Source organism: Lactuca sativa, chromosome 1 (genome assembly GCF_002870075.4).
Source record: "Lactuca sativa cultivar Salinas chromosome 1, Lsat_Salinas_v11, whole genome shotgun sequence".
Lineage (NCBI taxonomy): Eukaryota > Viridiplantae > Streptophyta > Magnoliopsida > Asterales > Asteraceae > Lactuca > Lactuca sativa.
In genome coordinates, this window is record NC_056623.2 from 149,956,812 (window position 1) to 150,028,900 (window position 72,089).

Sequence of the window (72,089 nt, forward strand, 5' to 3'; positions counted from 1 at the left end):
GTTTGGGCTTTGTTATTCGACACTCCATCACCCATGTTGACATTTGTGTCGATATTAGATATGTTCACAGGGATGCCTGAAGTTCGAACCTACTCATAAACTTATATGGTATGCGAAACTTTGGGTAGTATGACTACAATCTGCTCAGGAGTGGATACCTTCGGAGGATCACCTAGATTAGTGGTTATGTCTACATTAGATGTTTTAACAGAGCCACCAGAATTTACAATAAGCTCGAAATTCGACTTGATTAGAGAATTCCTCTTTGGTGATGGAACACCCATATCTGTATCTTGAATTGGCGATTTTGGAACAACATCTTCCGACGAATCTTCAACCACCTTCCTTTTCCTATTCTTGGAAATTTTCTTTGCCAAATCCTTCACAATTCTCTTTTTCGAAGCAAGAGACACATGAATTTGTACATCACGAATAACAACTCCTTGTCAAAGGATCTGATGTTTGCTAGTGAACTTTGGCGAAAAACTACTAGACCTTTCTGGTGAATGAGGCGGTCTATGAGCCATTTTCTTCGGTCTTTTCAAAATCCCAGATTTCGAAGGTAATACTTCTATTTCAGGTTGAGAAGATTCTTCATGAACTGGCTTAGGAACAACCTTCGGAGGTGAAACCTTTATTAGGTATATTTTTTGATGTATTATTAGGTTTGAGACTATTGTTGAGCTTCATACAAATCCAACCCATTGTTCGTAGAGTTTTACTTTCACGTGGCCTAACATAAGCTTTGCTGCAGGTTTGAGAAAAAATCTACCATTAGAAGGTTTCGCAAAGCTGAAGACCATCATATGGTCCCAATTCATTTAAACCGATCTAAAAGGTAAACAAAACAACTACCTTCGTTTCATTTAGATGTGGTTGTATATGATAGTGTATTTTTACAAATTTTTTCATATACCCTAGCTAAAAATTAAGAATACATGAATGTTTGTTTCTAAATTCGTTTTTCTTTCTCAAAGACAAAGGAGAGTGCGGGGAACCAATAACTACTCAAAGCTAAAGAGGTAAAGGAGTGTCTGAAACCCATGAAAAGCAAAAAGGATTTCAACGAAAAACGGCCTCTATAGCCTAGGTGCTGAAAGATTTGACCATTGACATAATTCTTTGTTGTTGTGATCGGAAACAAGAAATATGTTTAATGAGGTTGTAGATATGTTGTGATAAATTGGTTAGATGATCAGATCTTCAAATATTATACTGATCATGGTAGGCAAGATATGCTTGGTAAGGTTATTTCTCCTACCAATTCATGTTGATGGCCCCTTCGGTTCTTCTTTAAGCTAGATTGGTTTGCTTATTTGTTTTTTGGTTGTATGAGTATTCATTTTCTTTATCTCGACTAATACCGGCATCGTGTCTGTGTTTATGTATGCTCCTTTTGTATCAATCACATGAGATAAAATCTATCAAAGTTGTTTGGAGGAAAATGATGATACGATAACTGAGATGGTATTTCGTGTGCATTCCGGACCATTCCAAAAACAAAAAAGGCTTTTTTTTTTCTTTTGGATATGGGCTTTTTAAGTTAAATTAGAGGTTTTTATGCTAAATATGATAAGAGATTTTGAAAATATATTATTTCTTTATGGGATTGTTAATATGTTTTCCTTAATTTTGTTATTTGTTACCGTTATTTTATTACTATCCAATATATAGAATATATAACTGTTAATATACTTTTCTATGTTATTATTATTATTATTATTATTATTATTATTATTATTATAATCGGTATTGATTTATATACATATGAAACAAATATCATAGGTAATGAGAATAGGTAATGAAACAAATATCATAGGTAATGAGAATAGGTAATGAGAGTCGTATTATTTTATTGATTGTTATTATTTAACAAATATATTATAAGTTAACTAAATGTTGTTAGCATGTTTTTTAAGGGGAAATAACTAATCTAACCAAATTCATTAATGACTTATATTTTTTAGCAAAAAATTAGGACTTATTACAAAATAGCTATCGAAACCGTAGGTGGTTAAAATGGCATACTGTTTCGTTCATTTACCTACTGTTTTGATTTTAGTATATAATTTTTTTTTTCATTTTTCATTACGAAACATGGTCTACTATTTTCTCTAAGAAGTCTACTGTTTCCCAAAAAGTATATTAAAAATGATCTACTGTCTCGTCTAAAAACCTACGGTTTTGGTTTTTTTTTGGGTATTTTTACTACTAATTAAGGTATTTTGACTACTATATCGTACCTAGTATATATTAAAAGAAAAATCTCTTTTAGAGTAAAAGTTAGTGTTTTTTTTTCATCAAAAAAAAAAAAAAAAAAAAAAAAAAACAAAACAGTAGACCATTTTTAATTTACTATTTGGGAAACAGTAGACCATTTTTCGTCTACGGTTTCCTAATGTAAAATGAAAAAAAAAATCATTATATACTAAAATCAAAACAGTAGGTAAATGGGCGAAACAGTAGGCCATTTTAACTACATACGATTTTGATGGCTATTTTGTAATAAGGCCTAAATTTTGACTAAAAGGTGATAAGTCAATGAATTTAATTTTTATTTTTATTTATTATTATTTTTTTTTGGAACGACAAATACCAAGCGGAAGCCCTTCCGCCTTTTACAGCGGAAGCCCGGGTTCAAGCTCCTTTACAGGGCAAACCCTCACCATTTTTTAATGGGATTCCAAAAGAAAATTCCCCATGAGTGGCCACCAATGAGAGTCGAACTCCCCACCTTGCCTCTCAATGGTTATAAAGCCAACACCTCTTTCCCAGCTGGGCTGGGCTTCATTGGTATTAATGAATTTAGTTAGAGTAGTAATTTCCCTTTTTTTAATATGGATAAAATTTGACGTATTAATGTTTTTTGAACGAAATTGTAACAACCCGAAATTTTGTTCATCGCCAAACCCGTTCTACCCGGAAAGTCGCCGTTATCGGATTCGTTCCGATTTCTCGTTGAAATTTATTTGTTTAAATTATAGGTTTATTTTATCCTAATGAGTGTCTAAAGCACTCAGGAACTTATGTTATTCGCCCAACATGATTATTTCACGAGTTTTTAAAATGTTCCCGTCGGGTGACGGAAACTCAATCGGGTAGAATTCCACCGCGTGTAAATTTTGGGAACTATATAAACGTGTTTCAACTTTCATTTGAAGCTTTTTCCCTCTCTCACTACTCTCTCTCTAACCTCTCTCCAAAATCCAAAGATTTAGTGTCCAAAACTCAAATTTAAGGCTTCAAATCCTTAAGGTACCTCCCTAGCCTTAATCTAAAGCACGTTTAGCCTTCAAATTCGGGATTTAAACAAGAAATTGGACCATGTAAGTGAGTTTACGGCCTAAGAAGGTGCTTAGGCCGTAAACACCAAAAAGAGTGGGTTTTGAGCCTTTAAACCCTTCCTTGACTAGTTTGGACCTTAGATATGGCTATGAGACTTTAGAATACATAATCTAAACATGTAAAACTTGCATTTGGTGATGATTAGAGGAGTTTACGGCCAAGGAATACTCTTGGGCCGTAAACTCATCAAATGAGGGTTTTCAAGCCCTTAAACCCTTCCAAATCACCCCTACAGCTTGGATATGAATTATGGGACTTTGATTCTTGCATTTGGACACTTGAAACATGATCTTTGGAGGACTTAGATGAGTTTACGGCCAAGGAGAGTTCTTGGGCCGTAAACTCCCCAAAACCTTGCATAAATCTCATTCTAAGGTGTTTGAAAGCCATCCAACACCACCAAAAGCCTTGGAATAAATCAAGGGACCAACCAAAAATACTTTGAAGGCCAAAAACACAACTTTTATGGGGTTTCTAAGGGTTTACGGCCAAGACATGTTCTTGGGCCGTAAACTCCAAAATATTTTGTGTTAGAATGCAAACTATACACCCCTAAGGCCCTTAGATGAATTTTAGAAGTCCATTCATGCATGTTCTAGGCCTTGAAACACCTTGTAGCACCATGTATTAGAGTTTACGGCCATGGAGCTTGCTTGGCCGTAAACTCCCATCAAAGAGGGTCAAATTGATGTGTTGAACCATTCCAAGTCCTTGAACCAAGCCTAGAAATCATTCCCTAAGTGTTGGAAGTCCAAAAGACACCATAGAACACCCATCATGAGTTTACGGCCGTAAACTCATGGGGAAGGGTGTTTAGGCCGTAAACTCCCTTAATGGGAGTATTCCTTTGATGTCCCAACTCATTTCCCAAGTCCCTTGTGCCATTCATGTCCCTAAACGCCACCCGGGTCCCTCCAAACACTTGTATCGGAGTGTTATCGCGACCTGAAGCAATTGTCCCTATCCGACAATCAATCTATGTCCTAATTAGATACAAATGTGTATCTTTACTTCATAATTAGGAACCTCGTGCGTTTACAAGTCCCGGCTCAACTCTTAGCATCCAAACCGTCTCGTATCTCGTTCGGTGAGTTCATACCCCTACGGCTTTTTCACTGTTTTCAATGTTTTCAGGGGGGGGGGGGGGGGGGAATACAAGCAAACTATAACTGTTTTCCAATCATAACATTAATGTGTTTCAAACAGTCTTTGATAAACCTATAAACTCTTTTACTCCTTATGTATTATGCTGAGCATAAGGAATGACTACTCGATTTCAACTAAATGGATTTTAGTTAAGAAACAATCAAACTAATCAAATTATTATGGGAATAATTTGGGGATCTTTACTGTGCTTTCTATCGTATACTGATATCTATACTAAATTACAAGATAAACTATGTCTGTTCAGTTTATCTCCGTATCATTTGAATGTATTATCCGATGATTTCATGTATGTATCTATACTTTACTATACTATGTTTCACAACTTTCTGTATATCAATATCTTATACGATCCCTGTGAATAGTTTAGTACTAGCTTGTGAGATAGTCACTACCCTTTATGGATGATCAGTAAATCCTCTCCGGAAGTGTAACCAGAGTCTCCTGGAGGGAGAGCGCGGAATTTGTGAATAGATCTATTCGGGACTGACAATCCCACACCTTAACTGCTAGCTACAGTTAGGCGGGCACGCCTAGGGTGACAAATTTCTAGAAATCGTTCAACGTCTGACAAACGTCAAGGAGGTCGCGTTGTCGTATCAGTATGGTTACCCGACTCACAATATGTATTAATATCAGCTTATTCACAGTTTGGGTTCAGGATCTTTATTTCGTTCGGGATAGTGATCCCATGGTCTTGTATCTATATTCTACGTCTCTTTCGGGATTGTGATCCCATGGTATTGTTTCTATGTCTCTTTCGGGATAGTGATCCCATGGTATTATCAAACTATTCTATATCTATGTTCTATACGGGATAATGATCCCATTGTTTATTTTTATATCTCTTTCGGGATAGTGATCCCATGGTATTAACTAAACTATTTGGTACCTAGTTCGGGATAGTGATCCCATGGTTTTATGTCTACTATCTGTACGGGATGTCTTTCCCCATGATCTTTAACTATATCTTATACGGGATAGTGATCCCAAGGTTTCATATCGATATCTTATACGGGATAGTGATCCCATGGTTTCTAAATCTGTAATCTATTCGGGATAGTGATCCCAAGATTTCCTAAATCTATATCTATTCGGGATAGTGATCCCAAGATTTCCTAAATCTATATCTTATACGGGATAGTGATCCCATGGTTTCTAAAACTTGTATCTTATTCGGGATAGTGATCCCATGGTTTCAAATCTATATTTACATGCATACATTAACTTATCTCGTGTTAGTTCGGGATGATAATCCCATGATCTTGAACCGTACTTTCGAATATCTCAAACTAACTTGTATATCTTTCGGGATAGTGATCCCAAGAATTTCATTATATAGTTTTTGTGTGTTAAACTATACTTGTGTTATACTATTGATCTTACAATTAGGAAAATATGGGATTTTCCTGGGGTAAATACAATACGTAACCGAATTGGTAACAAACGATAACTTAACCAACTTCACATAAGAAAATATGGGATTTTCTTGGATAACAAATCTTTTCAGAAACTAAAGGAAACCGATACATTTTCACAAAACAAAACCGCTTATGAACTCACCAGCTTTATGCTGATTTTCAAACCGCTTGTATTCTCAGGTCCAAGTTAGACAGGTACCCGACGATCTCTTTTGACGAAGACGGAGTGCGTAGAAGACTCGTCTCAACTTTTGTTAATATGATGCATATGTATATTTGTATAACTTTACTTTTGAAACACATGTAAACTTTCATATATATGTAATGTAATGTTTGTTTACTGTGAATACTATGTACATTGGATTTGATACACAACGTGGTAGTCAACCCCGGAGACGTTTCCGCCTTTGGTTTTCGGGGTGTGACAGAAATATAAATTAAACCTTATATTTTAAAAGTAAGTTTATTAAAAGATAAAATGTATTCCATTAAATTCTACTTTATCTCATTCATAAATTTTACTCATTAATATATATATATATATATATATATATATATATATATATATATATATATATATATATATATATATATATATATATATATATATAAATAAAAGTTGTGATAGATTTCAACAGTAAACTGTTGAAATTCTATCCAACTATGGTCCCTCTAATTTTGTTACCAATTTTCTCTCTGTTTTAATTTAATTAGAGGGGGGGTTTTTGTAAAAATTTTCAACCCCTTTCAACGTGTCCAACGCTTGATCCTTTATTCATATACTCGGATCTACGTGTCAATTAATGGATATTTCTTTTTCTTTCCTTAACTTCTTTCTCTTCCATATCTCCTTCTTTCTTCTTTCTGCTCCCTGCTTTCTTTCATCCACATCCGTCTTTCTCTCTGTAAGGTAAATTTTCACATACGTTCATCTTATTTTTTCTTGTTTTCTGGTATAATTGGTTTATAACTTCGGTCGTCTCACCCCTGCTACTCCAAACCACCATTGATTTATCCTCTTTACTTCAACAGGGAAACAACAACGTGGTCGGATCCTTGGTGGTATATCTACTTATCGACTTAGTTTAATCCCTCCGCTCCTTCTCGATGTTTCCTCCACCGCATCTCCCTATTTGCTCTACCTTCCACTGATTGTCGTCACGGGAGTAACTTCAGATGGTAGTGTTTTGTTTATTTCAATCGCGCTTCCTTCTACGTATTCACTATGTTTTCTGCAGATAATTTGGGGTTTTTTTCTGGCAGCAAGGGAATTTGCTTGATGGTTGTAAGAGGATTAATCTATTGCAGAGTACAAACACGCACGTCGACTTCCACGTTCTGCAACCACCGCAATTTCTCACCCTCCCTTTATATAGTCGATCTAACCCACATACCTTATTTGATTTGAATCCATCAGGTATAAATTTATAATTTGATTTGATTTTTGGTTCCAGGTTTTATAGAGACTTCATGTAGCAATTCAGGTACTGCACAATTTGATGAAGATCAAGAAGTTGAAATCTTGGGATAAAGTACGAGCTGCACCCAATCGGTCCGTGGTCTGGGACAAGCTGAGATCAAGCTCATTTGAGTAAGCAATTCAAGTTTTATTTTTCAACTAATTAAAAAAAAACATTAGATTGTTACTTCTATCATAATTAATCAAATTCCATCAATGGAATTGGGAATTGAAGGATTTGGAACCTAAATGAATTAAATTATGTCATGCATTTGGTTGGGGGAAATGGAATGGAATTCATGTGTCTGTTTGTGTTTTTTTTTCTTAGGTTTGATAGGTCATTTAGGTATTTTTATTAAGGAAGAAATACTAAGATCTAAGTGCGATAGGTTTTACGATGGAATTTTGAAACCCATTGGCCATGGAATTTTGTGAATTCCTATGGAATTTAATTTTGTACCTGATCACAACCAAACACAGGATTGGAATGGAATTGAACTTCAATTCAACTGTAACTTTGCTTTGCTATCTCTTCTAGGGATCTTAGTTTCACAATACAAGTTTAAAAGATGCAAAGTTCTTAAAAAGATGTCCTTTTGTTTATTATGACAACACAAGTAATTATCTTTTCATCTTTCTCTTTTTCTATGTAACAGATATACAGCTTCAACAAATTTAGACAAGTGTCACTGCTGGGAGGTTAGATATGTCAAATGACACAATAAGGCATACAGTTTATCCATCTATTAGATCAATTGAGCCTGAAAATAATGTTAAGTCATTTTCTCAAAAAACACATGCTCAACCTTACAGTAACAAGTTTTAATTTTTACCACTTGCTTCTTTCCTAAATATCAAAAATCCATTTTTAAGTCTTTTTTAGTTCCATGATGTTAATTTGGCATATAATGATATTAGATTTGTTAAGCTGTATATTTTATACATTTAAATAATAACTAAATTATTTATGGGAACATTCACAACTCAAAGGCTTCATAGTGAATTTCCGGTTTCCATTTGTGAGGACTTTGAAGCCTTCAATTGATTGTGAAATAATTTAAAATTTTTGGTTTCTTCTTCCAGGTTTCTCATTTCATGGAATTCAACAGAAGGGGAAAATAATACGATTTCTTTGTTTTCTCTTTCCTTCCTTTCCAATTTCTGATGGTATGGTTTTTTCTACTTTTCTTATACTTATTTTTTATTTGTATTTGATTTCTTCCTACCATCGCCTCCAAATGTTTTCACTCTTTTTCAGATGGTGTTTGTTGAAGCTGATCTGTTTGGGTTGGCGTATCGGGAATGTTTACCAACTGAAGTGGGGAGGAGGATTGGAAATTTAATAAATTGATTGTTTGGAGTTGTTTACCTGTGTCTAAATTTAACTTTGGTGATATTTTGGATATATTTTATAAGGTATGCTATTTTTTTCAGATTCCAAAGGAAACCGGGTAATAGATTAACATGTTGTATGTGTTCTTCTTTTTCTGTGATCAATTTCCTTTCCTGCTCATAATCACTATCATAAATGTTGATTATGTTGATGGTGTGTTCATACAGGTTGTTACTGCGTATGATTGGAAAATATGATGTGCACAATTAAATATATATATATAGATTACAATGATTTTCAGATGGTGTTTGTTGAAGCCGATCTGTTTCGGCTGGCGTATCGGGGATTTTTACTCATTCAATCTTAATAGAGAAGGAATTTATAACCTGCTATTTGTAATTTGTTGTTGTTTTGAAGTTTTTGGAATTTCTTTTACATTATTAATGGAATATATTTCCTCTTTAGAGACGCACATCAAGTGCTCGACAAAATGTCTGATACAAACACCACTGCAAAATATGTGACTCCAAATAGGGGTTCGTTGTTGGAGCAATCATCTTATGTACAACCAAGTGGAAACCCTCGCGTCTGTTGTGAAGAAGTACTATTTATTTACTTACTTCCACCTATAATCTTCGATGTTGTATACAAGTGTTGGAGAGAGATTGAGATTGATGGCCCTCTTCCGGGCTTCAATTTTATTCCTAGCAAGCAACTTCACGACCTTCTTTCTTTTTGATAATTTTCGTTTCTCTTTGATGGTGTTGGATTTGATCTCAATTTTTCATCTTATTATTATGATTTCCTTTTGGATCATCTTGAAATTGATACTTGAAAGATGACAACCCACGTGGGTCTGCTGGTTGACTATACAATTCCAGAGATCTCATCACAAAAGTAACAAGAAAAAACTATTTTTTTCAAACTCCTATAGTCCTATTGAATGCTAAGGTTTTTTATAACAATTGCACATGTTCTTGCTAAATTGTGATGTTTCCTGCACTTTCCCATTATCCGAGATGTTTGGTATGACTTCTTTTTTTATACATTACATAAATTTATATAAAATTCATTCAGGTTAATAGGAAACTTAAATGTTTAAATAACTCACTCTAACATACACTACATATTTTTTTATAAAGGCTCATAAAAATATGGTTGGATGGGAACAATCCTTGTAATTAAGGTTTCCCCTGTATCAGCAGAACAATTGGAGAGTTGTTCCATTACACAGATAAACCTGAAACTTTTTATGTGCTTAACCAAAGTCAACAACTTGACATGTTAAATAGAATAATTAGTTTTTACTGTTTTGGTCTAATAATTAGTGACCGAATAAATTGTGGTGTTTATGTATTTACACCCGAAATCTTTACTGCAATTCAACGTGTTTTTGCACAACGAAAAGACAAAGATTAGTTAAAACTTATAAAAAACTACAATATAAATTATTATTATTTTTTTTACATGAATTCTGTTTTATTATTGCCTTGCAGCTAATCTGAGACGTCAATCCAGCTTTGACGCCATACAGTCAACAACAAGGTACTTCTTTTTTAAATTTTTTAATTTTTTAATATTTTTTTATTGTTTTTCATTTTATTTAATTAATGACACAATTAAGTAATTTTATAGAGGAGAAGTTTGGTTTCAAACCCCAGTTCAAACAGGAGTATATTATGCTATAGCATGACCAACTTTAGCTTCATAATAAACCAACCGAATTGATATTTCTCTTTTGTTTGGAACCCACATCCTGTTCGTACAAATCCATTGAACCAATGTTCGAATTTGAACAAATAAAAAGTCTCATGTGGATTAGGGTTGATTGAAAGGTTAGGAGGGTTTCAACCTTTTGATTTATTTATTTTTTTAAACAGGGGAACATCGGATCCATTGAAGAAACAGGTATATGATGCACTGTTTCTTCATTGTTTTCTTCAACTGAAATACTGTTTTTTTTTTACATTTGTATTATTTTATAGTAAATTTTCCAGATTACTTCTCAAAAGTGTTGGTATAGCTCAAAGGGTTCTTATAAATCCTAGGCAAAGTACCGAAACGATATATTGGAGATGGGTATCATCATCCAAAACTATATAAACACATTACAGATTAATATTTATAATTGTATCTTTTTACATCAGATGTGTTCTCTAATATATTTTACTTTTGTTAATTTATATTTGTTACTACTAGATGTTGCTCTCCAAATTACGAAATTACCCTTGCTTGGTTAAGCTCGCATGTTACGAAATGAGATGATGATTGGTCATGGTTATTGGTAAATGGAATAATAATAGATTGTTTCTCTTTACTGGCTTTCATTGTTTTTTTAAAATGGATTACTTTGCTTTCATTGTTTTGTACCCTCATGTTAGTACGGAGGGCCATATTGTTTAAATGAGTGTCCATAATACATTTTCTCTTCAATTCTTAAACTACCCACTGGAATTTGGATTGTAGATTGCATTCTACTTTCATTTAAAACTACCTGGATATAAGATTGTATTTTCATTGTTTTTGAAAATCTATTCAAATATAGCATTGTACTTCTTTTGGTAGCATGATCTATCATTACATTTCCATTCACCCGATTGATGGAAAATTACACAGAATAGCAACATCCTTAATTTGGATACCAATTTATGCAATGTACCTCATTATTTGTCTCACAAAACGAACACATTCCGCCCCGCGCAACGCACGGGTAACCCCTCTAGTTATAAGTAAAGTTTCTTAAAATTATACTTGTTTTGTGCAAACAAATGGAGCCTTATGCACCAGAAAGGAAAACATATTTTTATTTTTGGCTTTAATCAGTCAATATTCTCCCCTTTTTGAGGATAATATAGATGCCTTGTCCTAACTTTCCTTCGGGGGCCTTCTAAATGGATTATAGATCTGATAATAATATTAGCAATTTTTTAATCTACCCTAATAAATAAGAATAATTTTGCCACATGTCATTCTCTTATTCAATTGGCCACATGTCATTTTTTTATAATTTTGAGATATATTTATTTTCCACTTGTTATTTATTTTATTTTTCATTTTAGTATTTAGTATATCATTAATTTAATTTCCATAAATTAAACCTACCATAATGACTATTAACTTCAAATTTGAAATTTGAAATTTTAATTTCAATTTCAATTTCAAATATGATTACAGTTTAAACATTTATTTTGACATATTGTTACAATTAACACGTTTAGTATACAAGTATGACAACTAAACACATAATTTTAATTTATTAGTTTTTCACGTTGTCACAACTGTAAATTTTGAGCCATGTAATCTATACATTCAAGTTAATGTGAATCCAAAAACTTCAATCAAATACAACATGCTAGAACTACAAATAGTCATCAAACAATTGGAGACCCTAGAAGTTCTTATTAAGTCTAATTTAGGCTAGAACTTCCTTATTGGATCCAAATGGGCCAATAAGCTTCCAATTAGACTATCATGGGCTTAGAACCCTAATTGGACTCTAATTGGACCCACACTTATTTATTTTAACATTTTAGGTCATGTTGGGCCTAGAATGAAATGGATTAAGAGCTTTGATACATGAGAAACCTAAAACTAGTTCAAGAAAAACATAAAAATCCTACTACATTCTCTTAAGCTTAAAACACACCCTAATTAACACTAATATTGGGCTTAGGAGCAAAAAGCCCAAAAATCTTTTTTTTTCCTTCCCATTCTCGGCCCAAGGCCCAAACCCAAGAAGGAGTTGACTTTCAAGTGACACCTCATCTTTACCCATAGGATATCCATGCATTATTCTCATTTCTCCATGCATTTCACTTCAAAGATCACTTCCATTCTTCCCTCTCCCTCCCCATTCTTGTTTTGGCCGAGAGCATCACCACACACACACAAAACACTCACAAACTCTCTCTAAAATTCACTCAAGACTTCTTCCTCTTCCCTCTCCAAAATCTCGAGTTCTAGGAAGCTTTCAAGAGGAAATCTCTACAATATTCTTCATCTAAGGTAAGATTATGCATAGATCTATGGTTTAAATTCTTTTGTTATCAAAATCCTTCCCTAATCTATACAAAAATCGTGATCTTACACCCTAGAATCATCTCAAAACTCAAGATCTTCATCAAAGGGAGCCAAGGCCAAAAACACTTCATTTTTCTTCCATCTTTTCTTCCAAAAACCGAGTCAACACCCCAAGGTGAGCTTCATACCCCCTATTTTCTGTTTTTATGAGTTTTGTGGGGGGGGGGGAGGGAATACAAGTGAAAGTGTAGATCTATATGTGTTTGTATGCCTTGTATGATTTCCATGCTTATATGTATGCTTTTATGTGTTTTTATGTTGGATCTAGCCTTAAAACCCAACAAAACCGAGATATATCTTGTGTTAAATGATTTTAGCTTCAAATATATTTCTAAACACAAAGTGCTTCAAGAAAAATGGCTAAGTGGTTTAGTAACAATTTTCTTTGGGTTAAAAACACAAATTTTGGGCCTAAAATGTGAAAAATGCAAAAATAAGGGCCCAAATTGACATTTCACAGATTCTGATGGATCAAATGTGCCAAAACAGTTTCCATAAAACTATTTCTGGAATTATATTCAATTAGAGGATTAAAAACATAAATTTCAAGCTTATTGGGCTAAAAATGAAAATTTCGGCCCAAGGAGGCCCATTATGCGAATTTTTCTGTTTTGGAGGGCCAAAACTGTGAATTTCTGTAAAACAGTGGACTATAAGTGTCCCAAATCCTTTTCAAAGGTTTAAAATGCTTTTTAAATTTAAAAAGGACCAAAGTTGCAAAAAATTTCCAATTTGGGCCAAAATTGTCAAAATTGCGAAAAGAAGGGCTAAAACCGAGAAAAACTGCATTTTCAGGGACTTAAACTGTTTTCTATGAAAAATATGCTGGAAAATATTAATTTCAATACTTTTTGGTGTTAAAATGTCAAGAAAAATAGTTTAAGGACCAAACCGGGAAATATTACATAAAAAGGGTTGAAAATGTAAATTTTACAAATAATGAGGGGCTGAAAACAGAAATATTTCAAGGCTGATTCATTATGTACAATTTGATTAAATAATGACACCGCGACTATCGACGAAATACAACTCATTACAATACCAAAAGTCGTTGCTAAACGAATTGGCTCGGTCTCGAGCCAATGGAAACCTACAACTACTAACTCTTCGATACTACGATCATACAAATAACGTTTGGTAATACATATACATACGAGTGTGCACAGACGTCTACGCACCATCTTCGGGCCCCAAAAGTGTAAAATCTTGCTTGTTGGGCCTAGCTAGCCCAATGACCTGATCTTAAGGCCCGAAGACACATATTTTCTACGGAGTGTTGAGTTTTACCGACTCGGCACAACGTAGAGTGACTTTCAATGGCTTGTACCACTGGTCCCCAAGGGTCCATGGTATTGCTAGAAGAGTCTGCATATTTTACGAGGCGGGTCGGGGACCCCTCGCACGCATATTTTCCCCAACCGGTTAATGGAGTCACCGGGGTCTTCGTGACCTCTTTCTCTTCGGATGTGGGACTACACCTTGTCCGGGCGATTGGATAACGCGATTAGTACTGACGATGCCTTCGGGTTCGTTAGTATATCTATAAACTGGGCGTTTGTGTAACGCGGGTTTGTAGTAAATAATCCTGCTCGAGAACCTTCCAACGTCGCCTGGGACTGACACTGCTATTTTCGTAATGGTTTCAACGCAACTTAATGGATGCCAAAGGAACTAGGGGAACATCGGGTTTCCCTAGGGTTTTTATTACATACAGATTTGAAACGCATACATCTTCAATGAACATTTTTTTTACAAGTATAGAAACAAACAAGCATACCTATGGATCTTCACAAACGTTTTTAAAAGCTTTTCTTTTCAGAAAATATCGGATTTTCTGGTAGTCTTTCAAGAAATACAAACATTCGATTTCAAACACTACTTATGAACTCACCAACATTTCATATGTTGACGTTTTTCAAAATACTTGTATTCTCAGGGAACCAGTGAATCAAGGGAAATCATATCCAGTGACGGTTGCAGTTTATTTTTGAATGAATGGAACAAATTAATTTTTGGGAATGTAATGTTTTAAACAATGTATGACATGTAAACACTACTGGTTGTGATATGAAATGAATGGTGACGAATGTTGTTATGTTTCATATATATTCAATGTTATGGTATGCAATTGAGTCACGACAGCCCCCGGACGTTTCCGCCGTCTGGTTCGGGGGTGTGACAGGTTGGTATCAGAGCTTTGTTTATAGTGAACTAGCATGTCGAGCCATACATTGATATGCAACTATAAACCAAAAAGAAGGACTAACATAACTCTGAACAAAACAAATAAATAAAATACACTTGCCTGCATTAGGAGTAAGGACCTAACGCTGAATCAAACACAATAAAGCTGGTATCTCGGTTCATTCGAGACTGTTCTTAGTGATACCAAGGAGCGAATGTAGCCTGATCAACTACATTCTCTCCAAGGTAAAACTAACACACGTCTTGATGAGATCGGAATAGCCAGGGAACCTAAAATTATACCCTTATCACCCAAAAAGAGAATGTTTGCTTAGTCTGTACAATAGTCATAGTACCCTAGGAATAATGTAGCATAATTACGTACTCGCACAGACAGCATGGCTGGTTTTCATCACCCTGGAGACCCCTACTTCCCTAATCAGGGAAACAACGGGTGGCTAGAGGAGGAGGAGCTTGAGGAAGAGCCTGAAGAAGAACCTGAGGAGGACCCCGAAGAGGAATCAGACGGGGAACCGGAGGCAGAAGTCGAGGGCGAGCCTGCCGAACCCGAGGAAGACGAAGAACCTTTCGGAGAGGAGCTTGATGACAGCGAAGGGGGTGATTCGGACGCAGAGTCCGAGGTCATCGACCCCCCTTACCCGATCAGGGTGCCTGCTTATCGTGTGGGACCCACTGGACCTACCCCTCCTTGGGGCATGGATCTTTGGAGATGGAGCAGACATCAGGGACAGCGACCCCCGTTTGGCATGTCACGTGAGTTCTTTGACTTGAGGGACGGAGGACCGGCCGACCGAGCTCTACCGGTCATGGTGAGACGGTTACGGGACACCGGCGACCTTGCTCAGAACACTGCTGAACAAGTACGCCAGCTGTGGACTAGGGTCGAGCGTGCGGAACAGGAGACGCGTGACGTCCTCCGGGAGTTTCACATGAGGCAGGTAAGGTGGGAATCTCGACTCCAGGATGCAGAACGCTTGGTGGCTCGTCTTCAGGGAGCGTCCACATCTTCGGCACCACCTCCTGACGCAGCTCATCGCGGTTAGGGATAGACCTATCGTAGTAGGATATTAGTAACTATGTTATGTACTCCGGCTCTATGTTTAAGTGACTACACTACTCATGGAGCCGTTATGCTGTCGGATTATTGTTACTTATGTATGCTCCTACGAGCAAATTTTCTTGTACTAAATGCGGATAATATTAATAAACCTTTGTGTGTTTTGCTATGATATTCTCAGTTGTTATGTGTTGAAGCGTTATGATTGTATGCTTGATGATAGTAATGTTTAGGTTCGTACCCTACACCTAGTTAGTAGGATCATAACCTCACCGAAACCACGTACACTCAACATCTTTCCGTTTCATGACAGAAAGATGCCTCGCCCAGCTACTCGCGGAAATCCCGAACCAACCCCGCCCGAAGTTGACTCCACTGCTTTCCAGGCAGCTGTGTCTGCTGCGGTCACGGCAGCTATGGCACAACTTCACCGAGGAAACAATGGAGGAGGCAATGGTCAAGGCTCCGGAAGTTCGAACAACGGGACGAACCAAGGACTCACTAAAACGTGCACCTACAAGGATTTTGCGAACGCTAAACCCCGAACTTTCAACGGCACTGGGGGAGTGATCGCTCTAAAGCGATGGATCGAGAAGGTAGAGTCGGTGTTCGAGATATGCGAGTGCCCCGAGCAGATGAAGGTGAAGTTCGCGGCCTGCACTTTTGTGGACCAAGCACTCACTTGGTGGAATGGTCACATAGAAGCTATGACACTCCCTGTTGCCAACTCTATACCCTGGACAGAAATGAAAGAGATGTTGACGGCTGAGTACTGCCCCCGAGGTGAAATACAGAAGATGGAGCAGGAGCTGTGGAATCTCACGGTGCAGAATGGGAACATCGATGCTTACATATCGAGATTCAGCGAACTATCCCTGTTGTGCCCGGGTATGATCACATCAGAGGGAAAGAAGATTGAACGATTCATCTGGGGACTGACATCCCCCATTCAAGGGAATGTGATAGCTGCTAACCCTGAAACGTTTGACAGCGCGAAGAGATTGGCAAAGAGGCTATATGATCATAACCACAAAAAGGGCGAAAAACCAGTGGAGACCGAGAAGAAGAAGGAGGAGGATGGTAAGAAGGGATGGAACCACAAAAGAAAGGGGCGTCAGGGCCCCGAGACCTCAAAAAGGCAACAAACAGTGGCAGTTAACGCTGTTACTGCACCGGTTCCAGTCACCTCACATGCTCCAGCCTCAGCTGCTTCAAATGCTTCAAGACCCTATTCCGGTAACGCTCCCAAGTGCAATAAGTGCAGTTTCCATCACCATGGAGAATGTAAGGAGTTCCATTGCACCAGTTGCAACCGAAGGGGACACACTGCAAGGTTCTGCAGGACTTATCCTTCTCAGAACCAGAGTCAGGGAAACAACCAGAACAACAACAACAACCACCGCAATATCAACAACACCAATGCCGGCGGCAACAACGCAGGGCCGAGCCACACCTGTTTCGGGTGTGGAAGGACGGGGCATTTCCGCCGAGATTGCCCTAACAACAACAACTCAGGAAACAGAGGAGCAGGAAGAATGCTGACTATGGGTCAGAGTGATGCAGTTCAAGATCCCGCAGTTGTGACCGGTACGTTTCTCCTAAACCATACTTATGCATGCATCTTATTTGATACCGGAGCGGAGCGAAGTTTCGTAAGCGAAAAGTTTAAACATTTACTAAAACAACAACCCCAGAAGCTAAATGAAACCTATACGGTGGAAATGGCCAATGGGAAAACCGAATCCACTAGGGAGATCTACATCGGATGTACCCTAACCCTTAACCAGCACGTCTTTCGAATAGACCTAATGCCAGTATCAATTAGGAGTTTCGATGTGATTATCGGCATGGATTGGTTAAGCCCCCACCATGCTGAGATTATGTGCCACGAGAAGGCCGTTCGCCTTCGTCTCCCAAATCACGAAACCCTAGTAATTTACGGAGACAAACCTAGCACGAATCTTCGTCTTATCTCGTGCATCAAAGCGCAAAAACACTTGCGAAAGAACAATTTGGCGTTCTTGGCCCACATAGTGGACAAGACCAAAGAAGAAACTAACATCCAAGACATTCCGGTAGCGTGTGAATTTCCGGACGTGTTTCCCGAAGATCTTCCAGGAGTACCCCCAGAGAGACAGGTTGAGTTCCGAATCGACCTCGTTCCAGGAGCAACTCCCCTCGCTAAATCACCATATCGGTTGGCACCTGCTGAAATGCAGGAATTATCCAGCCAACTCAGTGAGCTTCTGGACAAGGGATTTATCCGACCTAGCTACTCGCCATGGGGAGCTCCGGTGCTCTTTGTCAAAAAGAAGGATGGATCTTTCAGAATGTGCATCGATTACAGAGAGTTAAACAAACTCACTGTCAAAAACCGCTACCCACTCCCGCGAATCGATGATCTATTCGACCAGCTCCAAGGAGCTAGCTATTTCTCTAAAATAGACTTACGGTCCGGATACCACCAACTCAAAGTCCGAGAAGAGGATATTCCAAAAACCGCTTTTCGAACCCGCTATGGACATTATGAATTCGTTGTAATGCCCTTCGGTCTAACCAATGCACCTGCCGCATTTATGGACCTAATGAATCGAATCTGTCGACCGTTCCTGGACAACTTCGTCATTGTGTTTATCGATGACATTCTCGTCTATTCTCGAAGCAAAGAGGAGCATGGCCAACATCTCCGACAAATTTTAGAGACTCTGCGCACGGAAAAGCTTTACGCCAAACTCTCCAAGTGCGAGTTCTGGCTTCGGAGTGTGAATTTCTTAGGCCACGTAGTTAGCCAAGAAGGAATTCATGTGGATCCTTCTAAGGTCAAAGCTGTGGAAGGATGGGCAACTCCGACTACGCCCACAGAAATTCGTCAGTTCTTAGGCCTAGCAGGGTACTATAGGAGATTCATCCAAAACTTCTCTAAGATCGCCAAGCCGCTTACCTTGCTTACGCAAAAGGGCGTGCCATTCAAGTGGACAGACCGACAAGAGATTGCGTTTCGAACCCTAAAGCAAGCTCTTTGCAGCGCTCCTGTGCTATCTCTACCTGAAGGAACGGAAGATTTTGTAGTTTACTGTGACGCGTCAAATCAGGGCTTAGGTTGCGTTCTCATGCAACGTGGAAGAGTAATAGCATATGCGTCCCGCCAACTAAAGACGCACGAAGTAAATTACACAACCCATGACCTAGAACTGGGAGCTGTGGTCTTCGCCCTAAAAATTTGGAGGCACTACCTGTACGGTACTAAGTGCACCATCTTCACAGACCACAAGAGCCTCCAGCACATCTTGAATCAGAAGGAGCTGAACATGAGACAACGAAGATGGGTGGAGTTGTTAAACGACTACGAATGCGAGATCAAGTACCATCCAGGCAAGGCCAACGTGGTAGCTGACGCATTAAGTCGGAAGGAATACACAAATCGCCGTACGAAAACGCACTCGATAACCATTCAGTCTCATCTGACCACTCAAATTGCATCAGTCCAGGCAGAGGCTATGAAAGCGGAAAATAGAACTAGCGAGGCATTGCGCGGAATGGAGAAGAACCTGGAAGTCAAAGAGAATGGGGTATACTACTTCATGAACCGTATTTGGGTTCCAAAAATCGGAGGATTCAGAGAGACCGTTATGAAGGAAGCCCACAAGACACGATACTCCATTCATCCTGGTTCGGACAAGATGTATTTGGACATTAAGCAGCACTATTGGTGGCCTAACATGAAGGCGGAAATCGCAACTTATGTTAGTAAGTGCCTTACGTGTGCCAAAGTAAAAGTGGAAGACCAGAAACCTTCCGGATTGTTACAGCAACCGGCAATCCCTGAGTGGAAATGGGAGGGGATTTCTATGGACTTCGTGACCAAGCTGCCCAAGACGTCGGAAGGATTGGACACCATATGGGTAATAATCGACCGACTGACGAAATCTGCCCATTTCCTGCCAATCAAAGAGTCCTACAAGATGGAGAGGCTGACGCGTTTGTACCTACGAGAGATTGTCAGACTTCATGGAGTGCCAAAATCTATCATCTCGGATAGGGACAGTAGGTTCACGTCACGCTTTTGGCAGTCGCTCCACAAGGCCATGGGAACTCATCTTGATATGAGCACCGCGTATCACCCACAAACGGACGGTCAAAGCGAACGAACCATTCAGACGCTTGAAGACATGCTTCGTGCATGCGTGATAGACTTCGGAAAGTCTTGGGATACCCACCTACCGTTGATCGAGTTTTCATATAACAATAGTTATCATTCGAGTATTAAGGTGGCCCCTTTCGAAGCACTGTACGGGCGTAAATGTAGATCACCGTTATGTTGGGCTGAAGTAGGTGACACCCAGCTAGCAAGAACACATACGTCGGATAGGGCAATGACAGGACCGGAAATCATTCGCGAGACCACAGAAAAGATTGTCCAGATCAAAGCTCGATTACAGGCATCGCGTGACCGGCAAAAGAGCTACGCTGATAAACGGCGAAAGCCCTTAGAATTCTAGGTCGGTGATCGAGTATTGTTGAAGGTCTCACCCTGGAAAGGAGTTATACGTTTCGGAAAACGAGGAAAGCTAAACCCACGGTACATTGGACCTTTCGAAATCGTCGCCCGAATAGGTCCGGTAGCCTACAGACTACAACTACCCACGGAGCTAAACGGTGTACACCCCGTGTTTCATGTTTCTAATCTGAAAAAGTGCCTATCAGATGAAACTCTCGTCATTCCTCTTGACGAAATCGAAATCAATGAGAATCTCCTGTTCGTCGAAGAACCAATCGAAATCATGGACAGGGAGGTGAAGCGTACTAAACAAAGTCGCATCCCGATCGTGAAGGTACGGTGGAACGCAAAGCGTGGGCCAGAATTCACGTGGGAACGCGAAGATCAAATGAAGCAGAAGTACCCTCACCTATTCTAGCAATTCTCAAATCTAGCTTTCAAACAGAATTTCGGGACGAAATTCCCTCTAACGGGGGGATGATGTCACAACTGTAAATTTTGAGCCATGTAATCTATACATTCAAGTTAATGTGAATCCAAAAACTTCAATCAAATACAACATGCTAGAACTACAAATAGTCATCAAACAATTGGAGACCCTAGAAGTTCTTATTAAGTCTAATTTAGGCTAGAACTTCCTTATTGGATCCAAATGGGCCAATAAGCTTCCAATTAGACTATCATGGGCTTAGAACCCTAATTGGACTCTAATTGGACCCACACTTATTTATTTTAACATTTTAGGTCATGTTGGGCCTAGAATGAAATGGATTAAGAGCTTTGATACATGAGAAACCTAAAACTAGTTCAAGAAAAACATAAAAATCCTACTACATTCTCGTAAGCTTAAAACACACCCTAATTAACACTAATATTGGGCTTAGGAGCAAAAAGCCCAAAAATCTTTTTTTTTCCTTCCCATTCTCGGCCCAAGGCCCAAACCCAAGAAGGAGTTGACTTTCAAGTGACACCTCATCTTTACCCATAGGATATCCATGCATTATTCTCATTTCTCCATGCATTTCACTTCAAAGATCACTTCCATTCTTCCCTCTCCCTCCCCATTCTTGTTTTGGCCGAGAGCATCACCACACACACACAAAACACTCACAAACTCTCTCTAAAATTCACTCAAGACTTCTTCCTCTTCCCTCTCCAAAATCTCGAGTTCTAGGAAGCTTTCAAGAGGAAATCTCTACAATATTCTTCATCTAAGGTAAGATTATGCATAGATCTATGGTTTAAATTCTTTTGTTATCAAAATCCTTCCCTAATCTATACAAAAATCGTGATCTTACACCCTAGAATCATCTCAAAACTCAAGATCTTCATCAAAGGGAGCCAAGGCCAAAAACACTTCATTTTTCTTCCATCTTTTCTTCCAAAAACCGAGTCAACACCCCAAGGTGAGCTTCATACCCCCTATTTTCTATTTTTATGAGTTTTGTGGGGGGGGGGGGGGGGGGGAATACAAGTGAAAGTGTAGATCTATATGTGTTTGTATGCCTTGTATGATTTCCATGCTTATATGTATGCTTTTATGTGTTTTTATGTTGGATCTAGCCTTAAAACCCAACAAAACCGAGATATATCTTGTGTTAAATGATTTTAGCTTCAAATATATTTCTAAACACAAAGTGCTTCAAGAAAAATGGCTAAGTGGTTTAGTAACAATTTTCTTTGGGTTAAAAACACAAATTTTGGGCCTAAAATGTGAAAAATGCAAAAATAAGGGCCCAAATTGACATTTCACAGATTCTGATGGATCAAATGTGCCAAAACAGTTTCCATAAAACTATTTCTGGAATTATATTCAATTAGAGGATTAAAAACATAAATTTCAAGCTTATTGGGCTAAAAATGAAAATTTCGGCCCAAGGAGGCCCATTATGCGAATTTTTCTGTTTTGGAGGGCCAAAACTGTGAATTTCTGTAAAACAGTGGACTATAAGTGTCCCAAATCCTTTTCAAAGGTTTAAAATGCTTTTTAAATTTAAAAAGGACCAAAGTTGCAAAAAATTTCCAATTTGGGCCAAAATTGTCAAAATTGCGAAAAGAAGGGCTAAAACCGAGAAAAACTGCATTTTCAGGGACTTAAACTGTTTTCTATGAAAAATATGCTGGAAAATATTAATTTCAATACTTTTTGGTGTTAAAATGTCAAGAAAAATAGTTTAAGGACCAAACCGGGAAATATTACATAAAAAGGGTTGAAAATGTAAATTTTACAAATAATGAGGGGCTGAAAACAGAAATATTTCAAGGCTGATTCATTATGTACAATTTGATCAAATAATGACACCGCGACTATCGACGAAATACAACTCATTACAATACCAAAAGTCGTTGCTAAACGAATTGGCTCGGTCTCGAGCCAATGGAAACCTACAACTACTAACTCTTCGATACTACGATCATACAAATAACGTTTGGTAATACATATACATACGAGTGTGCACAGACGTCTACGCACCATCTTCGGGCCCCAAAAGTGTAAAATCTTGCTTGTTGGGCCTAGCTAGCCCAATGACCTGATCTTAAGGCCCGAAGACACATATTTTCTACGGAGTGTTGAGTTTTACCGACTCGGCACAACGTAGAGTGACTTTCAATGGCTTGTACCACTGGTCCCCAAGGGTCCATGGTATTGCTAGAAGAGTCTGCATATTTTACGAGGCGGGTCGGGGACCCCTCGCACGCATATTTTCCCCAACCGGTTAATGGAGTCACCGGGGTCTTCGTGACCTCTTTCTCTTCGGATGTGGGACTACACCTTGTCCGGGCGATTGGATAACGCGATTAGTACTGACGATGCCTTCGGGTTCGTTAGTATATCTATAAACTGGGCGTTTGTGTAACGCGGGTTTGTAGTAAATAATCCTGCTCGAGAACCTTCCAACGTCGCCTGGGACTGACACTGCTATTTTCGTAATGGTTTCAACGCAACTTAATGGATGCCAAAGGAACTAGGGGAACATCGGGTTTCCCTAGGGTTTTTATTACATACAGATTTGAAACGCATACATCTTCAATGAACATTTTTTTTACAAGTATAGAAACAAACAAGCATACCTATGGATCTTCACAAACGTTTTTAAAAGCTTTTCTTTTCAGAAAATATCGGATTTTCTGGTAGTCTTTCAAGAAATACAAACATTCGATTTCAAACACTACTTATGAACTCACCAACATTTCATATGTTGACGTTTTTCAAAATACTTGTATTCTCAGGGAACCAGTGAATCAAGGGAAATCATATCCAGTGACGGTTGCAGTTTATTTTTGAATGAATGGAACAAATTAATTTTTGGGAATGTAATGTTTTAAACAATGTATGACATGTAAACACTACTGGTTGTGATATGAAATGAATGGTGACGAATGTTGTTATGTTTCATATATATTCAATGTTATGGTATGCAATTGAGTCACGACAGCCCCCGGACGTTTCCGCCGTCTGGTTCGGGGGTGTGACACACGTGTTTTTTTCTCATAATTTTCACTTATTTTATATTTCAAATTCAAAAAAAAAACTTATCGTTCCTATTTAAAATTTTGTTTTAATCAATCCGTATAATATACGGGTCTCACAACTAGTTTGTTATAATACAATTTCAAAACAAAGAATAATTAAAGACCATTAAGAAGTATATCATTTAACAAATAGTTGGGTATTTCTGCACATATGGTACATCCATTTCCTTCATCTATACAGTAAACAATTACAATAATATCCCAAAATATAACACATTTTTCTCTTTCATAATTGGTCAAAATCCATGATCAGTGAAAAACGTAGACTTCCCCCAACGTCATCAAATTGGGGTCAAATAAAGAGTCGTAATCTCAACCCTTTTGACCATTTTATGGTAACTGCAAGGGCTGATGCCTATTTTTTTTGACTTCATTTATGTTTCATGCACTTTCAACTTTCAAATTCATAGGCGTTAAACTAATCTACCAATAGTGTTTAGTATCACGGAATCATGAAAGGAATGAAATGGTTTATTCTATGAAATGAATGGAATTGACCAATCCTGATGGAATGTGTGTCCCTCCATTTTGTTTAGTTGTGGAAAATCAAACCATAACTACTATATACTTACTCATTAGAGTTTAAAATTTAAATTTTTTTTTCATCACACAGTATATATATAATATCAGTAAAATTAATGATAATCCATCCATTATTGAAAGTATATTGTTTGTACTAAAAATAACTTACAATGTTGTAATAAGAAATGAAATTAGGATGCTATAATAAATAAATAAATTCAAAGTGTATTGTTAAACTTTCAAAAACAAAAATGAAATTATTTAGTATTGAACCATATGCAGTCATACTTTGTATTGTGATAACTAATTCTTTTGTAATGTTTTGATAAAGCTTTTAAATTCTTCCTAAGGTTGTTATATACGAATGCCTTTTTTGTTTATGGTGTTGTCGTTTACACAATGGGGCTCTATTTCTCCTTTCATAGGTGATATGTCGATAATTTTTTTATATTTATGATTTTTTAGAAAAATTTCCCTGTATTTTTAAATCAGTTTCTATTATTTTGTCAGAAGGTTGTAGTAGGGAACTACCAACATCGCAAGAAAGAAACATGATGAAGTTTCAAGTGCTTCACACCCACTACAAGAAAAGTGACTTACAGTCACACCAAAAAAGTGTGACCATATGCGTATAGTGACATTTTATTTTTTTACTAAAAGTGTGACGGAAGGTGACGCCATCGTATAGGTGTTATGGTCACTTTAAAATGTAGTGTCCGTATGATATGAAAAAGTGTGGCCGTATTATAAATGTGTGGCTATTAGGAAGAGAATTTTGTTGCTAAAATCAATCATTTTATCCAATATTGTGGCGTTAAACTTTTGGTAGACACATTTATTTTGTAACTGTAGTGACTATATATCACCAACTTGCGACATGCATGTTGTTTCAGTGACGTTTTACTAATAAATAGTCACACAATTTAAAGTTTATTAAGACTATTGGGTATCTTTTGCAGACATGTAATTACGGTGAACATGACCATATTCGCTAAATGGTCACATGTACTTAATTTCATATGTGGCGATTTGCTAATAATTAGTCACAAAAAGAAGCAATTTTGGTGACTATTGCATATCATATAGAGACACAATTAAGTGAAACATGATCATAAGTATTATAAAGACACACATTTTGTTAAAATTACGGATTTAATATTAGTTTACGACCATATTTGTTTTATTTTTCATGACCGATGTTATCATTTAGACATATAAAACGTTGTAACTATGACTATTTTATATTATTTCGACATAGAGAATCAATTACAAAATAATTGTAACTGATTTATAGACACAAAGTTGTTGCAAGTGTGACCAATATTCCAATTATTACCATAAAAATTGGTTATTAGCATAAACTATTTTATCATTTAGACACGAAAACGTTGTTGAATGTGACTATTGTTGCCATTAGTGTTCTGTCAAGACACATAATATAGATAAACATGACTACTATCTTCCATATGGTCATATTATTTGCATATTTATAAGTGGTTATTTTATTTTCTGACAAAAAAATATTATCTAAGCATGACCATACATGAATTTTTTAGTCACATTGTTATTGAATTTAGTGAAATGTGATATTTATTTGTCACATCACTTTTTTTACGTTGTTATTATTTAATTCATCGTCACAAAAACTTTATATTTCGATATTATTAATAAATGAAATCCAAACCCACACAATAAATTCGTAATTAAAATACCCAAAAATAAAAAATTATACTAGTTGCAAGTATTAAAATATGGTAAATAGAGCAAAAACATCATAAACCAAAACTTGGATTATAATCATATGAAGAGAAGTATTACATTGATAGAGTATATAATAATAGATATTATAAACCATTATGAACATTAAAATAAGCTTTATAAAGATATGGATGGCAATGATAAACATAATCTCAGATTTAATTTGCTCAGTGAAAATAAAGATGTTTCTTAACGATGGATTCAAATTCTTACTTGCACCTCCAACCAAAATTATTTTGCTCATAAATAATCAACAAACTACATCATCAGATTTAATCTTCTTATTGCTAGATGCATCATAATCGTTCCAGTTTCTAATCAATCTTCTTGTCATAGTCATTCCTGCACTTGCACTTACAACAGACGAAACACGTGTTCTTGGTGATCATACAAGCCTTGTAATAAAAAAATAGTAATCAAACACGAGAATTAACAAGATTCACAAGTGAAAACAAATACAAATTTTTTTTGAGCATATACATGACTTTTTCCTATGTCATTTCTTCTTGTAATCAGAAGCAAAATACCAAGTTTAGACAAACCCTAAAAACTCCAAACACTTGAACAAACATTATATTATTTTTCCAACTATCACAGATAATCATAATCAACAAAGCTTTAATAATTATATGATCACAGGACATCATTATTTTAATCCTCAATGCTCAAAAAATTAAGAATCACAATCAAATTTTGGTTATTACCCTAAGTTGATTGCTTAGAATTACTAGTAATAACTTTAAAAGCAAATCCAAACAGCCCTAAATTGATAAGTTTAGGGAAAAACATGAGAGCAACATTTTTTAGAAAAAATCTAAAAACATGTATGCCAATTTAGAATTTTGGTTGAAAGCAAATTTGATGTACAAAAACCACATATATACAATAAATAAATGCCATAACTTTACTTATAATAGAAAAACATGTATAGAAGAAGAAAACTACTTACAAAGAGGCCGATGAGGAGTGGTGGTCTCAAAGAAACGCATCTAATTCCAAATGTAGAAACTGCAAAAAAAAAAATCATCAAAATTAATGATATAGGACAGAAATCAAGAGTTTGAAGGATAGAAAATATAAGGTACTTGCAATGATAAGCCTTCCACCAGTAGATGACAAGTAGATGACAACTGCAACTCATATTCTGATCTATTACCAAAAGGGCATTTACGTCTTTTTGCATAGTAATGAAGTAATATAAAGTAATGAGTACTGACCTTGACTTGCTTAATGAAAGAAACAGCATTCAACATTCCACTTCTTGATAATCAGACCAAATTAAAGCGTTATAAGAAGAGATTTAGGGATTTAAAACATAATAGGAAGATATAAATCATAATTAGAAGAGATATATCTCTGCATCTACAGTATTGACACTTCCCTTATGCATGATTTAGATCTTTAGCAAGCTCATATGTAATCAATACCAATCGAATGTAGTGATTGCATGTAATCAAACCTGAAAACAAAAAGAAATTCCTCAACATTTTTATATCCCCTTCTTAATTACAATTGAGAACAAATTTGTGGAAAGACTTATCAAAAACATCATAGAAGATCAACTCCTAACTTATCAACAAGAGTGTCACCTAATCAGCAATCTCAAATAAAACATGTTTAGGGCTTACCTTTACACTCGATTATAGGCTTCTAAGCTCTTGTACTGTTGAGATGAAGACCCAAAAAAAACCGAGAAAACACCAATGGGGATATGGGGCTATTTCGTGAGAAACTCATTGAAAAATGTTCTGATAGGAGAAGGAAGGAGCCTAATGGCATCGATCCTAGAATTCTTAATTCCATCTCAACTCGATTCGTGATCTGACTTGGCACATTATCCAGATCGACGGTTTTATATTGTTTTCTCCACAAAATCGTCAGTACCTTGATTATGAAGAGAAGTTGTTCATACTATTTTCAACCAGCCAATAGAGGATGAACAAGGGTTAGGGGAAACACGATCGACGATATGGGCTAAGGCGCGATGTGGAGGAGCCAGGGTGGAGGGACGGATAGGTAACGATGACCCCATGAGAGAAAAACGAAATAACGAACCCTAGTGGTTTAGATTATGTTGGGGGTAATGGGAATTTGGAAACCTGAGCGGGATGTGAGTTGATTTTCAATATTCAGGATTGACATCTTCGATTGTCGATAGCAGACGTTTAGATCGATGGTGCAATGGAGAACGCGAACATTGAAGATAATAGATATTAGGTTTAAAGAGGAGGGAATTACTAAATCTAAAAAATTTCACGTAGAGGGAATCTGAAACTTTTGGAATGGAAGAATGAGGGAATAAACCAAAAATGAAATTTTAATATTTCTATAAAAATTGCAAATAAATGATTTTTTCTTTTATAAATTTTCTATTTTTTTAGAAAGATAACTTTCTTATCCAGGGTTTCCGGACCCGTTTTAATTTTTTCATAAAATTACAAATAATTTTTTTTTTCATTGTTAATATTATCTATTGTTTTTATTATTTAAAAAATAATATCTATGTTTTTATTTCTATCATGAAATTAAAATCTAATATATAATTATTTTGTTATAAGTTCTTTATCCATATGTATGTGTGTAAGTGTAAATGAGTCTGGTTGAGGCCAATCCATATCCATAAGTCATAACCCTAATTTATAATCCCGAGACATAAGCCCTAAATCCTAAGCATAAGCCATAAGCCCGACTCCATAAGCCTTAATCCTTAAGCCCTAAGTCATAAGCCATAAGCCATAAGCCATAAGGACTAAGGACTAAGCTAACTATAAGTCATAAGCTCTACACCTTAAGCTTTAAGCAATATGAGTTTAGCCATAAGCTTTAATCGCTATTTTGTAAGCCTTAAACCATAACCCATAAGGATTATGGTATGTCATTTAAGAATTATGGCTTATGACTTAAGATTTATGGTTTATAGTTTATTGCTTAAGAATTGTATCTTTTGGATTATGGCTTGAGACATATGGATTATGGCTTATGATATAAGTCATAATCCATAAGCCATATGTCATAAACTTTAAGCCCTAATCCATAAACTATAAGCCAGAAGCCTTAACTCCTAAGCTATAAGCCGTCAAACATATATCATAAGATATTTTCATACAAAATAGACCTGAAGCCCCAACTCATAGGGCATAAGCCATAAGCCTTAAGCCTTAAGCCCTTCGCCCTTACTCACAAGCCATACACCTAAGACCTAAGCATAAGCCTAAGTCATGACCCTTGAGCCATAAGCCATAAGTCATAAGCCACCTATCCATACCTACAAACCCACACATACACCCTACCCTATTACAAATCCATATATCCACCCACCCTACCCAAACCCAACTTTACATACATGTATACACCCACACACACCCATACACAATCTTCCCATATTTGCCAAAGCACGCCCACCTACACCTATACCCAATACCTACCTCATACAATCGACCTTCACCTACAAACCCACACCAACACCACTCCATATAAAATTTAATATTAATAATCTATATATTCAAATAAAAATATCAATATATTAATATGATAGGCTTTGACTGATATTAACTAGAACCAACTAGCCCGACCAATTGTCTTTATTCGTAATCAGTTAATGACTTTCATCTGATTAATCAATCACTAAGGGTAATGTGGGGATGTAGGTATGGGTGTGTGTGTGTGTGTATGTGTATGGATTGGGTTGTAGGGGTGGTGTTGGGTAGGATATGTGGTATGTAGATGTGAGCTAAAGCCTAAAACCCTAACTACTAAGCCATAATCCTATACCCTAGACATGTATCACAAGCCACAAGCCTCAAGCCTGAATGAATAAGCCTTAAGCCTAAATCCATATTCACTAATATATAAATCTTAAGTCAAAACTCATAAGCCATGATGCATAAAGCATATGTAAATCTAAAGCTATAAGCCCCAATTTTAAGCCATTAGCCCTAATTTTTAAGCATAAGTCATAAGCTCTCAGTCATAAGTCATAAATAAAAAGTCATGATCCATAAGCCATAATTAGACTAATTCATATGCACTAAGCCTAAGGCCCTATGCTTTATGCCCTAAACATAAGTCATAAGCCCTCAATCATAAGTCATGATCCATAAGCCATATTTGGCCTAATTCATATACATTAAGCCTTAGGCCCTATGTTTTATACCCTAAGCCCTAAGCCCTAATACCTAAGCCCTCATCAATAAGAATTGAGACTTAAGTAATTAATCATCAACCATAAGAATTAAATCTAAAGGTTAGGGCTTAGAGCTTAATGCTTAGGCTAACGAGAGTAGTCACCACCAACCCATTAGAAAAGTGCTGCCAGCTCAACGCCACATAAACTCCACTACAAGCTTATTACCAAACCACTAGCCTTTTGAAATGATCACCAGTCCAAATTATTTATTTATTTATTTTGATATTAAATTAAATAAAAAAAATTTAAAACATAAACCTTAGCATATCACATGCAAAGAAAATGGTCAAAAAAACTTCTTCATCCGTCTCCATAGCCACTCCACAACCAAGCCACTGGACACTGGGGAAGTGTTCACACATGACTTGGTTGTCCACCTTAGTTTTGACGCGTATTTTTGGCACCCATTCTAGATAGCCTTGATGCTTAGTGCTTAGGACATAAGGTTCACGGCTTATAACTTAGAGCTTAAGGCTTATGACTTATGGATTGGGGTTTTTAGTTTACATTTTTCAAAACCCTACCACACAGTAGACTAAAACAACATAAGTAAACAAGTAAGAATTTTGATAGTTTTTCTCTACATTGGAGTTCAAACAAACCATAGGAAAATCATATATATTTTTTCTATTTTATATAATCAATATTAATTAATATATTTTTTAAATTCTATTATTAATCTAACTTTTTTTAAGTACATATTTCGTTGATACAAATTTTCACCAAAAAATTAAGATTGCCACACTTATTTTTCATTTCCCTCTTCTTTCTTTATCAAACTTTGCACTCTCCTTATCCTAATCGTGTTACCTCACCAGTGACAAACTCCCTAACCTTCATTGGCGAATGACGTCTACCCCCACGAAACCCCTTACGTTAACATCCCTTGTGGGTTGTCGCCACACTATCGACCTACACTGCCGCACATCTCAAACATCGCCGTCCTCGATACCAATTGAGATTCCATCTCCAATTTCAAGCAATCGTTTCCACTTGCCCTTATCCCAAAGACGCAAAACGATCTCACGACTCTCGTTGTTCTTTTGATTTCCTTCTCTATTGTTTCCACTTGCTAATTAAGTTCGAGAGTCTGAGACATAGAACAGGTCTGACAGTATCAAGCCCTTTGACTACACCTCGTCGCCTCCGCCTGAAGCACCTCCGCTTCCAGGTCCTCATGGCGCTTGCTCATCTTGTTGTTCTGAGCTTAGTTATGCAGATTCGACGGTATATTGCCATCGTTTAGTTGTGTAAATTCACAATTTCACAGATTTACAGCTTCACAAATTCATGGTTTCACAATTTTAATGAATTTTGTTTTCATTGATGGATAGTTCTAATCAAATTCGTTTTTATTGATTGAAAATTTTAAATGTTTAGCATCACAGATTCATAGAGATTCTTGTTCACACGGTATTGGACTTGTCTCATCTGTTTCCCCTCCTCCAGATGACCCCTCGGCTGTCATAAATTCTGCTTAATATTGTTAATTTTTTTTCCTAATACTGTTAAAAAAACTGCAATATTAAAGTTATCAGCCAATGAAGAGTTTATATAACCGATAATGTTTGAAATTTGATTATTTATATGTTTGTTTGTGTGTTGACTAGTGGTTCCTTAAAGAGATAACTCGAGATATTCATAGTGCAGATGGGGAATGGAGAATAATTCTGTTGAGATACTTCAATCCTATTGGAGCTCACGAGAGTGGGAAACTTGGGGAAGATCCCATTGGGATCCCAAATAATCTGATGCCTTACACACAAAAACTAAGTAGTTGTTAGAAGATTACAAGAGTTGAATGTTTATGGTCATGATTACTCTACAAAAGATGGCAGTGTTGTATGTATCTATCTATTCTTCTTATAGCAACATACTACTTCCTTTAAATTGATTTTTCTTATAATTTTTTATTTATCTTTGCAGATCCGGGATTACATCCATGTGATGGATTTAGCTGATGGTCATGTTGCAAGACTTAAAAAGCTAGAGGAATTGTGTTATATATTTTATGGTGGTGGTTTGCAGGGCAAAATATGTGATAAAATGATTATTTTCGTACTGAATGTCATGGTATTCTTATACGTATGGTATGTGTTTCTTAATGTCATGAATTACATTTGTAGCGATTATATTTTTCCTTCGTTTAGCATATAAAGATCTTTATTTTTGTTTGTAGAAGGGAAAGGCCAAACATTGATCCTAGCGTGACGTGGAGAATAAGAAAATGACAAAAAAATGACGACATACATTCCTTAATATCTTTTTACCATATAATACCATCAAATTTTTCTGGTGTAATATTGTTATAACACAAAGTCAAATTTTTTCAATTTTTTACTATAATGGTGGATGACATGTTATAACATAAACTGCATATTATAGCAATGTACTTTCGTTATGCAATGTTAGACAAAGTTGTATTCTTTTCATTTATTTATCATACTTTTCTGTTAAAGAAAGTTGTATTCTTTTCATTTTTTAATGATGTATGATCTAGTGCAATTAAAAAAATAGATTACAAAAGGGCAATTTGGCCCTTTCTTATATAGTTATTTGTTTTGTTTTTATTTTTTTTTTAGTTTTGTCATAAATTGTTTCTGACTTTACAAAATTGTCATTCAATTTTTTTCATTAATTTATACAACAACCCTTTAATTGCAAAAAAAAAAAGCAATGTACTTTTGTAAAATGCCATGATTGAACTTTTTGTTCATTTTTTATTCTGCCAAATGATATCAAAGATAGATATGGTCAAATTTAAGAGTCTTCCAAATACAATAGTACAACCAGAATGAACATTACATAATTATAGTAACATATTCAATGAACGACCCATAATTATACCGATAAGACATTATTGTTCTTTTATAACTATATTTGCATATAGACACATATAATAGTTGTAATCGTAACTAAATGCCACCTACACACACTATTTGCTTCTTTTTAAAGCCAATTCATAATATTTTGACATACTGTCACACCCCAAAACCAGAACGGCGGAAACGTTCTGGTGTGGATGACGTCATGTCAAGTATTACAACACATGCATTATAGTAATCAAAGTACAACAAAACATTTCATTAATAGTAATAGTTTACATGGTTTACATTACAATACATCAAAGTAATACAAGTAAGTATATAGATGCAGCTTGGTACTAAACTGTCTTCGACAGAAGCTCCTGGATTGTACCTGTCTAATGCTGACCTGAGAATACAGGTTATTTGAATAGCGAGTATCAGCATTTTTACAAATGATGGTGAGTTCATAAGCATTTATTGACATTTTATTCAAATAACTTTATGTAAGTGGTAGTTTTCAAGTATACAGTGAAATAGAGTCATTTCCAGAAAATCCTATATTTTCTAATTAAAAATCAGTCTTCTACCAAGACTGGTCAGAGTTATGTGGTAAAACATAGTTTTCCCTTAAACACTTTGATTATCAAAATACGGGATTTGCTTTTTAAGAAAGTCGAAGAATATCAGGGAAAATAACATATGCCTTAGCAGTGAGGACTGTTGACTAAGGCAAAAGAATCATAGACTCCAGGAGAGTATCGAATGAACGACACGCCTGACTCAGTCTAACAAAAGAGACACAGACCCCAGACGATACCAAATGAAAGGTACAACTAATAAGGTCTAAAACAGTGAACACAGACCCCAGACAGTATCAACCGAATGATACGTCTAGCAAGGTCTAAAACAGTGAATACAGTGAATACAGGGAATACAGACCCCAGACAGTATCAAATGAATGATACGTCTAGCGAGGTCTAAAACAGTGTGACTCCGAGAGTGGGTTCCAGCATACCGCGTAAATTACTGGTGAAAAACCATTACCTTAAGGCCATGAATTGTAAGGTAATCTGGGATACTCGTAACCATACTAACCGACACAAGAGTACCTGACGCCCTACAAGCGTCTAGAGAATATGACATTTGTCACCCCTTGGCTTGGTAGGCCGTGGACTGTAGCTAGCAGTCAGGGTGCGGGGGTGTCAATCCCGTATAGATCTATACACACAATGTCCGCTCTCCCTACAGGAGGCTCTGGTTACCAACTAGACGACGGAGAAGGCCGAGTCCCGAAGATGCATCCCTAATAGTGGGTAGTGTGTTTCCAATACAGTGTTGAACTAGAGGTAGAGACTCATCACTAAACTGACTAATGTAAACCCATATGACTATGCTTGCATACATAATATATAGTTAATGATCAAACGACCTTCAGACGGACATCCGATCCCACCAGACCACATCTCAACGAAGAAAAGGAAATAGGGCGAACAAGCCTTCCTAAGTCCTTCAATCATTATTTATATGCATCTATACTAGCACAGGCATACTTTTAACTATGTGTAAGTGTTATCAGGTATAAGCGTATAATGAAGTGGAGACATTCTCAAGTATAAGTGTATCATGAAGTGGAGGCGTTCTCAAGTATAAGTGTATCACGAAGTGGAGGCGTTCTCAAGTATAAGTGTATCACGAAGTGGAGTCGTTCTCAAGTATAAGTGTATCACGAAGTGGAGGCGTTCTCAAGTATAAGTGTATCACGAAGTGGAAGCGTTAACTAAACAGAAATAACGCAGTGGTATCTTAACCAAGTGGAAGTATAAAAAAAACATAGACGAAAACTTTGGAAAACCTTTATATATTAAGAAAATCACGACCTGGTATTCCTTTGTAAAATAAGTTTGAAAATCTTTAAAAATCCTTTGAAAACCTTTCATAAACAAGTTTAAAATGAAACTTTGATTAAACATCATAAGTAAAAGCTAAACAAATAACTTATGTTTTTAGAAAACCATTTACAATGTCATTCTTGGTAAAAACAGTTAACAGTGTGGTAAATCCTTGTGCATGCGGGTTATCAATCACATGTGATTGCTATGATAACTGGCATGTTTAACTTGTATTGTAAAAACATTTAAAAGGTTCATTCAGGGGTATGAACTCACCTGGTGTAAGTGGATCCGACGAAGGCACCGATTGGGTGCTCGGTTTCAAATAAGGACTTGAACACACTTAGAGACCTATTTAACAAATGATAACATATGTTCACATACAAATAGTATATTTAATACTAATTAAACAAGTATACGCACTCTAAGGAGTTGAAAACACTTTGGTTAAGTGTTTGGGGTGTCCCGGGTTACATTTAAGGGCTTGAATGGCTTAGGAATGGGGTTTACTCTCCAAGAGTAAACTCTCCATAGGGTGTTTATGGCACTGGGACAACTCCCCATGAGTTTACGGCTGTAAACTCATGGTGAGGGGTTTCTAGGATGTTTAAAGGCTTTATCTTCATCGTGGAATTTTGCTAAGTCCAAAACTAAATTGTATGAGTGGGTTTAGGGCTTCTAAAGGGACCATATGGGAGTTTACGGCCCATGAACCACCCCTATGGGAGTTCATGGCCGTGAACTCCTACCCTCTTGATTTTATGGAAGTTTAAGGCCCTTATTCCAATCCTAGTAATTATTCAAGGCTATAGGGGTGTTTGGGGTTCCAAGAGTGCACTCCCTTGGAGTTTATGGTCCAAATGACCACTCCTTGGGAGTTTACGGCCGTAAGCTCTTGGCTTGGCCATGAACTCTCGTGCACCCCTTCAAACTTTGATTTTAAGCCCTTGAATCATCCCTAGCATTTTCTAGTGAAGGTATAAGGCCAATTTGGGGGTTTAAACTCTCATTTGGTGAGGTTTGGGGGTGTTTACGGCCTAAGCACTTGCTTGGGCCATAAACTCCAATTTACCCCTCAATTCTTAGTGTTTAATTGTTCTAAACCCGAAATAGCATGTCCTTAATTTATGTCTTAAGCCTAAGGGTGGTTTGGGAGTGTTTTTGGGGCATTTTTGCAAGGATTAGAGGTGTTTACGGCCTAAGCATGTGCTTGGGCCGTAAACTCTCTTTTATTCCCTAAAACCTTGTGTTTTGATGTCTAAACACTCCTAGATAAATTCCCTAACTAGTTGTGACAACCCGAAACTTTCATCCTATGTAATTGGTCCGCGTATTGTCTTTAAATCTTGAATTCATCACCCTTTGTAAATCTTGTGGTTCCGAATGTGTGTTTTGGACACAATATAGTCTAGATATGGGTCTTAAGAGGTGTTGGAAAGTGTTTTGCATCATGAAATCGGATTAAACATACCAGAAGAGGTGTGTGCGGCCACACTTTTGTGTGTACGACCACACACCCATGTGTGCGGCCGCACACCCAACCGCACACCCTCCAGCCTCACACCCAAACATATATATAGCTGGGTACCTTCTTCATTCATTCATTTGGATACTCCTTACTCTCTCCCTACTTTCTCTATCTAAAATCTTGAACCAAAAACACCTTGAAGACCTCATATTTGTGATCTAGTTCATCTTCAAGCTTATTAGTGGTAAATACTTGAGTCCTAAGCCTTAAAACTCATCATGTTCATCATATTCATGGACCCTTGAAGGCGTATGGCCGCACACCTTCATGAAGGGGCAGCACACATTCAAATCTACTTAGTGTGAAGAGCAAACACCTCATTTGGACTCACAAAAGGAGTGTACGACCACACACTCTTGTGTACGGCCGCACACACACACTAAACGACCGCACACATTTGTGTGCACCCTCACACACACATCTGGCCGCACACCTTAGCCGCACACTCAATTTCTAGGCCATGCACTCACTCAAATGCCCACTTTTGGCCCTAAACTTGCATGAATCATTAAGTATGGATCATGAGACACTTGTATTCAGTAATGCCGATCCCTGAGAATGTTTATCCATCATGTTTAAGCATGAAACATCCTAGTTCTAACCCAATTGTGTGTCATCACATGATTTATAGGAACCATTGGCAATCAGGGCATCCGTTGACACTCGAACCTTTCGATAAACAATGAGTTCATACCCCTTTAATGAACCTTTCAAATGTTTTATATGTTTTAGGGGGGGGGATACAAGTAAATCATATATATTATGGAAATTAATACAAGTCAATTATTCATGTTACGGAAAATAATCACATGTGATTCACTATCCGTAGTTCAAATCACATGTGATTTACCACTATGTTTTTCTTATAAAAAGGATTTTGTCTACAAAACTATTTTGGATAAATAAACAAGTTTCTAAATATTCTCTTTTGACAAGATTTTTATTAAATAAATTCATTATAAAATGTACCCACACTAATATATTTATATAAGTAAGACTTGAAAGACTTAGGACCGATAGCTCGCCTTATTTCCTGTTCTTGTTTGATTGTGGACTTAGGGTAGTTGTTATCCGTCCGACTGTCGTTGATTTCTTAGTTATATATCATATATATTAGCGTTGGATACGAGTATTTTCATTTCATTTGATGTTTAAACCACTAAAATGACAAGTCTCATACATACTAAGTTAACTATAATAGGTATAGTTAAGGTCACTATTACTCGCTATAGCTACTACTCTACACCCTATAATACACACTATTATGATACTATACACTAATAAGAGAACACAATACGAGTTATACAAAAGACCACTTCGCTATAATACAAGAGAAAGCACTAATCAGGGGATAACACACTAATTCACTATGAGATACGCTATTCGCTACATACTATGCCCGGAGTTTTTCGACAGAAAGACGACGCTACATGTATAGATCTATACAGGGCAGACACTATTACATCCTGACTGAGAACCTCAGTCCGAGCCGTGCAGGCCCATGGATGCCACTATTTCTCTACACTATGCATGACCGGGAAGGTCATGGGGTACTCTATTACTCACACTATTAGTAGCATACAAGGAATACACTACATTCACATTAAAATACTAAACTAAAGGTTAAGTTAATATCCCGAAGTAACCAAGTATCTAATACTAAAGGAAGTTGGTACTACTATTATTGACTCCAGGCATAACTTACCATATTGCATTACTTATTTGAGAGTCACTATTATACTTTTACGATAAATGTTTTCAAAGATGGAAATGACATGTTTCTTAAAGGTTTTCATTTACAATGTATTTCTGGAAAATATAGGATTTTCTAGGTTTTACTACTACTTATGACTGTAAATTACAGCTATTCATACTATTGGTTCTAGAGCTCTTTATACAAAAACTCATACTAAAATCTTATGAACTCACCAGCTTTATGCTGATATTCGTTTTCAAAATAACTTGTATCCTCAGGACAAAGATAGACAATTACAGGTGCAACTTTTTGGGGAAAGTGGAGCTTACAAGATCCATCTCCTATTTTTGATTTACTTTTGATGTTGTTGAACATTACAAAACACACTGTAATTAAACTCTATGAAATGCAATGGTTGTATGTTTCTTGTTTTTACTATTATGCAATTGTGATGATACTGTACATGACGTCCTCCACCCCGAAACATATTCCGCCGTTATCGGTTTTGGGGTGTGACAGATTGGTATCAGAGCATTGTTTATAGTAAATCAAGTATATCAACCTATAAAAGATATACGAACTATAAACGCTTCGGGACTAAAACACCCTGACCAAGAATATATATTGTTAAGTATCTAAAAGATCTAACTAAGTATATATATACACACATCGCTATAAAACACAGAAATCAGTATCACACTAGAACAGAACAAAAGTATTAAGATTGTTGGACAACGCAATTGGGCTTAGAGACATATAGTCACATTCGGGGTGATGTAGCCTGATCAACTACGTTTTCCTGAGAGTGACTAGCATGTGCCTACGTTTGGTTGTGGTGTTGCAACAAGTCTAAAACTTACCAACGCTACCACAATAACGTTACCATAAGAATACTATAGGAGTATTATGTATCTCTAGAATATACGTATGTTATAACAAAAAGGGTCGTTACTAGTAGGACAATAGTTGCTAAGTGGATACACCACGATTACATGTGACTAGGGCGCTATAGACTCAGAATCTGAAGCCTTTGCTTCATTCCCTATTCTTGTTTGATTGGGGGTCTGAAGTTAGGGTGGCTTATTCGAAGGACTATCTTGCTTTGGTTACATGTAATCGGTATGCACTACACAATTATTGGGTTGACTAATAATGATTCATCCTATAAGTATCTCAGAATAGTACGTCTATTAACCTTTCCCTTCCCCTTTCTCGTGTAGATAGCATGGCTGGCTTCCACCATCCCGGTGATCCGTACTTTCCGAACCAGGGCAATGGGGGATGGCTCGAAGAGGAGTCAGACGATGATCACCCGATCCCTTTGGATGATCATCATGCTGAAGGCTTCTCGGATAGCTCGAGCTCCGAACCAAAAGTTAACAACCAACCCCCTGAAGCCCCGAACCCTAACCCCCGTCCGGCATTTCAGGGTCCCACTCCTATGTGGGCCATATCCTTGCACCGTTGGAGCGAGGAGCAGGGTCAGCCTTTACCCTACAATGGAGACCGAAGCTTCTACAACATAAGTGAAGGAGGATCAGGGGATCAGGTTCTGCCCATCATGATCCGAAGGATTGCCAGGAATGTCAAACAGGGTCAAGCAGCCATTGGTCGAGTTGCAGAAGTGGATGCCAACTCGAATCTCAACACGATTCGCATTCGCCAACTCGAAGAAGCCATGGACAGGACAAGAAGGACCAACGAGGCTCTGCAGCATCAGCTGGCTACATCCCGAGCTGAAGTTAGGGAACTCCGAGCACGTCAAAGGGTTCAAGATCGACACCTTCAGGAAATTATGCGTCGACTAGCGGATCTGAGGGTTCGCCCAACCAGTAACCGTCGCCGGTATAAGACAAGTAATTACCTCACTCTTTTGACCAAAGGACTAGCCTTTCCTCTCAATGTTCCGTAGCTCTCTTGTCTGTAAATAATCCTAGCTCTAAAAAGCACCCTAACTAGACCTCTAGACTGCCAACATTTTTCCCTATGGTTTTATGTAAGACCTTCTGTTAGGTCAATTTTTCCTGAACTTGAATTACATCATCAATATAGTATATTGGCAACTAACTATTCTATTGCTATGACTCTCAATCTGATTCTAGGATTATGTCGAATTAATCCATGAAACACCCTATTCCTATTTCGCAATAGACTCTTACTATTGCTATCATTCCTATGATATTCCAGTAAAAGATGCCTCCACGAAAGCATCCAAGTAGAGGAAGACCAGCAACTCAAACCTCTCCTCCACTACCTCCTCCTCCGCAGTTCGACCCAGTGCTGTTCCAAACAGCTGTGACTGTGGCTGTGACAGCAGCCATGGCCCAAATGAACTCGGGTGATGCGAGCGGTGGAAATTCTAGATTTCGTGAAGTCCACCAACGAGTGCAGGGATGCACTTATAAGGATTTCATGAACTGTAAACCTACCTTCTTCGATGGTACCGGAGGAATTCTGGCATTGTCCCAATGGTTCGAAAAAACCGAAGCGGTATTTGAGATGTGCTCTTGCCCCGAAGAGAGCAAAATCAAGTTCGCTACTGCTACCCTCACTAACAGGGCCTTGACATGGTGGAACGGCCATGTCAGTGCACTCTCCTTGGTCACAGCCAACGCCATGGGCTGGGACACTCTAAAAGATCTCATGAGAGGGTAGTACTGCCCTAGGGGCGAAGTTCAGAAACTTGAGGAAGAACTCTGGAACCTCAAGATGAAAGGGACTGACATAACAGCTCACACGGCCAGGTTTTGCGACTTGGCAGCTATGTGTCCCAACATGATCCCATCCGAAAGCAACAAGATTGAACGATACATCTGGGGTTTAGTGCCCCCGTATCAAGGAAACGTTCTAGCCTCACGCCCTATCACCTTCGACAGCGCCAAGGAATTGGCCCAGAGTCTGATCAACCACGAAATCTCTTCCACTCCTACAACGGCAACCACAACTACCACTGCACCGCCTGATTCATCTGACAGAAAAGAGGAAGCAATGGGATAAAAAGAAAGGCAAGAAAACTCAAACCTCCTCCAAGGACCAGCAAATCGTGGCGGTCCATGCTGCCACCACCCCAGCCACTTCAGCCGCACCAGCCCCGCCAAAAGCTTATAGCGCGAATCTGCCCAAGTGCCCTTTCCACCACAACGGCCCCTGCCGTGAATTGCAGTGTTCCAACTGCGGACGGAAGGGCCATACGGTACGATTCTGCAAGGCCCCTCCCAAACCTATTTCTCAAGTTCCGGGTTCGGGAGTGACCCCGACGTGTTATGGCTGCGGCGAAGCTGGCCATTTCAAAAAGAACTGTCCAAACGCTGCGAATGCTGGGGGAACAGGAAGGCTACTCACTATTGGTCACAACGAGGCGGTAGCGGATCCCACAGTAGTCACGGGTACGTTTCTTCTCAACAACTCTTATGCCTGTGTCTTCTTCGATAGTGGTGCAAAAAGAAGCTTCATAAACCAAAACTTTAAACACTTACTCAAACAAATCCCTCAACCACTAAAAGAAACATTCATCGTAGAAATGGCTAATGGGAAGACCGAAAGCTCTAATGAAATCTACATAGGTTGTACTCTCACATTAGATGATCACTCATTTCGAATCGATCTCTTACCCGTCTTTATCAAGAATTTCGATGTCATTGTTGGTATGGACTGGTTGAGTCTCCATCGTGCCGATATCCTATGCTCCGACAAATCCATTCGCCTGAACCTTCCGAAGCACGAAACTCTATTAATCTATGGAGATAAACCCGGTACGAGCCTACGTATCATCTCTAGTATTCAGGCTCAAAAATATTTGCGTATGGAATACCGCGCCTTTCTTGCTCACGTTGTCGACACAAGCCAGAAATCGAAAGATCCAAAAGACATTCCCGAAGACAGCCTTCCGAACCCGTTACGGGCATTTTGAATTCGTAGTGATGCCCTTTGGACTGACTAACGCCCCCGTAGTGTTCATGGACTTAATGAATAGGGTGTGTCGGCCATATCTAGATCAGTTCGTCATCGTCTTCATTGACGATATACTCGTCTACTCTTGGAGCGAGGAAGAACACAGGGATCATTTACGACGAGTCCTGGAAACATTGCGATCCAAAAAGTTATATGCGAAGTTCTTTAAGTGTGAGTTTTGGATCCGAAGAGTTGAATTCTTAGGACACGTGGTTAGTGAAGACGGAATCCACGTGGATCCCTCCAAAATTAAAGCTATTGAGAACTGGTCAGCACCGAGGACGCCTACAGAAATTCGTCAATTTCTAGGCCTCGCTGGCTACTACCGTAGATTCATCCAAAACTTCTCTCGGATTGCGAAGCCTCTCACCATGTTGACGCAGAAGGGTGTATCTTTCGATTGGGAAGAGAAACAGGAGGAGGCATTCCAAACCCTGAAGTGAGCCCTATGCACCGCACCAGTATTATCCCTTCCCGAAGGGACAGACGATTTTGTAGTATACTGCGATGCATCAAATCAGGGGCTTGGTTGCGTCTTCATGCAACGGGGTAAGGTCATCGCCTATGCCTCAAGACAGCTAAAGACACATGAGGTGAACTACACTACTCACGACCTCGAGTTAGGAGCGGTCGTCTTCGCACTAAAAATCTGGAGACACTACTTGTATGGGACGAAGAGCGTGGTGTACACTGATCATAAAAGCCTCCAACACATACTGAACCAAAAAGAACTCAACATGAGGCAGCGTCGATGGGTCGAGCTACTTAACGATTACGACTGTGAAATTAGATATCACCCGGGGAAAGCCAACGTAGTAGCAGACGCCCTGAGTAGGAGGAGTATTCTGGTCGAAGAACCAAGTCGTTGACGATGACTATCCATTCGCATCTGTCCACACAGATCAAAGAGGCTCAGCTGGAAGCCTTAAAGCCTGAGAACGTGACGGGAGAATCCCTGCGCGGAATGGATAAAAATCTGGAGGTTAAGGGTGACGGAGCCTACTACTTCATGGACCGAATCTGGACTCCACGCCATGGAGGTTTGAGAGACTTGGTCATGAGGGAAGCTCACAGCACTCGCTACTCCGTTCACCCAGGTTCAGATAAGATGTATCTGGATCTCAAAAAGCTATACTGGTGGCCTAACATGAAAGCGGAGATCGCTACCTTTGTGAGCAAGTGCCTTACTTGCGCGAAGGTCAAGGTCGAATATCAAAAGCCATCAGGACTTCTCCAACAACCAGAGATACCGGAATGGAAGTGGGAGCGGATCACAATGGATTTCATAACCAAGCTAACCAAGAGAGCGGGTGGATTGGATACCATTTGGGTCATCGTCGACAGATTGACCAAGTCTGCACACTTTCTACCCATCAAAGAAACGGACAAGATGGAGAAACTCACAAGAACATACATAAAAGAAATAGTACGGCTGCATGGCGTCCCCATATCTATTATCTCAGATAGAGATAGTAGGTTTACTTCGAGATTTTGGCAATCACTTCAAAAAGCACTAGGGACGAGGCTGGACATGAGTACAACCTACCATCCGCAGACCAACGGACAAAGTGAGAGGACGATCCAAACCTTAGAAGATATGTTGCGAGCTTGTGTGATCGACTTCGGTAAATCGTGGAATACACACTTGCCTCTTGTGGAGTTTTCCTACAACAATAGTTATCATACGAGCATCAAGGCAGCTCCATTCGAAGCCCTCTACGGCCGAAAGTGCAGATCCCCACTGTGCTGGGCTGAGGTGGGTGACACTCAGTTAGCTAAAGGACGAGTTCCTGACAGCGCCCTTACTGGTCCAGAGATCATTCGAGAGTCGACCAAGAAGATTGTACAGATACGTGAACGACTAAAAGCCGCTAGGGATCGACAGAAAAGCTACGCCGACAAACGAAGAAAACCCTTGGAATTCCAGGTGGGAGACCGAGTCCTTTTGAAGGTCTCGCCCTGGAAGGGCACGATATGCTTCGGAAAGCATGGAAAGCTGAACCCAAGGTACATAGGGCCTTTCGAGATTCTAGCCAGAAATGTCTGTCTGACGAGACTCTCGTGGTCCCCCTCAAGGAAATCGAGGTCAATGAGAGCCTCAACTTCATGGAAGAGCCTGCGGAGATTATGGATCGGGAAGTAAAACGAACGAAACAAAGCCGCATCCCAATTGTGAAGGTTCGGTGGAACGCCAAGCGGGGACCAGAATTCACTTGGGAGCGCGAGGATCAAATGAAACTCAAATATCCCCATCTTTTTGCCTAATAGTTTTGTAACTACCCTCTGTAGAAATTCTAAATTTCGGGACGAAATTCCCTCTAACGGGGGGATAATGTGACAACCCGAAACTTTCATCCTATGTAAATCTCGTGGTTCCGAATGTGTGTTTTGGACACAATATAGTCTAGATATGGGTCTTAGGAGGTGTTGGAAAGTGTTTTGCATCATGAAATCAGATTAAACACACCAGAAGAGGTGTGTGCGGCCACACTTTTATGTGTACGACCACACACCCAACCGAACACCCTCCAGCCTCACACCCAAACATATATATAGCTGGGTACCTTCTTCATTCATTCATTTGGATACTCCTTACTCTCTCCCTACTTTCTCTCTCTAAAATCTTGAACCAAGAACACCTTGAAGACCTCATATTTGTGATCTAGTTCATCTTCAAGCTTATTAGTGGTAAATACTTGAGTCCTAAGCCTTAAAACTCATCATGTTCATCATATTCATGGACCCTTGAAGGTGTATGGCCGCACACCTTCATGAAGGGGCAGCACACATTCAAATCTCCTTAGTGTGAAGAGCAAACACCTCATTTGGACTCACAAAGGGAGTGTACGGCCGCACACTCCTGTGTATGGCCGCACACACACACTAAACGACCGCACACATTTGTGTGCACCCTCACACACACATCTGGCCGCACACCTTAGCCGCACACTCAATTTCTAGGCCATGCACTCACTCAAATGCCCACTTTTGGCCCTAAACTTGCATGAATCATTAAGTATGGATCATGAGACACTTGTATTCAGTAATGCCGATCCCTGAGAATGTTTATCCATCATGTTTAAGCATGAAACATCCTAGTTCTAACCCAATTGTGTGTCATCACATGATTTATAGGAACCATTGGCAATCAGGGCATCCGTTGACACTCGAACCTTTCGATAAACAATGAGTTCATACCCCTTTAATGAACCTTTCAAATGTTTTATATGTTTTAGGGGGGGGGATACAAGTAAATCATATATATTATGGAAATTAATACAAGTCAATTATTCATGTTACGGAAAATAATCACATGTGATTCACTATCCGTAGTTCAAATCACATGTGATTTACCACTATGTTTTTCTTATAAAAAGGATTTTGTCTACAAAACTATTTTGGATAAATAAACAAGTTTCTAAATATTCTCTTTTGACAAGATTTTTATTAAATAAATTCATTATAAAATGTACCCACACTAATATATTTATATAAGTAAGACTTGAAAGACTTAGGACCGATAGCTCGCCTTATTTCCTGTTCTTGTTTGATTGTGGACTTAGGGTAGTTGTTATCCGTCCGACTGTCGTTGATTTCTTAGTTATATATCATATATATTAGCGTTGGATACGAGTATTTTCATTTCATTTGATGTTTAAACCACTAAAATGACAAGTCTCATACATACTAAGTTAACTATAATTGGTATAGTTAAGGTCACTATTACTCGCTATAGCTACTACTCTACACCCTATAATACACAATATTATGATACTATACACTAATAAGAGAACACAATACGAGTTATACAAAAGACCACTTCGCTATAATACAAGAGAAAGCACTAATCAGGGGATAACACGCTAATTCACTATGAGATACGCTATTCGCTACATACTATGCCCGGAGTTTTTCGACAGAAAGACGACGCTACATGTATAGATCTATACGGGGCAGACACTATTACATCCTGACTGAGAACCTCAGTCCGAGCCGTGCAGGCCCATGGATGCCACTATTTCTCTACACTATGCATGACCGGGAAGGTCATGGGGTACTCTATTACTCACACTATTAGTAGCATACAAGGAATACACTACATTCACATTAAAATACTAAACTAAAGGTTAAGTTAATATCCCGAAGTAACCAAGTTTCTAATACTAAAGGAAGTTGGTACCACTATTATTGACTCCAGGCATAACTTACCATATTGCATTACTTATTTGAGAGTCACTATTATACTTTTACGATAAATGTTTTCAAAGATGGAAATGACATGTTTCTTAAAGGTTTTCATTTAAAATGTATTTTTGGAAAATATAGGATTTTCTAGGTTTTACTACTACTTATGACTGTAAATTACAGCTATTCATACTATTGGTTCTAGAGCTCTTTATACAAAAACTCACACTAAAATCTTATGAACTCACTAGCTTTATGCTGATATTCGTTTTCAAAATAACTTGTATCCTCAGGACAAAGATAGACAATTACAGGTGCAACTTTTTGGGGAAAGTGGAGCTTACAAGGTCCATCTCCTATTTTTGATTTACTTTTGATGTTGTTGAACATTACAAAACACACTGCAATTAAACTCTATGAAATGCAATGGTTGTATGTTTCTTGTTTTTACTATTATGCAATTGTGATGATATTGTACATGACGTCCTCCACCCCGAAACGTATTCCGCCGTTATCGGTTTTGGGGTGTGACACTAGTATCCAAGCTCAAATAAGGAAGAATCGGGACTTTTGGCCACTTTTGAGGTGTTTACGGCCTAAGGAGGCTCTTAGGACGTAAACTCCTTTTTCTTGTCCCAATCATGTGATTTTTGAGCTATAAAGACAATAATGCATGTTTAGAACAAGCTAGGGTAAGGGGACTTACGATTGGGAGGCGTTTGGTTGCGGATTTGAGGCGAAAACGGGCTTGTATGAGAGAGAGTTTAGAGAGAGAGAGTAAAGGGGTGGAATGAAGTCCATTCCCCCTTATATATGGGTTGGAGTTGGAGCTCAGTGGGAATCTACCCGATACTGGCGTTATACGGGGGCTTTTGGTCGCACCCGATTTAGTGGTCGTAATAATAAAAACCAACTTTTTCCAATTAAATGGAAATGCAACTTAAGTGTTTTTATTTACTATATTACATGACCATAAGTAACATATTCAATGAACAACCCCTAATTATACCGATAAGACATTATTGTTTTTTTATAACTATATTTACATATAGACACATATAATATTTGTAATCGTAACTAAATGCTACCTACACACACAATATTTGTTTATTCTTAAAGCCAATTCATAATATTTTGACACACATAATAAAAGGTACATGACCATAAGTAACCAATAGTAACTTGTTTTATTTTCTTGCATTAACTAAGTACAACCAGTATAGAACCGCGCTATGGACACACAAATATTTAGTGTGACCATATGTATCACCTTTTAGCTACTTTGTCTGTTATGTGGCTAAAAGGCACCAGTTTATAGACACACAAAGAACTAACTCATGTGATGATACTTTTATCTATTGTCTCTCATAAAAAAAGTATGACAATCTTAATCGATACCGGTGGCTGATTATGACCTATGGCCTCAGTGTTCGAGTGTGACTAATATTTTTCACATTTGGTATAATTAGGTGTTGTTCAAGTTTTGATTATCTATATAATGGCCACGTAAACTAATTTAAATGTATCCAAAAATAGTCTCTAAATTTTTTTAGTGACCTTTGGCCACACTTTTAATAAAAAGTGTCACAGGGCGTTTTTCGAAAATTGTGACCATAGGTCATTTTTGTACTAGTGACCTCAAAGTAAAGTTGAATATGGCAATTAATGTAAAAGTGATATGTAATTTTATAAAGGGTAAATTTGTCATTTTTTGTTCTATTATTCTGCGAGCTATATTTATAAGGAAATTTTTTTTGGAAGGAATTATACTACTTTAATGTAATTAGTTCAATATAACTCAATAAAATCTTCCTGTTTCGTCCAATTCTTCGGCGTTTCCATCCCCACAAAGCGGGGATTCTTCCCTAGTTATACATTTTTTGGAGTTATAGTCACAAAATATACGTATAAATCATTTTTGTTAAAACTCTACATAAAATGATTATTAAAGGAGTATATTGTTTTGATTTTAAAAGACTATCAATTTGTAAATTATGGAGTGCTGTGATGATATTTTAAGAAAAATATTATGAATACGTATATATTAAAATTTCATGTTATAATGTATAAAATATAACAAATATTTAAAATAAGAAATGTTTTATCATCTTAACGGGTAAAATAAATAGTAATTTAAATATTTAATATTTTTATATTATGAAATATTAAATTTAATGTTTGTTATATTTTGTAGTTTCTGTTATAAACTATTGACGATATATATATATATATATATATATATATATATATATATATATATATATATATATATATATATATATATATATATATATATATATATATATATATATCGTTAAAAGTTGTGGTTTTCACTTGTGTTGAAAACTACAATGTTATGCTGCCCAAATTTCTTTGGGAAACTCTTATTACTTATTATTCAAAGTTAAATAACTTTTATAACTAAAAGTCTCCAACGTGGAATAACTAAAGAATTGTGAACAAGAGTACCAGATCTTTATGTGAGTTTACTTTTCATCAAACTAAGAACACAAACTTAGTGAAGACCTCTGTAATAACCGTTAATCCTTAAAGAGGGGGAGAATGTTGTGTATATATTTATATGGGTTGACACCCCCGTGTGCAGTTGATATCTACAACCTTCGTATGACGAGACAAAACAGACGATAACTTTGTATTTTAACCCATTTTTGTTTTGACGATGATTAAGCGTCATCAGAACTATTTTATATTTAACATATGTGGATACAAATCATATAGCTAGTTATTAAACTCTATATAACCCCGAAATACATTACCAAAATACTAATATAAATTAAAATTATGTGTATTGGTGATATTGTTGTAGTAATAGTATTTATTTACATAAGATAAATATTTAGTAATTCACTTCTTAAATATGTAAATCTTTACTTATGCATTATAAATGAAATTGACTTCAAAGATTATAACAATTCAAGAAAACAAGTTCATCTAATCTATATTTATTTAGAATTATAAAGATGAATAACTCTTTGTTTATCGCTTTTGTATTTATAAAAATTGCATTTTTATAAAACTTTCAGCGTCAAAACCTATGAAACTCACTAACATATTTTGTTAACTTATTTTTAAAATATGTGTATTCTCAGGTAACCATGAAGCCGAAGATAGAACATCGGTGCTATGGAAACTATATTTCATTCCTTATAAATAATCGTGACATGTTTTTCTTATCGTTAATGTTTAAAGTATTGTAATGTTTCCATTTCCAAATTAGAAGTCTGTAATATATTAATTATCATACATTAAATGTTCAACATACGTGGTTGACTATGATCTAATTTTTAACGTTGCGACTCCGACATTTTCCGCCATTCGTCGGGGTGTGATAGATTGGTATCAGAGCTAATAACTATAAAGAACTCAGTATTTTCTTATGAAAATACAACTATAGTTTAGGGATAATTCTTATAAGATTAAGTAGACCTTTATCCTACAAATATAAAAATGTCACAAAGCATCGATTAATAAAAAATATTAACTTATATATATTTATAAGTTCTGTGAAAATTAAATTTGAAATTTTAAAGAAAATACATAACAACTTAAAACCCAAGAATTTAGGTCAATTACCCAAATAGGTTTTATAATACATAGGTTTTATCACAACTAGACCTAGGTTGCGCACCTACGTTTTATTATGATAGGGCCTTATGAATTATTTAACTTAAATGAGGTAATTGATAGACTAAAAGCTTGGTGAATTAAGAAATTATATTTTACAAATATTAATATGGTAATTATTTTTTAATATAATTATTCTTTAATTATTAAAAGTTATTTCTCTAATTAGATGGATGAATTATGGCGAATCATCAATCCCCCGGCCCACACCCACCAATATTTGCAGGGGACCCATACTTTCCGGATTTCCCAACTGTTCAAGACCAAATTCCAGTAGCTGAAGATGTACCGATCTCAGATAGGGAAAATGATATGGAAGAAGAGCCGAAGGAAGATCCGAAAGAGGAGAATCAAGAAATGGAGATTGTTAGTGACGAATGATATTTCCCCCAATCGTTCACCTATCAAAATGTTTGACGTCGCCTCAAACGCACTGCAAGAATATCCATTCCTAACCTCAAGGACTAAATAACCATTTCTCTTACTCAGGCACCAAAGTCAATACTTGGGTGGAATAATGACATCAAGCAGAAGCCAAAAAGAAGGGACAAACCTTGGGGATTACACCTCCAACTTCCTCCGGCATTGATGCACTAGCGAAAAAATGGGTCACCTGAGTGGAAAAATGTGACAGTTAAGTGATGAGGCAAGGACCAATCATGGCGAGATGACACAAAAGTGAACCAGAATGTCTATGATCGAAGAAAATTGGGAAGATGACCAACTCACAACTGAACCTCCACTGGCACATGGACTACTATCACGGTCGAGTGATGCATCTAGATGTGAGGGTTAAAGCAGCAGAAAGTCAAAATAAGATAGATCTCTCATTGGCCGATAGACTGGAAGAGAGCAACCGACTTTTAGAGGAAAAAGTTGAGCAACTATTTCTAGCCAGGGACTCATCTGGAGGGTCGCAGTAAGCAAAGTAATGTATTACGATTGTAGCGGAAGGGTGATAAAGTAGACAAAAGTTATGTAGTCTTATCAAATTTAGGTAGAATTTCAAAAATCATAAATGATTTAGGATTATCTAAACTTAATTATGAACTTTAGGACGTTGTAAGAAATATGTATGGTGTTTTTATTAAAATTTCAACGGTAATGAATGATGTAACATAATTTATGTATGAAATATTGATGAAGGTATTAACATATTATGTTTTCATAATTAAACCATGCTGTATTCGGTTAAAAGTACATCATGGACTTATAAACCATTATTCTTTTATTGTTCTTTTTGTCAAAACAATCGTTTAAATAATAGTGTTATAAATGACTAACATAATGGCATAAACTTCCCGTCTTCTACTAACCATAGTGGGAATTAGAAAATGCCGCCAAGGAAGAGTCCCTGCTTAAATCCTAAGGGAACCAAAAATCCTAAGCCAAAAACTACCGGTGAATCCGAGAAAATATATCAAGTAGAAATTCCAGCGATTGAAATCTCAAAACCAGAGGAACCAATATCACCCCAACCGAGGAGGTGCAACGCCTGATTTTCAGGTAAATTTCCTAAAATATAAAGTGTTTATTGATTTTATGAATGGCCTAGTACGTTGGGCGTAGCATGGCGAACCCTGGACATGGGTCTTTCCCCCCTAGTATATTGGGAGTACCTAAGCCAGAGGCAAACCCTAAATTTTAAGGTTGGACCCTATTTAAGCACCATATGCCCAAAGGTTTCTCTCATTACCAGCCTCAATTGTCCCCAAAGCATTATCTCAAAACCCTAATCCCTTTTTAGAGAAATTTGAGCCTTGTGTGGGTTTTGGTGTGTGTTTTATTGCATCTTGAAGAATAAGAGCCTATTATAGAAGGACTAGTTTGGTAGGAGCTTGAAGATCCAAAACTCTCTTCACCTTTGCAAGCTTCTAGAGGTATAAAGCTTCAACCTTTATGACTCCATAGATTAGATCTATTGTTGGGATTGTGTTTGGTATGTTTTGATCCTATGGTTTGGTTCTTGTGAGTAGAAGTTACTCCAGAACTTGTATTGGTCATTTCTTGGTATTTCTGCAATTCTTGAATCATAAAAATGGCGTCTTTATGGGTTATTCTCAACCATGCATGATTTGATGATCTTAATATGAAGTTAGAGTGTTATAAATGCATGTTGGGTCATTTTGAGCCATGCAAAGGCATCAAGTTGATAACTTTATCGTTTAATACGTTTCCCTTGAGTAAGATCTTTGTTTTAGACATCTAGAATTAAGCATTAAATGCTTAATATGAGTTTTTCCATTATGAGGAGTACGCAGGGCATATAATGGCGTACGCTCAGCGTAGCATGTTTGAATCCTGATTTTCCCTTATAATGTAAAAGCTTGTACGTGGGGCGTACTCAACAAAACCCTTCTTGGGCCATTTATTGGGTATTAGGTCTTTTGGGATTAGGCCATGGCTTATCCGGCCTAGGGTAAGAAGGGTAAAAGGATCTTTTACCCTTTATGAGAGGGTTGTGATTGGACTTTAGTTGTGGCTATTACCATGATCATTTATTAGAGTTTGTTTGAATGTGTTCAGTTGAGGAGGCATCATAGCAACAACCTCTTGGTGTGTGTTTGTACATCATTTAATTGTGGTGAGTCTTCTCAAAATGTTTTGGCAAGTCGAATGCACCAATTTTGACCCATTAATTATTGTTATTTTAATTCTAGCTGTTTGTGTGACTCTTCAATGTATTGTATGTATTTGCATGTATATCAGCAGGGGCTCGATGCCAGGTGGGGCCTGATAAGTGTCTTGGGTGGGGCACATCGCATGTTATTGACATATCTATAGTAGGCAGGGCCTAATGATAGATGAGGCCCATTGTATGTATGGTATGTGCTATTTTGGGGAGAGCTTACTATACTTTATGCTTATTGTTTAAGTTTTCTTTCAAGTACATCTGGTTCAAAGGTGAAGTGTAACATCTTGATTTCGAGGTATGTTCAATTTCACCCTTGGTTTTTGAATGATTTTCAAAAATAGTCCCTAATGGTATTTTAGTAATTATCTAGAGAGGCTTACGTACGCTGGCCGTACGTGGCCAAGGTGCAAACCCTAAATTTTCGGTTTGGACCCTATTTAAGCATCATTATAGCCCCCATACCCCTCCTTAACTCCAACCTTTATTCCTCATTGACCTCATTTCGAAACCCTAAAGTGTGTGAGTGAATTTTGAAGCTTGGAGTGTTGTTTTCGTGCCATTTTGCTACTTTTGGTGGTGAAGAAAGAGCTTTGAAGTTTTAGTGTTTCACTCAAGGTCTTGGATCCAACATCTACAATCCCATGTGCAACTTCTGGAGATATAAAGTTCCAACCTTGATGAGTATTTCATTTAGATCCAGTTTTAGCTTAAAGTTGGCACCTTTTCCCCCAAATCTTGATCGTTGTAAGTATGGAATACTCCAAGACATTTTAATTGTCCTTTCAAATGTTATAGGGTGTGTTAAGTCATAAAAATATGATCTTGGACATTATTTTCTTCCCATGCATGATATAGGTTGTCGTAATGGTTCAAGAAGCTAGGGTTTTTGATGTTATGGTCTTATTATCCATGAAAAACCATAAAGTTGGAAACTTTATTGTTAAGAACACCTTTTAGGTTCTAGATCTGGATTTTAGATGAAAATTCTTAAGGATTAAGCACTTAATAGGTTGAGATGGTGACAGCTACATGTATTCGGCGTACCAAAGGGTATGTTATATGAATGTGGTTAGCCTTTCGTGGTTTGGTCAAGCACTTAGTAGGCCCCGTGTACGTGTCAAGCACTTACTTGGATGAATCGGTTGACTTTGCCCTAGATTTTGACCAAGGTTTACCTAGGGGTATTTTGGGTATTTTGATCTATATTCTAAGTTTTGGTCGCTATATTTTTAAAGGTAATTGGTAGAGTAGATTTTGGAGCAACATTGTATTTCCGTTTTTTCATCTATTTGCGAGGTGAGTTTTCTCATTGTATCCATGGGTCGAAGGCACCAATGTTAGCCCATTATTCGGTTATATAAAATGATAGCTGCTATGTGATGTGTACTTGTTTGTATGATCGGGTTAAAATACACCCCAGGGAGGGGCCCACTATGGTATGTTGGGTTGAAATATACCCCAGGACGGGGTCCACTATGGCATGTTCGCATTGAAATAAACCCCATGGCGGGGTGCGTATTTTTTTTCGGATTGAAGTATACCACATGGAGTGACCTATATTTGTATGTTTGGTATATGGTACTTTGGGGAACTCACTAAGCTTTGTGATTCCAGTTTATGTTTATGGTTTCAGGTACTCCCGATTCGAAAAGGAATGGCCCAACGTGATGGAACAGCATCATCCCCTCATGATTTCCACATTTTGATTAATTGTACTCTGATGTTTTATATATAATAATTTGGTGTTGGATTTTGAAACAACTAATGAACGATTTGATAGATTTCAAATGAAATTATTTATTACTCTTTTCGCCTGTTACAAGTTGGTATCAGAGCCTTGGTTTGACGGATCCGGGTACCCTTTCGGATGTGTTAGAACTCAAACTGAGGAAATGATAAATTTTTAAAGTAAAAATGAAATTGAACTTCTAAAAAGAATTTTACTAAGAAAAAGGGGTGTGATGCATGAAATCGGTTGAGCTAAACTAAGTGCTTCCTAAGATTACCCATACCTCTGTATTATGAGTAGTATGCTTGATATGAGAATTGCATGCTAGATTAGGGTTAAGGGCACCTTCAGGAATCATATGATAGAATTACCTAATTTCTGTGATGCCATATAGCCTAGGAGGACTGGATGTTATGTATTACTTAGAATTGATATCAGCTCAGTTAACTACTAAGTGTATGCTTTCAAAGTTGTATACGATTAGGATTATATAGCCCTAGAATGATGGATTTGGCCTCATTTTATGTTCCTTGTTTGGTTGTGGACTTAGGGTAGAATCATCATTTTATAGTCTATGTGATACTATTTTGTGTATAACTTGCATGCATAAGCTAACCAACATTGTTGATTGAGGTTCTTAGTATTGCGATCCTTGGGAGTTGAGACTTCCTAGGAGAGCTTAGGATATGTATGATGTTTAACATAGGCTTGGTATATGTTTTTAATGTGGTGAATTATAGGAATCATGAATGCTCTTGAGGAAGCTATATGTAGGTGTGAAAGGTAGTATTGGGCCCGTACTAATGGAAGCACATGATTTATACATGAGATAAGGGTAGAACTTAAAGCTCTAAAGAGGCCTGTATAGTGAGGATTTCCTCGATTCATATATTGATTATTTATACTTTTGTGTTTCTATTTGAGTATGGTGATGACTACTCGAGGAGGTTCGGGTTCAGGTTCAGGTTCTGGCATAGGCACGGAACCAATTGATGAGAGGTTCTGCAAGTTCATTGCGTCTGAGGTTACTCGTGGTATATTAGATGCTACTCTTGTGATGTTTGGTACCATCAAGGAGGGGATTATAGAGCTGATGGATAAGAGGCTCATTTCCTTTCGAGCTAAGATTGTTGCGGGTCAGATTGGAGCCCGAACTCCCTCATTTTGGGAATTTAAGGCATGTGGAGCTCCTGAGTGCTTTGGGGCTAAGGACCCCATTGCTAGCCGAGGATGGATCGCTAACATGGAGAATGATCAGCAGACAAGTTATTTCCCTGAGGGGAAAATGTGGGATTTGCATCCAGCTTGCTGAGGGACTGAGCACGAGACTGTTGGGAAGAGGTTAGTCGAGCTGTGGGTTTAGTGATAGTGACAGTCATGACCTGAGAGGATTTTGTTTCGAGGTTCCAAAGGGAGTTTGCACCAACTATTGAGGTACATCAATTGGACAAGGAGTTCCGGGACCTTCACTAGACTATTGAGACAGTAGCAAAGATTATCGCCAAATTCAGGGAGAGGGCTTTGTTGGTTGCACAATGCGCTGTAGATGAGTAGACGGAGAAGAAAAGGTATCATGAGATGCTAAGAGATGATATTAGAGAGTTTGTGGGCTTCTCGGGGTTCAAGACCCTGAATGATATGATGGAGAACGCCCGTGAGTAGGAGATACTTTGACTACGCTATTCTTCTCATTTCGAAAGAAGAAGAAGTAGCCCCGCCGACGACAACAGATTCAATAGGTGGGGATCTTGAGCCAGAACTTAAGACGAAGCGCAAGTCGGAGTAGGTCTAGAAAATAGAGGGCCAGACAAAGAGGCCCAAGACCTCCGACTCCCACACCAGAGGCCAGTAGGTTCGATGTTGTTGAGGAAATTGAGACAAGCTGCATAGTGGGGCTTGTCGATGTCACACCCCAAAACCGAAACAACGGAATCGTTCAGGGTGGAGGACGTCATGTTTAGTATCACGAGATATGTATAAGGTAAGCAAGTAATGAAAAACCATTTCATTTTGAAAGAAAGTGTTTACAATGTGTGTGTTCACAAAACATAGAATTCATACACAAATAACAAAACAAGACTTGAAGCTATAATGCTCCATCTTCTAAATCCCCAGCACGAGCACCTGTCTAATAGTCTCCTGAGAATAGAAGTTCTTTTAAAGAATTGATCAACAATTAAGCTGGTGATTTCAAAATATTTTAGTGATGTGAATAAGTTGTAAAGTGCTATTGAAAATGTAGTTGTAACATGTAGTTGTAAAATGTTGTAAGTGGTAAGTTCTGTTTTGAAAAGTTCGCCTGTTCCTCTAGAAAATCCTATATTTCCTACTTTGATGGAAGTTTAAGTAAAAATGACACTACAACCCTTTCTATGGGTACTAAGTGGGTACAAGTTATATAAGACTCAAAGTAAACAAACAATCGATTGTGTGCATCTACTCTAAGCTCACAACCAAACAAGGAACATAAATTAAAGCGGATAGCACACATCCCATTGGTTATTAGATCATTGTTATATATAACCCTGGTGTATTCACTTGTTACTCATGGAGTTAATTGTAATGGTTCCTTTATATCTATGAAAAGTTCTTTAAGAAAACCCATTTTTCTTATAGTAAAAGGGGTGACCACTACTTTTATAATAGCTTAGTTTATACTGCTATATATAATCTAATATCGGATAGAAAGTTAATTGAGCGAATCTGCCCTAAGACCACAACGAAACGAGGAACAGGAAGTAAGGCGGAAAGCACCCATCCAACTACCTATTGGGTATTAGTTTTATATATAAACATGGTATATAAACTAAGGTATTATAGAGTTACTCAGCTAAGGTCCTTTAAATTGTACTGGTTTAATAAAATGGATTAAACCCTTTACTGGAAAGTTTCTAGTTTTGTATACCAAAAGTACTGATTTTGGAAAGTATGTTTTGTACTAGAAAAACTTTGCTTTAACTCTGTGTCCTATAACCTGACCCATACCTGGTACCCTTATGATGACTTAATGTATACTAAGGATACATATATATATATATATATATATATATATATATATATATATATATATATATATATATATATATATATATAATCGGATAGAAAATAGATTGGGTGAATTCGTTCCAAGCCAACAACCAAACAAGGAACAGGAAATGAAGTGGAGAGCACACATCCTATTACCTGTCGGACTCTATTGGTATATATATATATATATATATATATATATATATATATATATATATATCCTATGATGTATACATTAAGGAATCATAAGACTAGCATTATGGCCCTTTCATTTAAACATAGCCTTCTAGCAAGGCATCTTCTGTTATGTGCTAGACTCGACTGTTCCATTTGTCGGTTGTAAAAATGTGTATTTTCCCTAGTTTATAACTATATTGACTCGAAAATAGGTTGAGTTTGACTTTCAAGTGGTACTGTCACTTTATGAAAGTAATGGAAAATGTAAGTACACAGTTGTTGTTTATACTGACATGCGGATGTACTAATAACCTAAAAACATATTTGTTTTATTACGGTTATAATGTGAAGGCTAGAACCCCTACTAAATGCTCTCCCTGTCAAGAGATTAAGGGAACCAAACGCGAGCTCTGTAAATTCTTGCAAGCCGTGTAATTCACATTAAAGTTATATGATCATGTATACCCAATATAACTATCACCTTTTGTTTAAAACAATGATTTAGTGATTCATTGGTATAATTAGATCTTGTATGTGTTCTCATGCTATAGCAGCCTAACAAGTTTGTTTTGTACTGTATATTGTACGTTCTGTTTGTTTCTCGTAATTGTGTTTTCTCTCTGTATGGTATTGTTTGTTTCTCTTCACTGTGTGTTTCACTCATGTAAGAACTGACTCTTTGTGTGCTTCATTGTACTAGAAGTAATGAATAGCATTCTCCTAAACTATACCTATTATAGTTTACTAATGTTCTACTTGGACTGTTATTGAAAAGACTCGTTTATCTACTAAGTTATGTTTGTACTTTAAAAACGGAGTTTTGTATAACTATAAAGTAACATAACTTTAAAAGAGTTTTTGAAATGTTTTGACAACTTATATATGACATAAGTAACATTTTGAAAGATGTTTATAGCAACCATTTACACAATTATCATTGTGTTCAACTTGTATTCCCCCCTTTAAACAGTTAAAAGATTCATTACGGGGTATGAACTCACCTGATGTGGGTGATTTAAACGGGTATGCGTGTAAGGATGAGAAGTTCCATGAATGAAGTCCCGAGACACAACAGGTCCTAAATGACATATAAGGACACATATTGACATGAACATAGTGTTTATAAACAACTATATGAAAGGAAACACCTTCCGGGACTAGGAAACACTTTGACCAAGTGTTGGAATCACATGTGACTCAACAAAGGAAAGTGAAATGGCACTAACATGTGTTTATGGCCATGGGTTTACGGCCCAAGGGAGTTTACGGCCGCAAAATCATGGTCAAACATGGCTAAGAGTGTGTTTGAAGGCTAGGGATGATTTAGGGACTTTTGTTCTATACTTGCCTGAGAAAGACCCACTCATATGAGGCCCTTGATGAGTTTACCACCAAGTATGGAGCTTACAGCTGTAATCTCATAGACTTTATGAAATGTGGGCGGTTTAAGGTCATACAATCATCATGGAAGAGTTCTGGGTCACTTGCCTTACATCTAGGAGGGTTTATGGCCCAAATGGCCACCTTAAAGGGGTTTACGACCTTGGGAGATGGCCTGGCCGTAAACTCCATTTGATTTTGTGTTCTTGATGTTTTCAAGTCTCTAAGTATGGATACTAACTAGATATTAAGTATAGGGAAGAGTACTTACGATCTAGAAGCTTGAAATTGTCAGTTTTGGCCAAGAACACTAGTGTGTGTTCTTGGTGTTCTTGGTGTTTCTTGAAGATCTAACAAAACATGGTTTCCATGGATGAATCATGAGGATGAAGCTAGTTAAGAAGGATTAACAACAAACTAGAGAAAGAGCACTTACATAAATGAAGATCTAAGAAGAAAGTTGGATGATACTTCAGAGGATTTGAAGGAAAATCAGCCAAGGAATGAAATAATGACTAGAAATGGCCAAGTCTCACCTATATATATTTGAGTTTACGGCCACATGAGTTTACAGCCGTAAACTCATGGTCTTGTGGCCGTGAACTCATTTAGATGAGGTTTAGGTTTGCTTTGCTACACTGTGGTTCTAGCAGGTACTTTCTAACACTTCATCCTTAAGTGTATTATGCTCAAAAGTCCTTAGAATGACCTTTAACCGGGCTAGAACTTAGTACTAATGAGTTTGACACTCATTTGAGTTGATTGACTGGGCTTTAAAATAAAAAAAAAATCCGAGTTGTCACATCATCCCCCCGTTAGATGGAATTTCGTCCCAAAATTAACTTTCTTAGCATTACTACTAGGGTTGTGCTCCCCTGATTAGCAGAATGCCCACTCGTAGACCTGGCAACTTGCCCTTCTGTTCATTATAGGATTCGTACTTGGTCCATCTATCATTATCTCATGTATACAAGTCGTATATAATTAGGTTAGTAAGATTGTTAAATGTGCGACTCTGCCCCAGGTCCACAACCAAACAAGGAACAGGAGATAAGGTGGAAACACACATACTAAATCTGCGTAATCATAATCATATACCACCCTCGCGTATACACTGAATAGTTATAGGTGGGTTGTATTCGTCCATCGCCTATGTGCTCGAACTTGGTCTGTTGGACAAGTGGTATTTCGTGACGGTCTGCGGACATATGACGATAAGGCTTCGGAGGACAAATTACTCTTCGCACGAGTACTTCGGGTTTAGAATATCAAAGATAAAATTGAGGTTTAGGTCGGACTTTCAATACTAATGACGAAAGTTTGGAGAACTTGCCGATCGAGGCGATAGAAACATATGAACTCAGTATGGTGAGGACCAAAGCAACAGACTCTTTACTAAACGAAGTTTTGGTCAAATGAAATAAATGTCTGATATACGACGATGTATCCCTTGTATGCTCGATACTGTACTCCTAGTATGTTCGACAATGTACTCTTGTAAATGTTCCCGTGTTTCTTGTTTCCTCTTTGATGTTAAAACTCCTACGTATCGTATCACTATGTGCACATACATACAAATGAAAGTTCTCTAATAACTTGTGGGGATACTTTATATCATAATCCTCCTTGGTACCACTACAATCGCCTGCCATATACAACTTATGAATATTTAAGATGAACCAGGTAGTTGACTGAGTAACTCTACCTCAAATCCTCAAGCAATTAATGAATGGGGACCTAAGCGGAGTCAGTCACTCTAATTCTGCAACATCTTAGTTGTGCACAACCCTAATGTATATGGTAAGCCATAATAGCTTCTCTAAAGGATCTTTTAGTTCTCTTGAATACTTTAACCTATTTCAACATGTGAGTCGTTATAGTTACTTTTAAGTGGTGTCCCCAAATTTGAAATCTTATACCAATATTAATTATTTTTAAAAGTAATTACTATTTCGAAAACATACCGCTACTCGTCAACGACTCCAAGGTAGATTCTCCTGTGGTGATCATCAGAACGCGTCTCTCCATGCCTGAGTTCCTTTTAATCGGGCAGTCCCTCTGAAAATGTCTAGCCTCACCACAGCCTTAACAGGCTTGGTTTTCTTCAACTCCGAGGACTTAGGAGATCGGTCGAGTCAGTGCCCTGCAGAAACGGACTATGTGTCCCTTTCTGTGCTAGTTCAAACACTGCATTTCCCGGCATACTCCGGTGTGGTGAAAGTTTCTCTTTCCACACTTCGGGAGGGTTCCAGCATATCGATTGGCAGGTGCTGGAGCAGTAGGCGTTGTAGCAGCTGTGACAACCGTCAATTTCCGGTCAAGTCAAAGTCAACTGAAGTCAACAAGTCAAACCGTTCGACTCAATTTGCCCGTGGGTACTAGAGTTTACGTTATGTAATTTATAAACAATTCGCTATTCTAATGAGAGATCATAAATCGAAAAGTGCGTACATCTAGATCTCCTTAACCTAAAACTGTGGTACGTGGCGAGCCAAACCGATAAAACAATGTTGCATACTCATCGGGAGTGTGTAAGATCCTTAAACAAGGCTTAACAGGGTTTACGGACCTTGCATTATGAAGCCGGACACTCAAAAAGGTCACGAATGAAACCTCTCTCAATCGTTTTCACTCTATCTCTTTGTATGAGAAATCTCTCCAAGAATGTCAAATCTCTTCCAAATCTCTCTAAGTATGTCACATCTCTCCTAAATCTCTCCAAGTATGTGAAATCTCTCCCAAATATCTCTTTGTATGAGAAATCTCTCCAAGTATGTGAAATCTCTCCTAAATATCTCTTTGTATGAGAAATCTCTCCAAGTATGTGAAATCTCTCACAAATATCTCTTTGTATGAGAAATCTCTCCAAGTATTGTGAAATCTCTCCCAAATCTCTCTTTGTATGAGAAATCTCTCCAAGTATGTGAAATCTCTCCCAAATCTCTATTTGTATGAGAAATCTCTCCAAGAATGTGAAATCTCTCCCAAATCTATCCAAGAATGTGGAATCTCTCCCAAATCTCTCAAAAATCACTCGGGGCATCCCTACCCTTAATTTAGTCAAAAACCGCTCGAAAACGGAAGTCTACGCGAAAAACGGACTTAAGGAACCGAAACCTCTTAGGAGCCGAAACCCTCTCAACCGAAATGGACCGAGTGCTCTGTCTATTTCGGTCCTCTGACAGTTCCAAACCGAGACTCTCCTTCTTACCTTCGGCCCGAGAGGGCTTGACCTTCGGTCTGAGGACCAGACTCTCGGTCCCTTCTAATGAGCATGTCTGCGAGACCTCTCGGTTCCCATGCATCCGAGCCCCACCTTCGGTCTGAGAGGCGACCCGCGCAGCAGAACCCTACTCTCTCGGTTCTTCTCCTGCTCTCGTTTCTAAGGAGCCGAACCTTCGCATCCTCAGCCCAAATTTCGAAATTTGGCAGATTTTGCCCGGTTTTCAATATTTTTAGCGTTTTGAGCCCGTTTTTCAAGATTTTAACGCGGGATTTTCACCCAAACTCGTATTTTAACATAATAAACCCCAAATATTCATATTTTAATTATATTTTGGGGAAAATCCTTGCCTAAGAATAAAATCTAGTAGGTAAGATTTATGGGTGGAGTGTTGACCTTGCCTTAGTGTATGACACAAGCAACCTTCCCATACCTTCATAGTACAACCCCTAGTCACTATTCTCCCTTACCTAGTCAATCATTGTCCTTTGCCCACTCCTTTTCAGCCATAATGTTGAACAAAAGCTGGAAAACCCTCCTCTCTCCTCACATTACTCCACTTTTCCACCAAGTGACAACTTCATTCTCTCTCACTCCCTCTCTCTAGATTTCGAGATTCAAGGCTTATTTCCAAGCTTTCCTACTACATTTGGTAAGTATATTCCCGCTACACTTAGATATTCTACTGTCTTTCATCTAAATCATAGATTGCTGACACAAACATCATCACATTCATGTTAGATCTTTGAATCTTCAAGTGATCTTTCAAGTGTTCTTGAGTTGAAAACTTCTCTTCTTCAACACTCATCTACTGAAACCACTCAAGATGAGTTCATACCCCTATATTTTCATGTTTTATCAAGTTTTTAGGGGGGGAATACAAGTTAAAACACCAAGAACATAACTAAACTTTTCTAACAGCCTTCATCAGAAAAGTTCAACTCCATTCACGGACTGTTTTGGACAACTTAAACATTGTTTTTTTCAAAACTGTTTTAGATGTAAGTAGTAACAGTTCTTAGCTTTAAAATTACTACTTGCACATCTCCATACGATTTTTCTATAATTTATGGTGATTTTTACAAAACTGCCTATCATTTCAAACACCAATCCGGACCAGTCTGTGATTATGGACTTTTTCACCCAAGTTGGAGGTCATTAAAAATCATGATAAAAATTATGAGTAAACTAGACACATTTTGGGAACTCTCAGAATTTACGGATTTAGTTTTCGACTTCGTATGACTTTTCTATGACTTTTCTAAAACAGTGCAGAAAGGCTAAATTTAGTTAACAGCATATAAATTTCATAAGACTTTGTATTATGTTGAGCAAAGTGTATAACAATGAGTTCTAAATATTGAATGTGTTTCCTTGTTAGTTTATCATCATAAACTGAAACTTAGTCATTCATGATCAGATTATTCATTCATTTAGAACACGTATATTAAGCTATAATAAGCATAGTTTTTGGATTCATAACACTAATGCATTTTCATAAAAGAGTTCTTATACATTACAAAGGTTTTGGATAAACTATAATAGGTATAGTTTATGATTCTTCACATAACACACTCGTACAAAAAGGGTACATTCATACAAAAAGGTTCTAAACTTACGCACACTACACGTAAACTTGTTAACTCAGATTGTGAGACTTTCTCTCCCCGTACGTTCGAGTACGGGATCCAAATTCCTGTAAGTTATAACCAAAATCTCTTGTAGGCAGAGCGTGATAATTATGTATAGATCTATATTGGGGTTGACATCCCACACCTCGCTGCTAGCTACAGCCGGACCGGCAGGTCTGCGGGTGAAAAGAGTCATAGGATCAGGGCGTCTAAAAGACGTTGTGCAGGTTATCTCTAGTCATAGTATGGTTATAGCGACTCACATAGGGAGCTAACAATACATAACGTTTACTGGATTTTTATAAAACAAAAGGGGTTTTATGTCAATTTAAAATCACTTTTTATATCAATAATTACAAATATTGCTGTGTATTTTCAGTCTTGGTATTTAAGACTACACACCATTCATTACGGGAGTTTTCTCAAATCACAAAGGGTTTTACGCCAATTTGAAACCACTTTTATATCTTTAAGTATAGCAAATACTTGTTCATTTTCAGTCCTGGTATTTAGGACCACATAACTCTTATAAAGAAAATATTGGATTTTCTGGATACATACTTTATCGCTTTTATAAGGAAAACGGTTTACTTCTCTAACAAAATCTCATATGAACTCACCAACCTTTGTTTTGACACTATTTCAAAACTACTTGTATTCTCAGGAATTCAGTGAAACAGGAAATCAACCATGTTTTGAGGATGGGACAATAAATCGTCAAACAGTTCATTTTGTATCATAATGTAATTGATTCGAATCATATAAACATGTACTTTGGTGTAACTTTTTCAATTATATTTATGATGGTTGTATTTACTTTGAGCACTATTATACTCGTTGTTGTGATACTCTACATGAAGTCCTCCACCCCCGGACGTTTCCGCCATCCTTAGTTTGGGGGTGTGACAGATTGGTATCAGGGCATTGTTTATAGTGAACTAAGTATATCAAACCACCTTAGATATACAAACTATAAATGAATTGGGACTAGAAGTCTCTAATTTAAAGTTTTCAAAACAATCATACTTTTAGAAATAAATAATTTCCTATTAAAAGTATACATGCATGCATACATATTAAGGTCAGCATCATTCTCGAACAAAACAAAAGTAACGATTGTTGAATATCACAGGTAAGCTCGGGGGTGTATGATCAGTCTTGGGAATGGCATATGATCATCTATGCTAGTCCGAGGAGTGATTAGCACATGCCCAAGAATGGTTGTGATATGGCAACAAGTCTAAATACTTACCAACACTACCACAATGAGAACATTAGAACAGAACACGAGTTTAAAATACTATAGGAGTATTTTGTAATATCATAACTTATATGAAAAATAAATAGATCCTTAATAATAGGTCTATAGTCCCTAAGTGGATACCCTAAGATATTATATAACTTAGAAATCATAGACTTAGAATTTGTGGTCATTGCCTTACTTCCTTTTCCTTGTTTGGATGTGGATCTAGGGTAGGATCACTTATTCGAAGGTCTATCATATCTTGTTATATGTAATTAGTATGCACTATGTCATTATAGAAGTAACTAATAAGGATCACCCCTATAAGTAATTAATTATAGAGTTAGACGCCTAGTAATTATCTCTTCCACTCCTACTCTCGCACGTACAACATAGTAAGATCCTACTTATCGGACGACCCCTACTTTCCCAATCCGAACCCAAGAAATGGTGAATGGTTATGAGGAGAATCAGAAGCGGAACCAGAGGTAATCAATCCTCCATGCATAGGAAGGGTTTCCGCGAACCGTTTTGACTTCATCGAACCTGTGCCCCGTTGGTCAATCGTGATCGAGGGTTGAATATCGACAACAATGGCAACAACCACCATGTGGAGACCAATGAGGGTGCTATGACCTCAACCACGGGGGACCGACTGACAGAGCCCTCTCGGCGAAGACCCAGCAGATTGCGAACATCAGGGATTAAAGCAGGTAGACTACAACCTGAGTTCGGAAATTGCGCGCTACTACAGGCCCTACTATCTCACGTACCCGAGACTTGGAAAGAGACTACTATTCCCGAGACCAACTCTCTTTCAGAACCTTATCGCCGCTCGTGAAGAGGAAAGAGAGTAACGGGGTAGACACACGACATCCAAAGAAAGGAAAATCGCAGCCAAGCATCGATTGGCAAGGCTGCAAGGTGCATTGACCTTGCCTCAGGCATCGCAAGGGACGGATCGTCGTAAGTAGAGTTCATACCGCTCACAAGACCTTGTAAATTAGGTTCGTGAGTATGCGTTGGTGCTACTCTATTCTAGGCGTAAGCACGACACTGGGATTTAAGCGGTCATACTAAATAAGGGATCTAGTTGCTATCAAAACTTTTCCATGCACGGATGTGAGGTAAACCTACATCTAGGTCAAAAAATTTCGCTGAAACCAGAATTACTAGAATCATATTAACAAGATGGGCATAGGATATACCTAACAGACTCGAAGGTCTATTTAGTCTTAGTTATATAACTAAGCATACTTCAATTTGTCATAATAAGGACCTAGCTTGGGTCAAGTATAAGGGTTCACTTGGATACAAAACTACTGAAATACATTAGTATACCATATAAAGAATCTCGCTATGAATTGTTTTCAGAACACCCTTAACGACCGAATTGCGTTACAAATCGATATAAGATAAACTTAGTTAGAAACTCGCGACGTATAGCCATTCTAAAAACTCATTATCATCTCACCCTTAAACATTTTGTTGAGAAGTTCCTTCTTCATAGATCTATGGGTGCGATCATACCAACACTAATGCACCGGATCCCATCAGAACTCCTCAGCTAAGTGGGGTTGGACAAGCATGATCCCAAGATGAGTAAAGCTTAAAACGTCTGTATGAAACCTACTTCTACCCCCTACCATAACTCCGTCTCGGGAACGTTAGCAGAAACACTAAGAATAGTACATCAATGTGCCTAAATTTATATATATGAATATAAATCGTAAGAATGCACTTGAGATAATTATCCCTACTAACGAAGTCATTTTTCATCGTGGAACAGAGCTATGTCCTCACCAAGGGGAAATCAACCAACTAGCAAGGCGCCAACCCTGCAGATAGATTCTACTACTTTTCAGGCTGCAGTCACGGCAGTCGTGGCAGCCGTCATGGCGCAGTTCAATGCTAACAACGCCAGCAGAAATGGAAGCGGTACTTACAATACAGATTGTGGTAATAATTAGGAACACCAACGGGTGTCTGCCATCGAAAATAGCTCAGGCCACAAACCTACGAACAAGAAGAGAAAGTTTTGGAACATGAAAGAGCGCCATCAATCTCAAAGATCCACTAAAAGACAACAACCTATGGCCATCCCTACCATTACAACAACAATCACGACACATGCCTCGACACTAGCCACGGGGTCTGCCACCCAAACGCCGGCCAGACCATATAATGGATCACTTCCAAAGTGTAACCAATGTGGCTTCCATCACAATGGGGCTTGCCGGGAGATGCACTGTAAAAACTGCAACAGGAAAAGACATACCGTCCGTTTCTGTAAGCCCCCGACCCAGCATCTCCCTTCAATCACCTGCACCAGGGCAGACCCAGTATGCTACTTATGCGGTGAAATGGGACACTTCAAGAGAGAGTGTCCAACTGAGAAGAATGACGGAGGAGCCGGAGGAGTGTAACAAATGAACCAGCAAGGGTAACAGGGAACCATATTAGGACTTTTGTAATGTTACCAACGACAAAAACGTTTAAGTACCATATGTTTGTAATGAATTTGGTATGTTTGCTAAAATCACAGTCTTTCTAAAAATAGTTAAAATACTCTATCGTTCAAATCAAACCAAAGACACTCGTATATAATTTTAGGATCATTACCTGTAAGTTGTGATGACTTTGTGCATACTTCGGGGTTAATTCTAATCAAAATACTAAAGACATAAAGCGAATAATTCCGTTTTGACATCCTGTTCCATGTCTAGAAGTGGGATTAAGGTAGAGCCACCCACTCGACGATTTCACCAACATCAACTTACATACGACGTTCATATACCGCTCGATTGTAGGGAAACCTATCAGGGATCATGATATGAAGTATCATTACTGGCTATCGAAACACACCCACTACCAGTGCTAGACACTGCGTTATGAATCATCTACAGTAATAATAACATCAAACAAAACGGAACACCCTGAAAAGAGACACCAGATACTCTATCACTCTAATGAGCACTTCATACGAATACAACTTAACACATGTTGTACCTAAAGAGATACTATTGTCACCATTCAATTTCGATTGGTATAGTTCACATCTTTCCAATTTAACGACTACGAAAGGACCCTTCACCTAACCCACCGAATATCGGAATCTTTGTCTCCCATAGACACGTCCAGCACGGACCTCCGGGTCATCCCTTGATGTGAAACCCCCAAAACATGCACCAGGGGAGTGTTATACTTCCAAAAACCTTATCACAAGTATTTTCAGGAGACCTTCGGGAATGTCACGCATAACAGACAAGGTTCAAGCGTAGAAGCTTGGGACGGATATGGTTAGTCTACCACTACTACGTGTATACGCGAGGATAATGTATAATTAAGATTCTACGAACATTGGATGTGTGCTTCCGACCTAATTCCTATTCCATGTATGATTGTGGAATTAGGGCAGAGTCACCCATCCAACTGTCTTGCCAATCTTAAGAACATATAACCTATATGCGCAAGTTAATGATAGATGGACCAGGTACGAGCCCTGCCATGAGCTTCGGGCAAGGGTTGCCCAGGAGGACGAGTGAATGTCCTACCATCCGAAAAGGTCTAGTCGCGAAAACCAAACCCACATGCTTCCTACCGAGCTACAAGAGCGGTCAGGTCAGCCCTATCGAACTACTCATCAATGGAATTAAGGAACCAAGCTTCTCACCCTGGAGAGCTCTGGTCTTATTCTTCAAATAGAAAGGCAAATTTCTCGTAGTTCCATCGACCTCAGAGGCCCCGACAATATCTCTAGTAGAAACCTTTACTATCTACCTCGCATAGACGAATAGGTCGACCAACCGCAAGGAACGAGGTACCCTTTAGGAATTGGACCTGAGGTCTGAATATCACCAGTCACGAGTATTGGAGAAGGATATCCGAGGAAAATCCTCCAAATTCGATGCAGACGCTCCAAGTCCGTAGTGATACCCCTCGGATAGGACCAACCCGCTCGCAGTATTCATGAACATAATAAATAGGATATGTCATTCTTACTAGGATCCGTTAATCATTGTCATTGTAAATGATTTGCTTATCTATCCTCATAGTAAGAAGGAAACCAAGGAGAGCAGGTACAACAAACCGCGAAAGCAATACGATCAGAGAAGCCTTACCCGAAGTTCTCTAGATACGAGTTTTGGAATTGAGGACTCGAATTCCTAAGACACATCATTATCAATGTGGAAATCCTTAAGGACTCTTTCAATTGATCAAAACCGTTGACAAATAGTCAGCACAAAAGGCATCAGCAGGAATACGCCAAAATTCCGGGTCTCGCTGACCTACCGTCTTAGTTCCTTTGGAACTTCACGTAAATTACAGAAACCCCTTACGACTTTAACCCTGAAGGGAGCAACCCTTGACTGGGAAGAGAAGCAAGAGGAAGAAACCTTTAGAACTCCAGAATAAAAGACCAAATTCCTCTGGAAGCCTCACTCTGGGAAGGCCAAGTACGCTTCGGAAAGCGTGGAAAGCCAAAACCCCCGATATTATACCTTTCGAGATTCTTGTCAGAATCAGCCCTGTAACTTGCTACTTCAATCTACTCCCGCGAGCTTGGTAAAGTACATTCTACCCGACACGTCTCGAACTTGCAAAAGTATCTATCCGACGAGACTCTTGTAATCCTCCTTGACGAGATCGAGTTCCACAAGAGCCTCACCTTCGTGAAAGAACCGTAGTGACCATGGACCGAGAGGTCAAGCGAACACAGCAACGCCGCTTCCCATTATTGAAGGTTCGCTGGAATACTAACCAAGGACCTGGAGTCACTTGGGAGCGCGAGAAATCAGTCGATTAGGTAGTACCCCCACTCCTTGGCTCAATTATTCGCGCCTACTCCTTGCCAAAATTCAAATTTCGGGACGAAATTTCCTCTAACGAGGGGATGATGTGACAATCGTTAATTTCCGGTCAAGTCAAAGTCAACTGAAGTCAACAAGTCAAACCGTTCGACTCAATTTGCCCGTGGATACTAGAGTTTACGTTATGTAATTTCTAAACAATTCTCTATTCTAATGAGAGATCATAAATCGAAAAGTGTGTACATCTAGATCTCCTTAACCTAAAACTGTGGTACGTGGCGAGCCAAACCGATAAAACAATGTTGCATACTCATCGAGAGTGTGTAAGATCATTAAACAAGGCTTAACAGGGTTTACGGACCTTGCATTGTGAAGTCGGACACTCAAAAAGGTCACGAATGAAACCTCACTCAATCGTTTTCACTCAATCTCTTTGTATGAGAAATCTCTCCAAGAATGTCAAATCTCTCCCAAATCTCTCTAAGTATGTCAAATCTCTCCCAAATCTCTCCAAGTGTGTTAAATCTCTCCCAAATATCTCTTTTGATGAGAAATCTCTCCAAGTATGTGAAATCTCTCCCAAATATCTCTTTGTATGAGAAATCTCTCCAAGTATGTGAAATCTCTCCCAAATATCTCTTTGTATGGGAAATCTCTCCAAGTATGTGAAATCTCTCCCAAATATCTCTTTGTATGAGAAATCTCTCCAAGTATGTGAAATCTCTCCCAAATCTCTCTTTGTATGAGAAATCTCTCCAAGTATGTGAAATCTCTCACAAATCTCTCTTTGTATGAGAAATCTCTCAAAGAATGTGAAATCTCTCCCAAATCTCTCCAAGAATGTGGAATCTCTCCCAAATCTCTCAAAAATCACTCGTGGCATCTTGACCCTTAATTTAGTCGAAAACCGCTCGAAAACGGAAGTCCACGTGAAAAACGGACTTAAGGAACTGAAACCTTTTAGGAACCGAAACCTCTTAGGAACCGAGACCCTCTCAACCGAAATGGACCGAGTGCTCAGTCTGTTTCGCTCCTCTGACAGTTCCAAACCGAGACTCTCCTTCTTACCTTCGGCCCGAGAGGGCTTGACCTTCGGTCCGAGGACCAGACTCTCGGTCCCTTCTGATGAGCATGTCTGCGAGACCTCTCGGTTCCTATGCATCCGAGCCCCACCTTCGGTCTGAGAGGCCACCCGCGCAGCCGAACCCTACTCTCTCGGTTCTTCTCCTGCTCTCGTTTCTAAGGAGCCGAACTTTCGCATCCTCGGCCCAAATTTCGGAATTTGGCAGTTTTTGCCCGGTTTTCAATATTTTTAGCATTTTGAGCCCGTTTTTCGAGATTTTACCATGGGATTTTCACCCAAACTCGTATTTTAACATAATAAACTCCAAATATTCATATTTTAATTATATTTTGGGGAAAATCCTTGCCTAAGAATAAAATCTAGTAGGTAAGATTTATGGGTGGAGTGTTGACCTTGCCATACCTTCATAGTACAAGCAACCTTCCCATACCTTCATAGTACAACCATAGTCACTATTCTCCCCTACCTAGTCAATCATTGTCCTTTTCCCACTCTTTTTCAGCCATAATATTGAACAAAAGCTGGAAAACCCTCCTCTCTCCTCACATTACTCCATTTTTCCAACAAGTGACAACTTCATTCTCTCTCATTCCCTCTCTCTAGATTTCGAGATTCAAGGCTTGTTTCCAAGCTTTCCTACTACATTTGGTAATTATATTCCCCCTACACTTAGATATTTTACTGTCTTTCATCCAAATCATAGATTGCTGACACAAATATCATCACATTCATGTTAGATCTTCGAATCTTCAAGTGATCTTTCAAGTGTTCTTGAGTTGAAAACTTTTCTTCTTCAACACTCATCTACTGAAACCACTCAATATGAGTTCATACCCCTATATTTTCATGTTTTATCAAGTTTTTAGGGGGGGTGGGAATACAAGTT

The 72,089-nt window shown here is 37.9% G+C and overlaps 1 protein-coding gene and 2 long non-coding RNA genes across 15 annotated transcripts; 2 read left to right on the plus strand and 1 right to left on the minus strand.

Annotated features, from left to right (window-relative positions):
• The first annotated feature begins 6,689 nt into the window (after positions 1-6,689).
• Positions 6,690-10,233, plus strand: LOC111915761 (uncharacterized). Of its 11 annotated transcripts, XR_006192853.2 has the most exons (7): positions 6,690-6,840; positions 6,963-7,109; positions 7,194-7,253; positions 7,385-7,521; positions 8,046-8,088; positions 8,473-8,556; positions 8,648-9,194. XR_006192853.2 is itself a non-coding variant. In XM_042902874.2 (6 exons), the coding sequence occupies exons 1-5, from the start codon at positions 7,107-7,109 to the stop codon at positions 8,509-8,511; spliced, it is 354 nt and encodes a 117-aa protein (XP_042758808.1). In that variant the 5' UTR covers positions 6,872-7,106; the 3' UTR covers positions 8,512-8,556; positions 8,648-9,194. The 11 variants fall into 11 exon arrangements, 1 of the variants encoding a protein (XP_042758808.1); XR_006192855.2 differs by adding an exon at positions 10,219-10,233 and having other exon boundaries at positions 6,963-7,521; positions 8,648-9,323; XR_002858264.3 differs by having other exon boundaries at positions 6,963-7,521; positions 8,648-8,858; positions 8,950-9,194.
• A 16,275-nt stretch (positions 10,234-26,508) lies between these two features.
• LOC122198320 (uncharacterized) lies at positions 26,509-28,619 on the minus strand. 3 transcript variants are annotated; one of them, XR_006192862.2, is made up of 4 exons: positions 28,005-28,618; positions 27,594-27,835; positions 27,326-27,525; positions 26,509-26,771 (listed from the first exon to the last, which is right to left on the minus strand). It is a non-coding gene; the product is annotated as an uncharacterized LOC122198320 (long non-coding RNA). The 3 variants fall into 3 exon arrangements; XR_008224314.1 differs by having other exon boundaries at positions 26,509-26,729; positions 27,326-27,835; positions 28,005-28,619; XR_008224313.1 differs by having other exon boundaries at positions 27,326-27,835; positions 28,005-28,619.
• Positions 28,620-31,216: 2,597 nt separating this feature from the next.
• On the plus strand, positions 31,217-32,994 carry LOC111915784 (uncharacterized). Its single transcript, XR_008227723.1, has 2 exons — positions 31,217-32,404; positions 32,489-32,994. It is a non-coding gene; the product is annotated as an uncharacterized LOC111915784 (long non-coding RNA).
• Positions 32,995-72,089: the final 39,095 nt, after the last annotated feature.

Coding starts and splice junctions, on each gene's coding strand:
- LOC111915761 (XM_042902874.2), top strand. Junction 7,348..7,406: donor ATTTGATTTGAATCCATCAG/GTATAAATTTAT, acceptor GACTTCATGTAG/CAATTCAGGTACTGCACAAT. Junction 7,522..8,045: donor CTGAGATCAAGCTCATTTGA/GTAAGCAATTCA, acceptor TCTATGTAACAG/ATATACAGCTTCAACAAATT.